Genomic DNA, 67,355 nt, shown 5'->3' with positions numbered 1-67,355 from the left:
TCCGCGGGGAGCAGTGCTCTGTAATTACCTCCCGGCATCCCTCATCCCAAGGACACGGGGATTCCCTGCGGCTGGAGGACTTTTCTCCATCCTCACCTGATCCAGGAGATGCTGCTCGGGATGACATGGATGGGACTGCATGCAGACTGGGGCTGAACTCTGGTTCCTGCAGACCCCCAACAGGGGTTGCCTCAGCTTCCCTCCTAGGATTGAGCTCCCAGGGCTGAGGCCAGGCCCAGGCTGAGTGTTTTAGGGGTGAGTCACCCAGTGAGTGACTCTGGGGCAGAACTGATGGGGGAAAGGCTTTGGGGTGCTCTGTATTGAGGGCAGGATGAGTGTGGTCTGGGGTAGCAGGACACTGGGCACGAGGGTTCATCCCACCTTTGGGGGGATACACTGGAGTGCGGGATTGGGTCTGCATCACGATTCAGGTTTGGGATGGGGATGCATTGGGGTGCAGAATGGAGATGCATTGGGACTGGGATGCATCAGGGTGCAGGGTTGGGGTGGGAATGCGTTGGGATAAACTGAGATGCAGGATGGGGATGCATTGGGGTACAGGATTGGGATGCATCAGGGCACAGGACTGAGATGCATCAGAGTTGGAATGAGAATGCATTGGGGGACAGGATGGAGATGCTTTGAGACTGGAATGCATCAAATGCAGGGTCAAGATGGGAAATACATCAGGGTGCAGGATGAGGATGCATCAGGATAAATTAGGGTACAAGATTTGGGTTGGGATGCACGATGGGGATGCATCAGGATTTATTGGGGCACAGGATTGAGAGTGGGATGGATGCATTGGGGTGCAGGATGGGGATTATAGAAACATGGAATCCCAGTTTGGGTTGAAAGGACCTTAAAGCTCATCCACCTCCAACCCCTGTCACAGGCAGGGACCCCTTCCACTAGAGCAGCTTGCTCCAAGCCCCTGTGTCCAACCTGGCCTTGAGCACTGCCAGGGATGGGGCAGCCACAGCTGCTTTGGGCAACCTGCTCCGGTGGGGATGCAGGATGGGGCTGCGCTGGCGTGAAGGATTGGCACAGGGGTGCAGGACTGGGATGCATCATTCCCTGGGCTCCAGCAGCGCAGGGGCAGGAGCTCTGTTGGCCTCGCAGCCGGGCTCCTTCCTCAGGCTGGGGCTGAGCACTGGGTTTGTGCTCCTCTTAACAGAGTCCTTCCTGCTGCTGGAACAGCAGCCTGGTGCTTGTGGGGTGCTTGCAACGTGACGTGGGGAGGAGATGACTGGGCCAGGGCTGGCAGGAAACACTCGGCTGCAGTGAAATGAGGGTGAGAGAGTGGAAAAAAAAAAACCAACTTTGGGGAAGTGAGACTGTTTTTGTTTTTGTTTTTTTTTTCCATGCTTCTCTCTTTAAATTCCTTTTAAATCTACTTTCCCAGCAGCTCATGGTGGGTTTTTCATCCATCCTTTCTTGCAGGAGGAAAGGGCACTGGGATGGTGGGGGTATTTGGGTGTTAAGTTTTGCTAAGCCAAGGCACAGCCCAGAGTAGCTCAGGCAGTGCTGGGACATCCGCTGTCACTTGCCTTCGGTTTTGTCTGCTTCAAGGGGAGAGAGCAGGAGGTTTGGGGGAAAGCTGAGAGGAACTCAGAGCACCACAAGGATTGGTGGGGTGTGTGCAGGGTCCTTCCCCCCACCAAGGGCCTGGCCTGGCTTATTTATTCTGGTGATGGTAGGAAAAGAGGATGAAGCCCCCAAAGCATCAAAGCCTCCAGGTGAAGCAGGAGGCAAATGGAATCACTGAAGTATTGAAATCCTGATGGTTCAGGGCCTTTGAAAGCTTAGGAAAAGAATGAATTATTGGGCCTGATGGTGAAGCATGGGGCGTGTTTCTGGCACTGCCTCTGCCAGGGGCCTTCATTTGTGCTGGAAGTGATGGGAAAGCCGTGCTGTGTGCAAACACTCCATTGGGACACTTGTGACACCATTGAGGCAGCGAGGCCTCGGGGCCTCTTTATGGCCAGCAGCAGCTTCTCCTGCTCACCCTAGATCTCTGCTCCTCCCTGTTGAGCCCTTTGCTCTTTCGGCTTGGGTTATGGGTAACCCTTCCCTTGAAGCTTTTGGCAGCGGGCTGGCTTTCAAAATACATGATAAAATACCTAAAATATATGAAGAAGGGTGTTCTGTGAAGATGGCAATTCAAGAGTGTCATGGCTGCTGGCACTGCAGCAGCGTGGTGGTGGTGCAGAAGTCTTGTGTTATGGAAGTGCTGCAGGAAAAAAACCCTAGAAATGGACTTGGAAGGACTGTCTGAGGGGATGGGATGTGATCAGCCACCCGCGTGTCCCTGCTGTCTTCCTCACCTTCCTCCAGCATCTCTGTGCCTCCAGCGGGGATGCAGCCACCTCCCTTCCTGCCTCCCATGTCCTGGGGAGGAGCGTGACCTCGCCATGGCTGCCTGGCGAGGCACAAGAGGTGTTTTGGCAATGCCTCTCCTCTCGGCAGGGCAGGACCAGAACCCGTCCGGCTGCATTTCCCCTGTGCATCCCATCAGGTTCCCTCCCTTGGGGCTGGAGCCGAGCCACCGGCCGGGCGGCTCCCGGCCCCGTGACGCATCGTCTTGCGAGCCACGCGCCAGCCAAGGCTCTGTGGTGGCTGGGCTGAGGCCGGGCAACTCGGAACAGTGCTGCCACAGGTGAAACGGGGCTGGGTTTGACTCACGGCTTTGTTTCTCCCTGCTCCTTTTTGCAGGTGATTGAGGACTTCTACAACCGCACGTGGCTGTACCGATACAATGAGCCCATCAGCCCTGCCACCCTCACCACGCTCTGGTCCCTCTCTGTCGCCATCTTCTCCGTCGGAGGCATGATCGGATCCTTTTCCGTGGGGCTCTTTGTCAATCGCTTTGGACGGTGAGTACTGAGGGTGGTGAACCCGCCGTGGATCTCAATGGGGGTTGTACAGCCTCATCCCACCCAAGCATCCCGGCGGGGGGTGGCTTTGGGCATCTCCCCCCTGCCCAGAGCTGATGTTTAGGTTCTCCTGACACCCCTTCAGCCTCTCAGCTCACTGTGGGCCTCACCACCCTCCTCCCTTCCCTTTGCAGGCGCAACTCCATGCTGATGTCCAACATTCTTGCCTTCGTGTCAGCCATCCTCATGGGCTTCTCCAAGATGGCTTTCTCCTTTGAGATGCTCATCCTCGGCCGCTTCATCATCGGCCTCTACTCCGGCCTCACCACCGGTTTCGTGCCCATGTACGTGGGTGAGGTATCACCCACTGCGCTGCGGGGCGCACTGGGGACCTTCCACCAGCTTGGCATAGTCTTGGGCATCCTCATTGCACAGGTAGGTGCTGGGGGGGTGTTCCCTCATCTTTGGTGCTGATGCTCATCAGGCAGTGCAGGGGATGGGGTTCCTGCAGCAGCACAGAGTTGCCTGTGCTGTGCACTGTGCACAGCCCTTCAGATGGAGCTGGGGTGGAGGAGGGATGGACCTGGAGATCAGCAGGAGCAGGTTTGGGATGGGTAGTGTCGTGGTATGGGGTCTGTTAGCCACCTGGAAGCAAGCAAGATGTGTCCCTCTGGGTGGTTGGGCCTGCAGCACACCCTTGAGCAACAAGAGTTAGGTCCAGCTTGAGCAGGGAAACGTTGGCTCAGCCCCTCTCATCCTCAGGTCTTCGGTTTGGACTTGATCATGGGAAATGATTCCCTGTGGCCACTGCTCCTGGGCTTCATCTTCGTGCCTGCCCTGCTGCAGTGCATCATCCTGCCCTTCGCCCCCGAGAGCCCCCGCTTCCTCCTCATCAACCGCAACGAGGAGAACAAAGCCAAGAGCGGTGAGTGACCCCTGAGCTCGTCCCACCACACAGGAGGCTCCTCGGCTGCTCCTGACTCCCACTCTCCTCTTAGTCCTCAAGAAGCTACGGGGCACAACGGACGTCAGCAGCGACCTCCAGGAGATGAAGGAGGAAAGCCGGCAAATGATGAGGGAGAAGAAGGTCACCATAATGGAGCTGTTCCGCTCGCCCATGTATCGCCAGCCCATCCTCATCGCCATCGTCCTGCAGCTGTCCCAGCAGCTCTCGGGGATCAACGCGGTGAGTTTGGGGGGTACCTGGATGCCGGGGGGCAGCTGCTTCACCCAGGACTTGGGTTGATCTGGCTCCAAGGCCTGGCTCCTTTCCTCATGGCCCTGCCCTTTGTAGGTCTTCTACTACTCCACCAGCATCTTTGAGAAATCGGGTGTGGAGCAGCCCGTCTATGCCACCATTGGCTCTGGTGTGGTCAATACGGCGTTCACGGTTGTTTCGGTGAGTTTTGGCTCATGGAGCCCTCGCTGGGGTGGATGTTAGAGATGAAGCTTTACTCCAGGCTGGGGATGTGCTCATGGACACGTGTCTCCATCCAACAGCTCTTCGTGGTGGAGAGGGCCGGCCGCAGGACGCTGCACCTCATCGGCCTGGCCGGGATGGCGGGGTGCGCGGTGCTCATGACCGTTGCCCTGGCGCTGCTGGTGAGTGATGGGCATTGAAGGGATGGGTGAGCTGGGAGGAGGTTGTGTGTGCTGCCCTCCTCTGGGGTAGCTCAAAGAGGGAGGTGTGGTTGGAGAGCGCAAGGAAGGGCTGGTCCTCCTGGAGGTGACGACTGACCCCATCTCTCTGGAGGTCCCAGAACTCCAATCTGGAGAAGCCTCACGGCTTCTCTGCCAGCACCACACCCGCACAACTCCCACCTCTGGGACAGCTGATGCTTCATCTTCCTGCACCGTGCCAACCTTTTCTCTCTCCCTTGGACTAGGACCAAATGTCCTGGATGTCCTACCTCAGCATCGTGGCCATCTTCGGGTTCGTGGCCTTCTTTGAGATCGGCCCAGGCCCCATCCCCTGGTTCATCGTGGCAGAACTGTTCAGCCAAGGCCCTCGTCCCGCTGCCTTCGCTGTGGCCGGGTTGTCCAACTGGACCTCGAACTTCATTGTGGGCATGGGCTTCCAGTACATCGCGGTAATCATCTCCTGGGGCTCGTGATGGGAATGGGGCTGGTGTAAACCTCACCTACCTGGAGCCTAAACCCTGGGCCAGATGGCTGGGGCTGAGGGATGGAACTGAGGAGAGCAGGGAGTGGAACCTGCTGGTCCTTACAGCTCTCATCCCATTGGGATGTTCGATGGTGGGGAGGCCTCGGGCACGTGCTGCAGTGACGGGGCAGCGGCTTCATCCACACCCTCACCCTTCCTTCCTCTTCCCTCCTACCAGCAACTCTGCGGCTCCTACGTCTTCATCATCTTCATGGTGCTGTTAGTCCTCTTCTTCATCTTCACCTACTTCAAGGTGCCGGAGACAAAGGGCCGGACCTTCGACGAGATCGCCTCCGGCTTCCGGCAGGGAGGAGCGGCTCAGAGCGACAAAACCCCGGATGAGTTCCACAGCCTGGGCGCCGACTCGCAGGTCTAACCCGCCGCTCCGGGGCTGAGCTTGGGAACGCTCTGTACAGACCATGGCGCGGGGCCGCGAGCCCCTGCCCCGGCTTCCCCCCCCCCGCCCCGGCTCCAGCGGGGACGGACTCGACCCATTTTATTATCAAGTTTTATTTCTTTTTGTTTGGGTTTTTTTTTTTTTTCCTGCTAGGAACGATTATTTTTTGTTTCTTTTGGGGTTGTTTCTTTGGTTTTAGCTGGTTTCGCGTCCAGGATTTCAAAGGCGATCGATGTTTTCCAGCCGGGGCCGCGTTCCCTGGGCTCTGGAACGACGCGACGGGTCCCTCGGCGAGCATCACATCACGTTAGCGGAAGGTTTTAAAGCTGGAACCTGTTTCATGGTTGTTTGATTTTTTTTTTTTAACGTTCTAATCGTAGAAAAGAAAAAAAAAAAAAAAAAGAAAATCACGTAAATTGACTAAACCTAAAGCCAGGACGGGTGCAAACCCCCACCAGCTCTTTTTTAACGCAGTCTAACTGATTTCAAGCCCCCCCGGGGGGGGGTGTCGTGGATGGCGATTTTCCCACCCGGGGCAGCGGTTGGAGCGCTCGGGTGTCCCGGTGCGGAGCCTCCGCTTTGGTTTAACCTGGGCAATATTTGCCCGGCAGCCCCACACTACAGCCCCGGACCCAGCTCCCCTCCCCGCGCTGTGTATAGACTGGAAGATATTTATATTATATATATTTTTGTTCCGTGGTTGTTCATAGGAGCCCTTTTAAGTTATAGCGTTTGATTCGACGAGCGACGTACTGTAAATACTCTCGGCGTATAGTCACGTTGTACAACGTCTCCACAAGGTACAGACGCAAAGGGGGTAGTTTTATAGCGACGAGGAGCAGCTTTGTCCACGGGTAGGACGACTTTTGTATAGTTCAGTACCTGCACTGTAGTTGTACCTATTGCACTGAGTTCCAGGCTGTAGTATATTAAAAACAAACCCCGGAAAATACCTGTCCTCTTCAGAGATAACGGGAATGATCCCGGCACATCCCTGAGCGCAGCTGTGGGAGCTCCCAGCACCTTCCCCGAGCCACAGGCAGGGCTTGAAGTAGTGTTTTTTCAATGTATTTGGGTTGGAATTGATTCAATGTGAAAGAAAATAAAGGCAAAGGGGAGGGGAGGAGGGGGGGGGATATAAATCACTCCACAAGTTCCCTGTGCTAAAGCCCTTGTGGCGCCTGTGGGGTTTGGTTTAAAACCCAAGTGTATAAAGTGAAGTGCCCAGAGGAAGGTGCGTGGAGCGCTCACAATAAAGGAGGATGGACGCAGTGACCTGGCCTGTGCCTTTGTTCCGGGGTTGGGAAGCTTGGGGCATTGTGGGCACCCTCCAGCACTGTGTCCTCCTCATCCTCCCACCTGTGCTGGTGTGTAGGTGCCATTGTCTGGGCCGGGGGGGTACTTTGCTCCTACAGAGCCCCCATCGCTCCTCTGGGTCCCTGTGAGGATTTTCCACCCTAGGTATAAGATTCCCGGTTGCAAACCACCCCCTGGGGGTCCCAGCCCCTCCATGGATCCCAGCCCTGCCTTGGATGTGTGACTGTGCAGGGCTCCAGCACTGCCGGGCCTGCTCCTGGCAGGGTTTGTTCCGACCCCTCTTTCCCTGCCGAGGCACCAGGACCTGCAAGTCTGAACATTCCAGGCAAAGAAATGCTGCTTTTGGTCACTTCAGGCTCTTTCTCCTCTCCTCACCCCTGGGGCAGGTGCGGAAGCAGCTGGTGCAGTGCAGGAAATGACTAAAATCCTTCAAACCACCCCAAAACCACTCCTGATTTGCGCCAGGCTCTTCCCAGCGCCCGCCCCAGCAGTTCCTGAGGTGCTCATCCCAATGCACAGTTGATTTCCATGCTGTATTTGCAGGGTGAAGCTGCCCGGAGCAGCGGTCGGGAGCCGCTGGTCCACGGCGCAGGCTCAGAGCACCGGGATTACCGGCACAGCTCCAAATCCCCGGGCGCTGTGACCCAAATCCCCCATGACCCAAAGCCCTGTGCCAGCAGCACGGTGTCCCCTGCTGTGGTGGTTACAGCCATAGAGAGGACCAGTGAGGATGGATGCATCCACAAGCATCTCCCATGGGATATTCGGAGGGTCCCCCCCGGCCTGGCTGCTGTGAGCCCCATCCAGCACAACGTGTACCCACCCCAGCACAGGCTGCAGTGGAGGTGTTCCCTTCACCGGCAGCACCAACCCCTTCTAATTGCTCAGGTCCCAGCTTGACGAAGCGCTCACAAAGCCAGGCCCTGGCCTCCATCCCGCTCCCGCGAGGCAATTAAATGCCCTCATAAATCCTCCTGAAGTAAATGAGACTTAATCACGGGCTTAAAGCCGAGCCCTGTTCAGCCCTTGGCAGCAGCAACAGTTCCCCCTCAGCCTCTCCCAGCTCCAGGAGCCTGGCCCACTCACCAGGGTCCCTGTTGCCGAGGGTCACGTATCCCCCTGCCTGGCTCTCACCGCTTCCAAGGGTAGAATCCCATGGGAGCAGCAGAATGGGGTGTGCTCGGTGGGGGCTGTGGGCAGCAGCACACAGTGCCACAAGGGGACAGCTCCTCCTTCGGAGGCTGGCATCGCAGTTCATGGGATGCCTGCACATTTACCCACATCTCCTTTGGGTGGGAAGCTCTGATTGGAGCTGCCTGGTCTGTTTGCCCCCCCTGATGGCTTCCAGTCCCTCGTGCTGTGCTCCTGGTCCTTCCATGGGTGGCACGAACGAAGCCCTTGGCTTCCAGACTCCTCTAAAGCTCTGCAAAAAGACAGCAGCAGGTTTGGAGCAGAGGAGATGGAGTCAAACCAGGTCCTGAGGAGCAGGAGGGTCTGCAGCAACGACCTTCCCTGTGTCCCTGCAGCAATCTCCCCCGCCAGATCCAAAAGGAATCCAAGGAAAGCAGCCACAGAGCCCTCAGCCAGACACCAGGCGGGCGCAGGAGGCTGTTGGTTTATTCATAAACCATCAGGTCATGAACTATGCATCAGGTGCTGGGTGTGCTTTTGTTCCTACCCTCATAACAGGCTATGGAGGTTGGGTGGTCCATGAGAGCGGGCTCATCCCAACAGGAATTGATTTCCAAACACAGGCCAAGGAGCTGCTCTGGTGGGAAGTTCTTCACTTTGTGGAGGAAGGCTCCATGTCCATCAGCTTCAGCAAGTGCCCGAGGGGTTCTAGAGACTCCTGCTGGGGCAGTTGCTTGGCCAGCTCAAAGGCTTTCAGCCCCAGCTCCCAAGCCTGGGATGAAACGGGAAAGGCAAAGGAATTGTCAGGAAATTGGCTTTTCTCGCACTGGAAGAGCAGCTCCAGCTTCTGAGGGTGACCTGAACAAGCTGCTTTGCAGGAGAGAGTAAAGCTGCCAGCAGTGATCACGGTTGGGATCCAGTGGTGCAGACAGAAGAGATTACTAACACCCGCCCCGTGCTGGGGATCATCACCTCCCATCGAATGCAGCAGCTCCCTGAGCGTTCCCAAAGCTGTCTCTGGGAGAACACAGCTGTATTGACTCAGGCTGCACTAAATCCCTCATTTCCCTTGGTAGCTCTTCCAGGGATTAGGCATTCTCACAATTACAGAGCTTTCCCTTTTTTCTCCTAATTTCAATTTGCTTCTTTATGGCTTCCAACCACTGACTCACAGCACTGCGGCTTCCTCCGATACAGCGAGGAGACCATCGGTAACCTGGATCTGAGCCTCCAGGATACAGGCAGCAGCAGCAGCCTGGGATTTGGAGCAATGGCCTGAGCAAAGAAGCCTCATTTCCAGCTGGATTCTGCTCAGCACTTCCTCCAAAGCAGTGTTTGGGAATGGGGCATCGCCTCTGGAATTTTTAGCCATAAAAATCCAGGGGTGCAAAAGCAAAACTGAATCACAGGGTCCAACCGAGGGACACGGCCACGGCAGGGGTCTGGCTCAAGGAGGACACATGTGAGGCCCGTGTCTTGCTCCCTGCAGAACCTGTGCCCTGATGGCTAAATGCAGCTTGTGACCAGCAGTGCCCTGCCAGGGCATCCCAGGGAAAGGAGGAACATGGAAAATATGGAGAACTGCAGGATCCTGCCCCTCTGCTGCACTCTGAGAACCCCCCCTGCAGCCCTGATCCAGCTCTGGGGCAGCAGCACAAGAGGGACGTGGAGCTGCTGGAGTGAGGCCAGAGGAGGCCATGGGGATGCTGCGAGGGCTGGAGCAGCTCTGCTCTGGAGCCAGGCTGAGAGAGCTGGGCTGGGGCAGCCTGGAGAAGAGAAGGCTCCTGAAGGGGAGACCTGAGAGCAGCTCCAGTGCCTGAAGGGGCTGCAGGAAAGCTGGAGAGGGGCTTGGGACAAGGGATGTAGGGACAGGCCAAGGGGAATGGCTTTAACCTGCCAGAGGGGAGACTGAGATGAGCTCTTAGGCAGAAGCTCTTCCCTGTGAGGGTGCTGAGGCGCTGGCACAGGGTGCCCAGAGAAGCTGTGGCTGCCCCATCCCTGGCAGTGTTCAAGGCCAGGTTGGACACAGGGGCTTGGAGCAAGCTGCTCTAGTGGAAGGGGTCCCTGCCCGTGGCAGGGGTTGGAGCTGGAGGAGCTTTAAGGTCCCTTCCAACCCTAATCATTCTATGTTGCTATGGATCCATTGTGGCCTGACAGAGACCAACACAGATCCAGAGGGATTTACTAGCCTTGACAGAGGGCAGACCACGAGCAGCTTCACGCAGGGTCACTGAGACAGCTCCGTCCTTGGTCACCCAGCACCGCGAGGCTGTCATGGACTTGGGAATGGTGCCAGGGGAACAGAGCAACTGGCTCCATGAGGTGAGGTGAGCATGGGAACAGAGTTAAGCAGTTCCCCTGCACCATTTCCCTGGGCAAAACCTACCTTTGGTATATCCAAGAGCAGGTAGTGAAGCATGGCAAGAGCGTGCAGGACTCTGGCAGTTTCCCCAGGTTGTTGTGTTGGTGCCTGTTCTCTGATGTCTAATATGGCATTCAGCACTCGGATTCCTTCCACTTGCTGGGCTTCAGCTGCATTGGGAATGAAAGAGTCCTGTTGGATGTACGTCTGTGTGCAAGATAATATATTCAAAACTGGCCAATTATCTTTTGTAGACATCAAAGCATTTCTAGTGCAAGCATCGACGTGGCATCCCCAGCTCCATGCAAATTGCACACCCATTAGCAGGTATCTTTTCATCCAGTCAGTAATTGTGTTGATTAGCCTTTAGTAAGGATGTGGAGTCAAAAACAGCTGCATGAAAAGAGCAACTTTCATACTCCTGTCAGAACCAAGATGCTATCGGGAAGCCCTGTCCTGGGGTGGCTCCGACTGCAGTGACTGCTGATGGAGACAGTGCCTGTGATGGGGTTTACAGAAACCTCTCTCTTCTCTGACCATATCCTTATTGGCAGAGATGGTTGAAAGAGGACAAGGACCAGAGTCTGCTTCAGGGGAGCGCAGGGTTGTACTGCCTACCTGAGCACATTTCCTAATGCTTTTTGTCATTGAATCCCAGCCTGGTTTGTGCTTGGAATTGCCCCAACCCCAGTGCAGGACCTTCGCTTGTCTCATGCATCTTTCTGTCCTAGTGAGAGATTCCCCAGCTTCTCTCCCAAGAGTATTCTCTAGATTAACACATCAGATTATCAGTACACGCTATTCCACAGTGTTCTGTTGTTTTGGAAGATAGAGTTGCAAACCTGCCTCAGTGAGCTGAAACGTCACTTGCACAGAATTCAATGGAGACAAAGGAGCTGCAGAGAAATGAGAATGTTGAAGTGGAACCGAATGCCTGAAAGGCAAAATCCTGTCTTGTTGAAGTCACTGCCAAGGGCACAGTGAAACCAAAGGGTAAAGTTGTCTTTTCCACCTGAACACCCTCATTCCTGAAGTGGCCTCACTTGCTCCATCCATCCCTGAGCATCAACATCAGACAGACCCGTGCCTGCCTTGCAGCTGGGTCTGTGTAAACGCCACACAAACCATGACCTGGAGGATGTATGGATTCTCTCAAATCCCATCTCCAAACCGCTCTGTGCCACGGAGGTGCTTACTCATGGGCTCCTCACTGACTTCCCTGTCCTCGGTGAACGGGGATGTTGCCGGTTGTGACTTGAGAACCTGCTGCTGGGCTCGGAGTGACTTCAGGAGAAAGGAATGCCAGGCGCCGGTCACCTACCCGGAAACAAGTGAATTATTGCACTTTATGAACACCCAGCATTTAGCAACTGCTGGTTCTATAAACACCGTGTGCTGCAGTGCTCGGCCCGGCTGCAATACCTCACACTGGGATCTGACTGCTCCTATCCCAGCTTTTGTGTGCACTCGCAGCCCAGAAACCAACCGTATCCTGGGCTGCATCAAGAGGAACGTGACCAGCAGGTCAAAGGAGGTGATCCTGCCCCTCTGCTCTGCTCTTGTGAGACCTCACCTGGAGCATTGTGTGCAGTTCTGGTGTCCTCAACATAAAAAGGACATGGAACTGTTGGAACAAGTCCAGAGGAGGCCACGAGGATGATCAGGGGCTGGAGCACCTCCTGTATGGAGCCAAGCTGAGAACACTGGGGCTGTTCAGCCTGGAGAAGAGAAGTCACATGGAGACCTCAGAGCAGCTTCCGGTGTCTGAAGGGGGGCTATAGGGATGCTGGGGAGGGACTCTTCATTAGGGACTGTAGTGACAGGACAAGGGGTAATGGGTTCAAACTGAAACAGGGGAAGTTTAGATTGGATATAAGGAGGAAATTCTTTCCTGTAAGGGTGCTGAGGCACTGGAATGGGTTGCCCAGGGAGGTTGTGAATGCTCCATCCCTGGCAGTGTTCAAGGCCAGGTTGGACAGAGCCTTGGGTGAGATGGTTTAGTGTGAGGTGTCCCTGCCCATTGCAGGGGGGTTGGAACTGGATGATCTTAAGGTCCTTTCCAACCCGAACTATTCTGTGATTCTATGATCCCAGTGGCAGCCTGGGCTGGGAACTCAAATCTCCACCCGAGTGTGAAGTTTCATCAAACTTCAAGTAATGTGACTAAGCAGTTAACCAAACTGGGTTGGTGGGGTTGAAGGTTGTGGGGGGAATGAGGCTGATGCTGCCAAAGCCCTGTTTCCACAGAAAACCAGGATAGGCAAAGGAAAGCTCTTCCCCCCCCTCCCCAATCATAAGAGTGATGAGAGAATTATTCCTTCCCTTGCTTGATCCCCCTGCTCCAACAGTCTTTTATCCGTGTGACTTTTAGCATCAATTTTAGGTGGCTCATTTCTACCTGCTGCTTTTCCCTGGCTATGGCAACTCCCCAGTGACCCTCTCTCCTTGTGGGTGTCTCTTTAACGTCTGGCACAGGGTAGGTGGTAGCAAAACTGGTTTGGAACAAGGTTTAATTGTCCAAATGGAAGACAATTTGAGCAACAATCTGTAACCCAGGACAGGATTAGTGTCTGCTGGGCTTTTAAGTATGAAAAGGGTTTCTGAGATCGATCCTAAAAGGCTGCACTGGCACTTGATACGGTCGCCATCATATGAAGGGCAATCAGAAATAGGAAGAACGTTAGGAAAAGCACAGGGACAAAAGAGAAGGAGCTGAAGGATGAGCTGTGGTGTTACCAACCTCGGCGTAGAGTGAGTTTGCTATGTCCATTTTGTTCTGGCGGAAGAAAATATCAGCCATGTGGAAATAGCCTCCAGAGGCTTCGATGGACTTCAGCCCAAACGCAGAACTGGCGAGGTAAACCTGCAATCAGTGTTTAAAATGAAGCCAGACTCAGAGGTTTAATGTTCATCTCAAACCTGGGACACTTTTCATTATGGGTTAATAATATTGCAAGCAATCACTTTTTTTTTTCCCTGTGTAACTATAGTGGGAGTTACACCTGTGCAATGTGGGACTACAAAGCTGCGTTTTGGGTTTGATGCAAAGGAATACGATGCTCCCAGATCCCCTGCAAGCTGGGGGCAGAGGAACCTCACTGCAGTGTGACCCCAAGGAAGCACAGAGCAGGTTTCATAGCATCATAGAATCCCAGGCTGGTTTGGGTTGAAGGGAGCTTAAAGCTCATCCAGTCCCAACTCCCCTGGGCACCCTGTGCCAGTGCCTCAGCACCCTCCCAGGGAAGAGCTTCTGCCTAAGAGCTCATCTCAGTCTCCCCTCTGGCAGGTTAAAGCCATTTCCCTTGGCCTGTCCCTACATCCCTTGTCCCAAGCCCCTCTCCAGGTTTCCTGCAGCCCCTTCAGGCACTGGAGCTGCTCTCAGGTCTCCCCTTGAGGAGCCTTCTCTTCTCCAGGCTGAACAATGGGGATTTCAATCCTGATTTTAGGTACCAATGGGTACATTGTACATTGTACCTGAACTGCTGAGCCCTAAGGCATCCGTGTGGCCACGTTTAGCCAAACTTGTGCTTTACCAGTTATCTGTATTCCCCTGAAGTGACATTGAGACCTTGTCTTTACTGCATCTGCTTATAGATTTATCTATCAATCAGCTTTGTTTTGGTGCTGAGAGGAACAGGCATTCCAACCCCAAGGTGCCCCTTATCCAACAGATAAGTTACTCTATATTTTAGCAGTCTTTTCCCTCAGTTCTCTGCTGGCAGACAGCAGTTCCCTGTCAGCTGCTATTTAACCAATTCCTTATTTAACTGTTTAAATGTCTGGTTCAACAGCATTTCCAATCCCTTTAGCCACAGGAACGGACTGTCAGATTTGAAGTGCCACCCCCCTGTTCCTGGGGATGCTTTCCCTGTCATTTGATCCTCTAAAGGCAGATGAACTCCGTGACATCCTATTTTTGTCCCGTGTGGACTAAATTTATCCAGTGTGGAGTGATGCATACTCACTACTGTTGAATTTGATAGTAGCTTTGTGTGGGTGTAATGATGACATTCAGTTGGGGAGGATTAGATCTTCTCTAGTATAATATATACAGCCCTGTCCTTGCTTCGTCGGTGAACCTTTGGGGAGATTCTCCTCTGTGCCATTGGTTTTTTTAGGTATCCTAAATCTGGTGCCCAAAGGGGCGTCAGGTAATAGCTTTTTGCTATTAGCAAGTGGCTGCTCTACGTCAGAGCAGCCTGAGACCTGCCTGAACTTTGGCTGCATGTCTGAGATCTGCTGAGAGTCACACGCCAGCTCAGAATAGCTGGAATGCACCACTGCCTTCCACTGCCTTCCCACTGCCTTCCACTGCCCTGGCTCTGACTGCAGTGCAGGAAACTGGATCAGCTTGAAGGTCTCTTTAACCCAGCCCGCTCTGTGATCCTATGGTGAAACCTGCCTGCCCAGGTTTCCGTATTGATCTGAAGTGTTAGGGAAGGAAGAACAATTGAAGCCTTTCTGCCTTTCAGTTTGCTTACGTCGTTTGCCAGGTGGTACAAAGCCTTCTCAAAGTCCCCTTTAGCAGCACAGAACAGCCCCAGACTGCGATGCAGTTTGTACTGAACAGCAGCACTGCAGTCTGGAGTTCTGAGGATGAGCCACTCGGCTTGGGACAGATACTTTGATGCCTCTGGGAGATGTCCAGCACCTGAAACGACCCATAGAGATAAGCAAGATAAAGAGCATGTTTGAACTCAGAAATGTAGGGAACGCTGCCACCTGCCCTTGTGCAGTAGCTCAATACTGAGACCAAGCTGTAGATTCCACACATCCCTCCTGAATGCTCCTTAGTCAAGCAGGTGTCCAAAACCTGATTTACGGCCAGGTCGAGTGTCCCGAGCTCCCAGAGGAGCCAGGAGCCGTGTATGGCATTCAGTGTCTCCAAACACGTGCTCCAGACAGGTTAGCTCTGGGCAGCCGCTGCTGACTCATGCAATATCACACTGGAATTACTCATGGCACCTTTTCCCCCTTCCCTCACCACACCATTTACGCCAGTCCTCGAGACAGCTCCATTCTGCTGGCAGAGCGTTCATTGTGTGTGCCCCTGCAGTGGGGATGATTTATGGTGATTTCTCAGCCCTTACGTGCAGCTGAGGGAAGCAGCTCCCCACATGCAGAGCCCTAATGGGACCTTTTGTCTGGAGCATAGAGGCCGTGGCAAAAAGCTCTGCTGCAGGCAGGGTGTGCTTTTGTGAACGAACCGAGGTGCTCCTCTCATGCAAGAGCCTCACAAAAGGTGTGCTGGTTCCCTGAGATAAGAGCCCAACGAAGCACCCTGGGGAATTTAAGGCTTTTGAGTCATAGGAAGCCACAGAGGGAGAGATTTTCACACTGCTTCTCTTGTGGGAACAGGGCAGAGGGAGCAAACATTTCATCTGCTTTCATTGCTCTCCCATCACCAATGAGGGGTTCTTTTCCCCAGAGCCACGCTGGGAAAGGGGTGTGTGTGACTCCTCCAATCTCTCTGAAATGCCCTTGAGGCAGGGCAAGGGAGAGAACATGGCACAATGTTGAAAGGCAGAGCTGCTCCTTCCCTGATAAATGCTAAAAGGAAACCAGAAACCTGACCCAAGGGAGGTCTTGCCCTTGCCAGTGTTGCTATTTAGACAATACTTAACCAGCGGAGGCCTCAGCCAAGAGGAGATAAGCAGGCACCAGTTGGAGGGAATCGGAGCCGTACACCTCGATGCTGAAGCGCAGCGCATGCAGAGCTGCCGGCCGCGCTTCCTCGTGCTTCCCACCCCAAACAAACTCCTGGGCTGTGCTGTACGCCACGTCGATGATGTGTTTCTGCAGGGAAACATGGGATTGGGACACAGTGAGCAAAGGAGTCAAGTCTGCAGACTGTCAAAGTGATTGTAACGTTGTCTGTGTCTCTAATCAAGGGATGGAAATCAAAGCTGCTTCTAGCAGGAGTAGCCTTGGACATCCTCTTAGCTCATGTGGTGTCTTAGGAGACAAAGAATCCTTTACACCTACCAAAAAGGGCTAATAAGGCTGCAGCAATAAAGGCTGTGAAGCACAGAAAATGACCATCACAAGACACAGAAAAGAATTAGACAAAGGGGCTGCGGCGGGGGTTTGCTGACGGTAACAACAGTGACTCAGAGCATACGGGTTGCCAAGCTGGTGCCAGCACGGGCACAGCTCCAGCAGCAGGAGGCACGGTCTGCAGGCAAGCAGAGGGCTCCTCACACAGTGCTGCAGCTTCCTCCCACCTTCTCCCAGCCAGTTCTGGGCCTGGTATTATGGGCACAGGGACTGGAAAGGCGGTCAAAATCCAAACACCCCAACGCACTGCATTGTGCTTTGGGACACCCATTGCCCCAGCCGGGTCCGGGGCTCAAAGCTTCTGCTTCTCTGTTTGCTGTCAGAATCCAGACCGTTTCCTGTACATGCAGCTGCTCCCTGCCTCCTGCAGCTCACATTTGGTCTTTTCACCCTTTGCAGCATCTGATCTAGTCACCAGCTCCACAAGCTCCTCTCCATTGGAATGCCTGTTCATTGCCACGAGCTCTACAGCAACTGTGGGTGCTGTGCCCCTACGACGTGCAGAGGGAGGCCAGGGAAAGAGCCAGGATGATTGTTTTATGGTTGTTATTTCTCTTCTCTTTCAGCATAGCCCTTGCCAACTCCCAGCACTTCTGTGTTGGCTCTTCACACAAGTGATGCAGTGGGAAAGCTGCCTGGAAAGAATCCTGTTGGTGCTGTGCCTCACAGTGCTGCCATGGTAAGTCAGGGAGGCACTCGCTCTGCTGTTGCTCAGAGGCATGGGCAGGCCTGTGCAGCAAGGAAAATATCATCTTGCCTCTTCATTGCTTTCTGTTTTCCAACTGGGGCTGAGCAGAGGGCAGAAATAAGAAATCCCAACGCTTTTGGAGGCCAGGCTTTGGCATTTTGCTGAGCTTTAAGTGCTTAAAGAAGGGCAGAGAGGATCAAGCCATGGGTGAAGGAACAGTTCAGGGACAGAGGGCCTCAAGGACTGCCTGGGGGTGTTTCCTGGAGGTCCTGACTGAGACAAAGGAGCATCCTTTCTGGATAAGGAGAGGTTTGAGGAATGCACACCAGGGTGACAGCACCCAGATACAGCATGAAGAGCTAGGACACACAGCACCCCCTCTCTACCCCTTGAGCTACCAGTGTATAGACAGTGAAACAGCCACACACCAAACCCAAACCTGTGCTGTGGAGCCTGTGGCACCTAGGAGAAAGTCAGTACATGCTGGGGGCACAGAGCAGTAGAAGCTGTTATTTATCAGGCTGCCTTTTCTGTCCATTGCACTCTTTGTCTGATGCAACCAGCACCGGCTCTGGTGTGTGGGTACCAGCAGATTGTCATCTGGGGAGGTGCTGGAGATCAGCATCGTTCCTTTTAACTCCTTGTCAATGGCATCATCGCTGCTTCTCGTGATGCAAAGCTATCTTAAAACATCTGCAGTGAGGACAAGGTGAGGGTTAGAGCCTTGTACAGCTCCCAGGGGGAGAAGAAAGGGCAGGAGACAACAGGAGCCCTGCGGCACTGAATATTTAAGGCTGTGCAGTTACAAGCCTTCTGGGGATCGTTAGCTCTGGCCCTGAACTGTTTTCATCTTGCCCGTAGCCCCACGCCCCGGACCTGCAGGCTTTGAGCTCTTTTCATGTGTGCTGCAATTACAGAGGTTTCTCTGAAGATGCCCCCACGCAGTTTTCCCCTGGTTGGGGTTTGAGGAGGCCGAGGACCCCAGCTCTGCTGCAGGTGGGAGCAGCGGGCTGGGAACACGCTTGTGGTTCAGTGCCACGTTCAGTTACTCACTCACAGGCACCAAAAGTGATGCCACGCTTGCAGAAGCGATGATTTCAAGAGGAAGGCTCCCAGTGCGAGGCGAGAGCCCTGCAGCCATGGTGAGCAGTGGTGCTGGAGGCTGCAGAGCTGGCTGAGCACGCAGCTCTCCTGCAGGTGAGGCTATTCTACAAACAGAAACTTGGAGCTGTGTCAGTGTGGAGGTGCAGGCTGCAGGCACCCCCCGGGCTACACTGACAAAAGCAGATTTCTATCAACAACAAAGCTCTGGAGTACAGATGAGGTATGAAACTCAGAACCTGGCTCTCAGCTTCCTGCACCTTCCCTTAAGCCACAGGGCACGTTCATGTGCACAAGCTTTCCTGTGTCCCTGTGTCCTGACCGAGGCTTGAGCTGCCTGTTTGCTAAACAAACAGCACGCAGGAGTTTGGGAGCTACAGCAGAAGTGTTCCTTTGGGCAGGCTTTGAGCAGGTTTTCTCTCTCATCATCAGAATACACAGCTTTCCCCTCAGCTCCAAAGGCCTTTTCTGAAGCATTTTTGTCAGCTCTGTGAATAGGAATGTGATGAAGCCACAGCAAGACAGGGCATTAAATCATCTCACCCCCTCCATACCACTCCTCAGGCAGCCCAGGCACAACACTGCCTCCCCTGTGCCTTGCTGTGTGTAAAGACACGCCAGCTGTGGGCTAGCAGTGGCCCAGCCACTGAAGCCTTGCTGTGAAGGTGAGCAGGTAAGGAGTGAGACGTTTCCGCTTCTTCACTCCTTAGGAAGGAAGGAAGGCAGCGTGTCCCAGCACACGCTGCTCCCAGCACCTATTATAGTTCAATGCTCTGGAGACAAAGGTCAGAGAACAAATGTAATAGAGCTGTTAAAGAGCCTGTAAACCCCTCCACTTGGGTGACTTCCCCACAAAGACAGGCCAGGGCTCGGCTCAAGCTGTGGCAGTCGCTCTCTGCTCACGTGTGCCAGCCAAGGAGAGCTGCTCTCCCTTCTCCACTGCCTCTTCCCCTGGCACCTCAGGAAAAGCAAGGATTAGCTTCCAGCTAATCAAGGAGCACTTCCTTGATCTGGCCTCACGTGGTCTTTTGTAACGTACGTAGCATGATCTTAGTTGCTCTGCATTCAGTGATGCAACAAGCATGGTGCCCGATATCAGGTGGAGTTTCTTTAAGCTGTTGAGGACACAAAGCCCCTGCCCCAGTGAAACCCATTTAAACTTTTTGCCTTCTTTGCAGCCTTTATAAAAGATCAGCTTGAAACTTGAACCCAACCCAGAACAAAGGAGCTTTTGCAGGTTCTTGGTGTTTTTGGGGCATTCTTTGGACCTTGGTCCTGCCTGGGGTCTTCAGAGAGAAAGGATTCTCAAAACCCAACTGCAATGATGTTCCCCCCAGTGGCACCCTGGGATGGGTACCAGCTCCCTTGCAGCCTTTCTGCTGTCCTGCTCTCCTGCCATGAGGAGTCATGCAATGTTAGAGGGATGATTTATTTTTCCAGGCAGGATTTTCAGCAGCAGATGCATTTGGGCGGGTGATTTTTTTTTACCAACACTATGGAAAAGCAGATCCTGCCATCCCATAAACAGAAAACCAAAAAGAGACTTGAAAACCACTGGGGCTGCACATCTGCACCACCCACAAGGCCAAAAAGCACAGATAAAAGACTTAGTGGGAAAGGGCGTTTAAGTTGGGCAGCTAAACAAAGGGAGGGGATTCATTTCTTTGCCCCCCCTGGAAGGGGAATCCCTCCCATCAGTGAGGGGTGAGCCCAGCCTGGAAGAAGCAAAGCTCAGCTGCATCCCAGACTAACAGGGGAGATGGACTAATTCCTGGCAAGGCGAGAGATCCAGGAATGCTGCTGCTGCTGCGGGAAGCTCAGGACTTCGAGGAAGGACTGGGAAAGGGGCAAGAAGCTCCTCGAATCATGCAGAGGATGCTCCACTCCCCTTCTGGCAGAGGTTTGCTTTAAAAACCCAACCCTAAAGCTCTGCAGCGAGCACTGATGAAGCAGTCAGGTGCCTTCCCAGCCCTGCGTACATCAAAGGAGAGGAAGAAGAGATCTAATGTGATTCCAGTGGCAGCACTTTGAAGTGGATTTGGTTCTTCTTGTACGTACCTGCCTCCTCAGCAGCTGCTCCATGCCATGCTTTCTCTCTCTTTCCGTAGGGGGACAGGGGAGGGACGTGCGGATTGGGACCAGCAGCTGGCATATTTGCTTGTGGATACTGACCCAGTCAGCTTCCTGATGGTCCTTATCACTAACAAAATGAGGGAAGAGTGGTATTAGTGTGTGCTCGGAAATGCCGTCAGGAAAGGCTATTGACTTCGTGTCTTCTGGACTTTCACCCCAAGAAGTACTCACAAAAGTCACCAGCTGTTTGCTCACCCAGCACTTAATATGCTCTTGATATTCCCAAACACAGGAAAAGGGCTGGAGCAGCTCTGCTCTGGAGCCAGGCTGACAGAGCTGGGCTGGGTCAGCCTGGAGAAGAGAAGCCTCCTGAAGGGGAGACCTTAGAGCAGCTCCAGTGCCTGAAGGGGCTGCAGGAAAGCTGGAGAGGGGCTTGGGACAAGGGATGTAGGGACAGGCCAAGGGCAATGGCTTTAACCTGCCAGAGGGGAGACTGAGATGAGCTCTTAGGCAGAAGCTCTTCCCTGTGAGGGTGCTGAGGCGCTGGCACAGGGTGCCCAGAGAAGCTGTGGCTGCCCCATCCCTGGCAGTGCTCAAGGCCAGGTTGGACACAGGGGCTTGGAGCAAGCTGCTCTAGTGGAAGGTGTCCCTGCCCGTGGCAGGGGTTGGAACTGGAGGAGCTTTAAGGTCCCTTCAACCGAAACCCAGCTGGGATTCCATGACACAGGAGCACGGCGCTCTCCTGCCAGGTCACTGTGACTGTGGGTGTTAAAACCTTTTAAACCCCTCACACAGCTCCCGATACAGCTGCATTTGAACAAATCTCTGCCTTTCAGCCCCCAGCTTCATCCTGGGCCTCCTCCCTGGCTCCACCGTGGGTCTCATCCCTCATCCCTGCCACCGGGGCTTCACCCCTGCGCCTTCCGCTTTACCCCGGTACTTGTCCCTGTGACCTAAGCCTCATCCCAGTGCTAGTCCCTGCCTCTTCCCCCGTCCCCGTGTCCCCTGGTGCTGTCCCTCTCTCCTGGGCCTGCTCCCTGCCTCCTGCCCTGTCCCTGTGACCCAGGCCGCACCCCAGACGTTGTCCCTGGGGCCACCCCGATGTCCTGGGTGCCCGGTCCCGGTCCGCCCCCCCTCCTTTTCCCCTCACCAATAGCTCGTGAGGCGGCAGCGGCCGCAGCGACCCCGCGCCGCGGCCCCGCACAGCTCGCACCGGCGGCTCCCCTCCAGCGCGTTACCACGGCAACACTTCCGGGAGCGGCTACTTCCGGCGGAAGTCGAGCGGTGAGGGCGGGAGGGGGAGGCCGCCGCCATGGCGGAGCCGGTGTCTGGGTGCGGGAGCGCGACCGAGGAGCGGGTGCGGGCTTGGGCCGCGGGGCAGGCGGCGCGGGGCCGACGCGTGGCGCTGGTGACGTCGGGCGGGACGCGCGTGGCGCTGGAGGCCCGCGCCGTGCGGTACCTGGAGAACTTCAGCAGCGGGCGGCGCGGGGCCGGCTCCGCCGAGCGGTTGGCGGAGGCCGGGTACGCGGTTTGCTTCCTGCACCGAGCCCGCTCCGCCTTCCCCTGGGCCCGCAGCCTGCCCCAGCACGGCCCCGCGCTGCTCGACGCCTTCCGCATCACCCCCGGCGCCGGTTCCGCCGTAGCCGCTGACTCGGCCGCGCTGCTGCCCGCGCTGCGGGGTTATCACCGCGCCAGGGAGCAGGGGCTGCTGCTGCCCATCGAGTTCACCGAGCTCGAGGAGTACCTGGAGCTGCTGCGGGCTGCGGCTCGAGCCCTCGCGCCGCTCGGTACGGGGATGGGAGCGGGACGGGGGGTGTGAAAGCTCGGGTGCCGGTGCGGGAGGGGATGGGGAAGCCATGGGTGCGCTGTGGTCAAACCCTTGGGGGTGCTGGGGCTCGCTGTGACAGTGGGGATCCCATTGTGGGGGTGAGCGCTGCCCTGCCTTCATCCCCACCAGCGGGCTACAAACAGCCACACTGGAAGGAAAACCTGTGTGGAACGGCTGCTTCAGGGACTCTGCTACGGTACCCGGGCTGTGAACCGTGTCCGTGCACAGCTCTTGAAGCACACAGGTCCACTGGATTGCGCCTGGAGGCAGTGGTGGTGGTGGGGGGGCGTGTGGAGGGGATGCAGCCCGGCCGGCTCTGCTCCATCGCAGGGCAGCAGCAGGGGGGTGAGCGCAGCCCTGTTTCCCGCAGGCTCCAGTGTCATGTTCTACCTGGCGGCCGCTGTGTCGGATTTCTACATCCCCACCTCGGAGCTGCCCGAGCACAAGATCCAGTCCTCGGAGGGACCCCTTCAGGTGAGGCCTCCCCAGCATCAACCCCCCCCATGCCTGCTGTCCAGGACATCAATGACAGCCTGGAGAAGAGAAGGCTCCTGAAGGGGAGACCTTAGAGCAGCTCCAGTGCCTGAAGGGGCTGCAGGAAACCTGGAGAGGGACTTAGGACAAGGGCCTGGAGGGACAGGCCAAGGGGAATGGCTTTAACCTCCCAGAGGGGAGACTGAGATGAGCTCTTAGGCAGAAGAACACTTCAGAACACCATGGTTATTAATACCAGGCTGATGGTTTGACTTTATGGTGTGCACTGGTGACATTTTAACCTTGTCTGGGGAGATCTGGCCGAATACTGTCTTGGAAGGCTTCCCAGTGGAAATATAACATGAACTGAAGCCAGAATTTCCCAATTCCCACTACTTCTTACTAAACCACATCATAATGTTTTTACTGAACCTTTCCTCCGCTCTCTTTCTCCAATGTAGATTACACTGAAGATGGTGCCAAAAATGCTGTCTCCTCTCGTCAAAGAATGGGCCCCAGAGGCGTTTGTTATCTCCTTTAAACTGGAGACGGATCCCTTGATCTTAATCGATAAATCACGGCAGGCTCTGGAGAAATACCATCACCAGGTGGTGGTAGCCAATATCCTGGAGACCCGGAGAACCGCCGTGGTTATTGTCACCAGAGACTCACAGACTCCGTTATCTCTTTCCGAGGAGGAAATAGCCCAAGGCATGGAAATAGAGGAGAAGATAGTGAACTATCTGCAGGGCCAGCACACCCTCTTTATAGAGAAGAAGGTCTGAGGACCGGCTCGGAATGAAACGGGAGATGTTTTCTCTCCCAGGTGAATGCTCAGCGGAACCCGACGTGAAAAGCTGCCGTCCAGAACAGCATCACTTCCCTGCACTGTGGTAATGGTTATTGATGCTTGGTTTGAAGGGAAGCCGTGCCAGAGGATGGTATTCCTTCTGGTGGTTCAAGAAGGGAAGGATGTGTTGGTTTCCTCCTGTTCTGTGGACTGGGAGAACTGGGAGGTGGAGAAATGTTATCTGTGTCTGTATATAAAAGATTGTCCTGAATCTGCCTCCTCAAAGTTTCTTTTTGGACTGTTGGATGGAAGGAGCGGGGCTTGCCAGGAAGCATGCTGGTTTTGTGGCTGGAGTGGAGTGACAGAGCCTGCAATGACCTGGTATGGACAGTGGATGGTGAAACGAGGGTGCTGAAAGATGGAGAATGAGGTGGTACCAACTTGGGAGAGCATCTCTTGCTCCAGGGGCAATCCAGTGGACCTGTGCTTCAGGAGCTGTGCACAAACACGGTTCAGAGCCTGGGTACTGTAGCAGTGTCCCTGAAGCAGCAGTTCCACAAAGGTTTTCTTTCCAGTGTGGGTGTTTGTAGGTTGCTGGTGGGAATAAAGGCAAGGAGCTGTGGCACGGAGCACGGGCAGTGGTCTCTGAGTGTGGCATGGGACAAGAGGTTGGAGGAAAGGGGTTGGTGATCAGCTTGGGAGGAGAGCTGCTTCCTGGCTGTTCGGATGAGGTGGGAACCATAACATTCCTGTTTGTCTCTAAATCCTGCTTCCCTGTGATTACCAACGTGAAGCATATATTCCCCACGCTTGCAAGAAGCAGTGTGCACTTTTGGGGTAAAAACCTTCAAGCTGCAGCTCTCTGGTTGTCCATTGTGTGCCTATTTACAGGCTTTCCTTGAGATAAATTCACTGGAAGCCTGTAAGGAAAGGCAGAAGTGTGCAGGAATGCTGCTTTCACACTGGAAGCCTCTCCAGTGCTCTATTTAAAACCAGGTGGTGACACTGATCACCTGGAAATCGGGTGTGCTCATAAAAAGAGCAGAATAAGTGCAGAAGAGCAAGGAAAGAGTGAGGATGGGCTCAGTGGATCAGGAGGGAGCACTGGATGCTAAAGGACATCGGGAAGGATGTGTTTAGTGGTGGGAGAAACAGCCCAGGTGAGTCAGGACTGCTGGGGCCCAGCCAGGACATGGAACTAACAGTGTGGATGGATACTTGGAGAAGGTGGAGAGAACTGAAGTTCATGGATGTGGAAGTGCCTGTTGGAGAGGTGCAGATAGGAAAAGAGAAGGTGATGGAGCATCCTGCATGTGTGTTTGTGTGAGGTGATGCAGCATCCTGTGCACGTATTGTCTGCAGGCATGAGCCTTGCGAGCTGCCTGCCTTCATCCCCCTGGCCATAACCAATGTGAACATTGAGTCCTCCTGGTGCAGGGCTTTCCATGGTCTTTATATGGAGTGGGTCAGCAAAGATGAGAACGTGAGAAGTTGTGTAAGCTGAACATGCCCTTGGGGGAGCGCTGGGACAAGGGGTGGGAGATGTGCAACAAGCACTGGGTGTTCTGGGCTCTTACTATGATTGCTGGACCATGGAGCTCTTAGACACAAGCTCTTCCCTGTGAGGGTGCTGAGGCGCTGGCACAGGGTGCCCAGAGAAGCTGTGGCTGCCCCATCCCTGGCAGTGTTCAAGGCCAGGTTGGACACAGGGGCTTGGAGCAAGCTGCTCTAGTGGAAGGGGTCCCTGCCCGTGGCAGGGGTTGGAGCTGGATGAGCTTTAAGGTCCTTTCCAACATCATTGTTCTGTGGTGGTTTATGATTCACTTGGAGGTTCTTGACTGGTTTTACTGCCTTTACTCACTGACTTGGGCAGTTTCTCGCTCTGTGTGGCTCTGCTGTTGCACCGAGCGTCTTCCAGAGGCTGTTTGAAGAACAAAATTGATGGTGCCGTTTGTTTTCCAGCTCTGAACTATTTGAGAGGGGCTCCTTGGGAAGCAGAGGGTTGAGCCGTGTTCCCATGGATGTCAATGAATTTGCCATTGGCTTTTGTGTAGACGTTTTTATACCAACTGTGAAGGAGAAGATGTTTGTGATGGCGATTCAAGCTTGCCACAGGTACAGTGATTGTGTTTAAAACAAATTCCTTTGCTTACATTTACTCTCACATGATTTGCTTTCCTCTCTAGCCCTGGGATCGCTTCCAGTAAGGACAAATGGATTTTGCTGGGTGTAGTCCTTGATTTCCTTCAGTTTTCCTGCTCTCCTGTTGTGCTTTGAGTACTGCCGATAGTTACCACCAACTCCTTTTGCGGTGTCCTAAGGTAAAACTGGTTCTGGTGGCTCAGCTTGGAACAGTTCCTCTGGTACGTGCTTTATTTAAGGGCAGCAAATACAGGAGTTTGGGGAAACTGATTGCAGTTCTGGGGCTGTTCAGGCCTTGGCTTTTGGGTTTCATGGAGCCCATCTGGTGAGGTGATTCTCAAAGTCACCTGCTTGGCAGTCTGGTTCCTTGGGGCACGTAAAGCCATCGTTTAGCGTTAAGGATGCTGCTGCGGGAGGGAGCATCGCTGCTGCAGGGCTTCATTGCTGGGTCTTGTCCCGTCTTCCCCACGAGGTGGCAGGCGGGTGACAAAAATATCCCAGCTCTGGGTTTGCTTCCTTTGCTCCTTTGGCCTTTCCCTGTTTCCTCGGGATTCCTGTGGCTGCCGAGCGATTATTCACACTGCGATGGGAACACAGACCCGTGTCCATGACGGCTTGCTGACTGCAGTGAGTTGTCACCAGCGTCTCTGTGATGCTTTTGGTGCCATACGATGCTTGTGTGCAGCTTCCTGGAGGAGTCTGCTTTGGGCTATCACTGCCAGGCTTTGCTCTTTAAAGCTTGTTGTTACCTTAGCGATGGCATTACCTGCGATGGTCATTGATAACGCAGTGACCTGGGCAGGGATGCAGCTCTGCCTTCCCCCAGCCTGGCCTCTGCAGTGATGGATGCCAGCCCGGGTGTGTTTTGGGATGCTTGAAGGTCATTTTCTTGCCTTTCTTCTCTGCCTCTTCACCTAAAGAAACCCTGCCTGTCTCTGGCACAGAGCAATGGATGTGCTTGTGCTTTAGCTGCAACCCTTTGCCTGCTCTGGGTCTCCAATGCCCCTCTACTGCAGAGTCTATTCCCTGGGCCTCTGCTTTCCATCACAGTTGGTGCAAACCAACCCAGAGCTGCCTCCTGAGCCCTGCAGGGTGTGGGGCTGGCTCCAGCTCTTTGAGTCCTATTCCTCTGCTTGGTTTTGCTGGTTGTCTTTAGGAGGGACACGATGATGCTGCGGAAGGGGCTGAAGAGGGATCTTGTGGAAGGGCACAGCCCGGAGTACTGGGATTGTTCAATGCAAGAACAGAGGGTGGTGAGAGGGAGGTTTTGGGAGGCTTGGAATGATAACGATGGGAAAAGGGCAGTTGAGGCCAGAGGCTGGTGCAGGCTCTGTGGTACAGAGGGGCCTGACCTGCGGATGGTGAGGTGCAAGGGGATGGGATCTGTCCTGATCTTGCTTTGGGAAGCTGAGGGATCAGGAAGGGATGGAGCAAAGATGCAGGTAAATGCAGGAGGTCACTCGGGGAGGGGGGGGCTCTCATGAACCAAAGCAGCCAAACAGATCACAAGCTCTGCTTGGGCTGGGGATCTCCGGGAGCAATTCCACCTGCCAAAAGCTGTTTGTGGTGATAAAGAGTGAGTTCCTGCTTACACATTTGCTTCTGAAGCGGGCTCAAAGGGTTACTGCAGAGAGCAGCCACTGCTGGGTTCACACTGGTCATTGATCCGAGCTTTACCTCCATCAGTGCCTCTGCCCAGAGTGCCGTTTGTCCTGGCCTCAGGGCGGTTCAGTCCCTTGCTGATGGCTCTTGTCCAACCCCCTGCAGTGATTTGGAGGGCTGGTCAATAACTCCTGCACCAGATGTACCAGCAGCAGAACACGTCGCTGCTGCAAGGGAAAGAGGCAATAGCGGTGGCCTGAGCTTGCTCATGGTACCAGCCACGCTGCTTGAGCCAGCGTGAGGAGAGGATGCGGGTGTGAGGATATGGGTGAGATGCTCATTGCCAAGGAGCCTGCTGGGGAAGGCACCTCTGCACGTGTAAAACCAATCCCAAAACAGAAGCTGCAGGGGTGCAGCAGGAGATGCTCGCTAACAGGAGCACAGCGGTGAGCTGGTACGGCAGCACTTGGGTGAGGCGTTTGCTCTCCTCAAGTAGGATGCTTTGGAGGTGGTAGGGATAAAGGTGCTGGGGACACTTGCAGGGCTTCCCTCATCCTCACAGCTCTTTCCGACTCTTCAGCCTATGGAAAAGTTCTTGGTCCCATTGCCACAAACTGTGCAGCTTCATGTTTTGCAAGAGAAACCATCAGTGCAGGAGCCAGCCACATGAGTTGGTGCTAGAGGGAGATGATGGTGCTATTTCTGGCCATAAAGCCAAGCAGCTTTCAGCTTAGTTTGGTTGGGGTCTGGCAACATTTAGATGGATGCTCAGGGGCTGGAGCAGCTCCCATTCAAATACAGGCTGAGAACACTGGGGCTGTTCAGCCTGGAGAAGAGAAGCTGCGTGGAGACCTCAGAGCAGCTTCCAGTGTCTGAAGGGGGCTACAAGGATGCTGGAGAGGGACTCTTCATCAGGGACTGTAGTGATAGGACAAGGGGTGAGGGGTTCAAACTGAAACAGGGGAAGTTCAGGTTGGAGATAAGGCAGAAGTTCTTTACTGTGAGGGTGCCCAGAGAAGCTGTGGCTGCCCCATCCCTGGCAGTGCTCAAGGCCAGGTTGGACACAGGGGCTTGGAGCAAGCTGCTCCAGTGGAAGGGGTCCGTGCCCGGTTGGAACTGGATGAGCCTTAAGGTCCCTTTACCCCAAACCAGGCTGGGATTCTATGATTCCATGAAAGCTGTGGGGCAGGTTGGAGCCAAGGGGGGGTCTGTGTCAGTTTAGTTGAGCTGTGAGCTCTTCAGAATGCCCACGCAGCAAGTGAGCAGCTGGATTTAAACTGCAAAGCACGGTGTTTTGCTCTGCTTCATGCAGCAAAGCTGTGGCTCAGCCAGGTTTGACCCCTCCTTGAACAAGCTGTAGTTTCCACCCACAGGGGAAGCCGCAGGGTGTTTTCCATCCATAGGGCTGCAAAATGCAGAGTGGAAACATGCGATTGATTTGAGCCCTAGGATGTGATTGCGCTGGGTCCTCTGTTAAACCCAGTGTGTGGCAGCGAGGAGCGGGCTCGTGCGGGCTCCTGCCTTCTCCTCCTGCTCTTGCTCCTTGTATTTCTCCATGCTGATGCCCTCTGCACCGGGCTGCAGGATTTCTCTAAGGAATGGGTTTCTATAGGAAGAGTTTTCTTTACTGGGTAAAGGTGGAGGGAGCGTTGTTGCAGCTGGGCTGGGTGAAGGACAAAGCCACCAGTGGGAATAACAGGGGCTGCCTATGTGTGAAGAGCAATGTGGAGTTGACTTGAATTCCTCCTGGTATATGGTGCCAGAGTCCCCTGGTAGGTGACAGGCCTGAAAATACCCCATTTCTACCCACTTTTCATGCAGGAATGAGACTTCTTACAGGAAAATGTATTCTTCAATGACCAAAACATGTTACAAGCTTAATGCTCCTCGTGCATAATGAAACATCTTCCCTGCAGTTCCCATACTGGGCATCTTTCCTGTGTTTTTCAAGCAGGTAAAAGACACACTGGAGATGTTGGGGCTGTTCAGCCTGGAGACCTCAGAGCAGCCTTCCAGTGTCTGAAGGGGGCCTATAGGGATGCTGGGGAGGGACTCTTCATTAGGGATGTAGTGACAGGACAAGGGGTGATGGGTTCAAACTGAAACAGGGGAAGTTTAGATTGGATATAAGGAGGAAATTCTTTCCTGTGTCCATAGGGAAGAGGGTTATCCACCGTCTGTCTTCTGTATCTGCAGTGGCTTCCTTGAGCTGCTTTGTGTTGCTACTGTGGTGTGTCAGGAGCAGTGTGGAGGGGGGACCCCAGCTTGGGTCAATACAGAATTGATCACAATACAATCTCGTTTGTGTTGGAACATTAGCCCTTGTGTTTCAGTTCCATAGGGAAGAGCTGGAAAGGCGACAAGCATCACATGGAAGAGCTGAAGAGGGTCTGGATGAGGCCACACAGAGGCCCGATTAGTGTAAGCCTTGGGCTTGATGGTCTTAAAGGTATTCTCCAGCCTAGCTGATGCTATGGGGAGTTGGAGGCAGCCTGTCCTGTGTCCTCTCTGCTTGTGATGTGTTTTTTCCACATCCCGATGTTAGCCTGGTACCTACGAGATCTGAATGCAGCAGTCACACACCAATTCTGAGTGGGGAAAGCTGAAACAAGTGGTATCAGATCCATGATTACAGCAGCAGGGTCTTGACTGACTTCCTCTCCCTGGCTTGAATACAAACTCATGCCCTAGGAGAGGAAATGATGGCTTGGTCCACGAGCAGAATAGCTAAACCACCACTTAGGCAGTGTTAGCCCAGCTGGACCGCTCATCTGGGGCCTCTTCAGATGCCCCATTTGGGATGCAGCCCTCTTAAGAGCCATTAGCAAGTGCTCACCGCTGAGCTTAGCAGCAGTCCTGAAGTGACTGCTTAGATTTGCTTACCCTCCCGTTGAAGTAACTGGGGTAGAGCAGCCTTTGAGTATTACAGTTTGCTTCTAAATACTGACTGTGGAAACAAACAGCTTTCAGGAGGGAAATCAAACTGCTTCATACAGCTCCTATTGGAGCAGTTCCTATAGCCGGCTGCTTCGCTGCTGTCTCCTACAGGAGACTCCCCAAGCAATCCACTGGTTCCTGGTTGCTTTTCCTCTGTGTTACTTGCATTGTCCCCACATCCGTGATGCACTAGTTCAGTGAACAGCAGAATGGGATGAGGGAACACGGTCTGGCCCCGCGTGCCTCTGCAGAGAAGGCGACTGGTACCCAGGGGTAGGGTTTGTGTGAATGGCAGGTCCTGATGCTGGGCTCGCAGCTCACACACCACACTCAGCCCTCACCAGCCTCAAACCCATCCTTTGCAGCCTTTGAATCAAAGGCAGGGCAATGAGCGCTCTGTGGGCATCTGCTTTGTGTATGGATTGATCCACAATCCATGGATCGGGATCCCTGGGGATTGGAGCCAGCGTGGTGCAGCGTGTGGCTCTTCTCAGTGCATCATCACCTGCGTGGGGAAATGTGTGGTTTATAATCTTCTGGAGTATCAAGTGAATAGAAGGCTTCCCAAACCGTGAGTAAGGGTTTCATGCTTGCTGTGTCTCTGGGGTTTATTATGCTGCGGGTGTTAGTGTGCAGAATTAGTGCTATAACCTCTTAGTGGCCTCCCTAACGACGTGTATCTGCGTGCCTTCTCCTCCCGAGCAGCTTCAGAGCTGGCTGCTCTGCAAATAAACCCATTTTCTAATACAAACCTAAGAGGAAACCTTTGGTCTTCAGTCAAACTCCGCTTAGGCAGGGTATTTTAGTTCAGTGCTGCTTGTTTGCACTGAAGAGAGAACACAGGCTTGCTTCTGGTCGGTTATTGGGTCGTTGGTGATGAGAGGTTTTCCATTGCTGTCTGCTGCTGTGATTTATTTTCTTTAGTTTTCCTTCAATTCTGTACTTAACAAAGTGCATTTAAAGAGGTGGCAGAGTTCAGTGTTCAGAAACAGGCACAGCAAACCCGTCCTTGTGTTATCCCTATGGAATCAAACACCTGAGAGCCGGGAAGAAGGGATGCACGGATGGAGAGGGAGCAGTAAGTCACCTATTCACAAGCAGAGTTTTGTCAAGGCTTTCTGTAGTGGTAAATGGGTATTTTAACCCAACCATCACTTTGGTAGATCCTTGCCTTTGGTTTTAAATCCAGTATCAAACCCCTTGTTTGAAACAGGGCATTGGGGTTGGGGGTTTCTGGTTGGTTGGTTGGGGCTTTTTTGCCAGATTGGGACCAAAAAAGATGTGGTTTTATTTTTGCCTGAATAAAAGTCAAATTTAAGCTGAATTTTGCTGTGCCCAGTGTCGAGCTGAAAGGGGAAAACCCTCTGCTTTTCTGAGAGGAAAACTGTCTTCTCCCTAGTTCTCATTAGGATACCAGGTCTACTTGGACATCTCTGGAGAAGAGGCGGCTGCATGGAGACCTCAGAGCAGCCTTCCAGTGTCTGAAGGGGGCCTGGAAGGATGCTGGAGAGGGACTCTTCATTAAGGATGTAGTGACAGGACAAGGGGTAATGGGTTCAAACTGAAACAGGGGAAGTTTAGATTGGATATAAGGAAGAAGTTCTTTACTGTGAGGGTGCTGAGGCACTGGAATGGGTTGCCCAGGGAGGTTGTGAATGCTCCATCCCTGGCAGTGTTCAAGGCTGGGTTGGACAGAGCCTTGGGTGCCATGGTTTAGTGTGAGGTGTCCCTGCCCATGGCAGGAGGGTTGGAACTGGATGATCTTAAGGTCCTTTCCAACCCGAACTGCTCTATGATCCTATGTTTCTGTCAATGTGCTCTAATACAAACATCTTTTCCCATTTCTTGCACTTGAAATAACCAGAGTCTGTGGCAGTCGGGGTGATGGTTGCATCACTGAGTCAGGTTTGAAGGGCTGGTGCACAGCATCATTTTTATTGTACTGGCCATGTCATAAACACCAATCCATTCACTGCTTGGCTCTTGAATTTGGTGATGAAAGTAAGGAATACGGCAGTGGGTTTTTCCCAGCTCGTGAAACCCATGCCTACCCATCAGAGGTGAGGCGTATTCCATGATCTAGAGGGAAACTGAATCCCTGGAATAACTCTGGAGAGGCTGCTGTGCTCCTACAATAAACAGAGCACTGCTATCGAAGCTGGCTCTCCACAAACCTTTAGTGTGTGAGCCAGGGGATGTGTTCTCACAAGTGAGGGGCAATCCCCTGTGCGCTGTCACACACGTCCCTGAGGGCAATGCCACTTCAGAAACCTTATCCCTGTGCTAGCCCCGCTCTGAGCTTGGTGGAGGGCAAGGTCCACGCTGGTGATGGTGACCGGATTGTTCTGTTCTGTGCAGGCAGGGCTGAGCTACCGAGGGCCATGGAGCACAGCAGCAGAGTGGACAGGAGGATCCTGGCACTGAGAGCACGAGCCCAGACACTCGACTTGGAAAGGAAAGCCTTCATCCATCTGGTGAGTGCCTGCTCCTGGTGCTGGAGCTCTGCTCTGCGGCTGCACCATGGAACCACAGTCAACCGGGTTGGGAAACACCTTTAGGATCACCCAGTCCAACCGTTCCCAGCACTGCCAAGGGCACCACTGCCCCATGGCACTGAGGGTGTGTGAACACTTGCAGGGACGGTGACTGCAGCCCTGTTCCAATGCCTGAGCACCCTCTGGGGCAGGAATTGTTCCTCAGCTCCATCTAAACCTGCCCTGGTGCAGCTTGAGGCCGTTTCCTCTTGTCCCATCCCTTGTTCCTTGGGAGCAGAGCCCAGCCCCTCCTGGCTCCATCCTCCTGTCAGGCACTTGTAGGGAGCCATCAGGTCCCCCCTGAGCCTTCTCTTCTCCACACTGAACCCCCCCCAGGTCCCTGGAATACCCATTTTCCTATGCCCAGTGCATGGGATCACTTGGATGCTTTCTGTTACCAGCCAGTTTGCACTAAATCAGGTGGCCCAGCAGAGTAAGCAACACTTCCACCTTTCGGTGGGGCCTGCTATTAAAGGCAGTAAGTTTGGTCTAAACCCCAATACTGGCTGGTTTAAACCAATTTAAAGTGTATGCTCCTGCTCTCTCAGCCTCTTTGTGGCTATGTGGCTCTGTTGATTTGCTCAGTAGGAAAAAGACATCCCTTTGTTGATTTGCTCAGGAGGGAAAAAGCATCCCTTTTCATTTCATGTGGGCTTCCTTTAAGTGAATTACTATTGCATTGCCTTCAGTTAAACACTTGGCATAATACATTTAGGATTCTCTAAATGCAATAATCCTTATCACTAAGATAGCTCCTCCCTTAGTATCAGGAACATCCTTCTTTATTATCAGTAAGTTAGCTCCTTCCTGCGCTATTGGAGTTCCTTCCAATAGTGATAGCAATATCACTACTGATATTCCTTTGATAGTGAATGAACTGAAGGCTGTTTCCCATTCAAAGGGGTCATTTGACACAAATTGAGCTCTTAAATTCTTTATGTGAGTCCTTCAGCAGCCTGTATTTGGTTGCCAGCACCTGTAATTGCTTGCACCGTCCCATCAGAAAGCTCAGTCTTGCAGTTCTCTTGGATTCAAAGGAGTATTTTTACATGGAGTATCTCTGAGAACAGCTCAAATCATACCAAACACTTGTCTTCAATGGAATTTAATCACATTTGAGGGGTTAAAATGCTTGCACCTCGCTCTGTTCCTTGCATTTAAGAAAGCTGCTGGTCCTTCCGTAGCATCTGGGCATATCTGTGATGTCCAACCTTGTATCTACAGGGCAGTCTCTAAACCAAGGCTCTGCAAAGCTATAGCCTGTCATTGAGGTTGCATTCCTTGGCTTGCATTCTGGTTTGCTTTATTCCAAGTAACGTTTTCTTTGCGTTAGGACATGGCTGCTTTCAGTCCCTGTGTGTCCATGCACGTGTGTGTGTCTCCAAATGCTTGCATACACAGAAAGAGAACCAGATACACCCAGAAGATACCTGTAAGGTTTTGCTTTCTCTGCAGCCAGACCGAGATCACCTCCAGCCAACCACGCTGTGGAGCTAAAAGCAAATCACCTTTGTTCCTTAGAGCCCTGTTTCAGTTTCTCTTCACTCTCTAAGGCACCGAGATGAACGCTCACCAGAAGTAAACCCAAGTGTTTTCCTTTGGAAGGTTGAACAGCTCAAAGAGGAGCTCTTTGAGTACCAGAAGAGGGAGAAGCAAGGACTGCCTGCGCCAGCCGAGGCTGAAGGAGTCGCTGTGCCCTCTCTGCAGGTATTTTCAAGGGCTTTTTGACTGCTGTTCTGGGAAGCAAAGTGAGCAAACAGGGTTAGCTCCAAACACGGAGCTGCTGGAGCAAGTCCAGAGGAGGCCATGAGGATGCTCAGGGGCTGGAGCAGCTCCTGTATGGAGCCAGGCTGAGAACATTGGGGCTGCTCAGCCTGGAGAAGAGAAGCTGCGTGGAGACCTCAGAGCAGCTTCCAGTGTCTGAAGGGGGCCTATAGGGATGCTGGAGAGGGACTCTTCGTCAGGGACTGTAGTGATAGGACAAGGGGTAACGGGTTAAAACTGAAACAGGGGAAGTTTAGATTGGAGATAAGGGAAGAGTTCTTTACTGTGAGGGTGCTGAGGCACTGGAATGGGTTGCCCAAGAAAGTTGTGAATGCTCCATCCCTGGCAGTGTTCAAGGCCAGGTTGGACACAGGGGCTTGGAGCAAGCTGCTCCAGTGGAAGGGGTCCCTGCCTGTGGCTGAGCTTCCAGCCTGGATGAGCTTCCAGGTCCCTTCCAACCCAAACCAGTCTGGGATTCTATGAGGACACACAGTGGGTGGTGCAGGAACACTTGGTTTTCCCTTCCTGTCAATGCAGGAGTGCGTCCTGTGCAGGTGTGATGCAGGATTTATGCTGGGTGTGAGAATACACGGTTGTGTAGAGCCTGTTGGCATGAGCTGGTACCCACCAGTGCCTTCATGTTACTAAGGGTCATGGGGGGATTTTGCTTCTATGGATTATCTAATGCAGGTAAATGAGGATGATGTAGCTCATGATTCCTGGCTGTCGGGGTGATTTATGAGAGAACCGGGCAGGTTTGGAATGTCGCTGTGCTGAGTTCAGTCTAAGTTTGTGCTAACTTCTCATTCTCCCTCGAGACACAGGGCACAAAGGATGAAGGGAGGAGTGAAGGAGGCTGTGTTCCAGGCAAAGCTGGCTCGGATCAAGAAGATGGGTATCAGGATAGTGAAGCACTTCACAGAAGGTGAGCAGTGTAGGAATCCTTTACCCGTTGTGCTCTCACTGTGGCTCCTCTTGGCCCCTCTGGTTGCCGGTGTTCTGTCTTGCAGGGTGAACTTACCTATTGGATTCTTTAGGATGCTCTTGGGGACTTTATTCCTCTGCCCCCAAATCGGAAAGCTTGGAGGTCCTGCAGTCCCGGCTGGGTCTGGAGCCCTCAGCATCACGAACGCCAGCTGCTTTCTGACTCTTTCTCCCCTTTGTTGCCTTCCCAAAAGCACAGGCTTGACCTTCTGTGGCTCTCTGCAGGCAAAGGCACTGATTTCACAACTGTTTGGCTGCTGGAGGGGTTCCTGTGGCTTTGGTTGCTGTCCAGGGGTGTAGCAAAGCCCTTGGCTTTCAAACTTGGGATTCCTAAGGGAAGCAGCAGGTTCAAGGAGGAAAGAGGAGCTGATCCCATCCCTCTGACCCTCTTTCCCTTCAGATGCCCAAGGCTGTTTCCCCACCTCAAGCAGCTGAATTTGCCATTGCCCCTCTGCTGGCAGCATCCCTCCTGCCTGACCCCTTTTCTCCTCAAACCATCATTGCCTGCATGGAGCCTGTCACCACTACTTCCCATTCATCACCACTGAAATAAGAGCAGGCACAGGGTCGTGCTGGATGTGAGACCTGAAATTAGCAGGACAGGGATCTTCCATAGTAAAAAGCACTTTGGCCTTTCCTGGCCAGTGGTAGGAGGTCTGGGTGCGTGTCAACGTGTCCACATTGCAGTCCCAGCCTTGGTGATACGGGTTTTTGGTGCGTAGGTGCTGGGAGGTGATTGAGACCAGCATTGATTCACAGCTCCTTCCCAAGCTGCAAACACTGGAGCAGGAGCACAAGGCTTTGCTTGAGTGCAGTGAAGATCTGGATTCGACTCCGGGAGAGACACAGATCCAAAGCAAGCAGGAGAAGGAACACTTTGAGAGTGCGGTGGAGGGACTTCAACAGCAAGTAAGTAAAGAATGGAAGGAGGAAGGTTTGGGTTTGTTTCATTCCAGCTGCTTTTCTCTCTGCATATTGTAGAGCTGTAGAATTAACCAGGTTGGAAAAGACCTTTAGGATCATCAAGTCCAACCATTACCCCAGGACTGCCAAAACCATCACTAAGCCATGTCATTAAAGACCTCATCTCAATGGTTTTTAAACACTTCCAGGGACACTGATTCCACCACTTCCCTGGGCCACCTGTCCCAATGCCTGATCACCTTTTGGTGAAGAGATTTTTCCTAATACCCAGATTAAACCTCCCCATGCCCAGCTTGAGGGATGTCATTATGAGAGTAAAATGTGGCGGTTTTAAATCTCTCTCCTACAATTCAACCGTTTTCATTGCTTTATCTAATTAAATTCACTAAGAGTTACCAGACAATGGGAGCTGCAGCCCCATTTTCTGATCTGACAGATTTCAAATAAATAAATTATACATGTACACACTGCCTTAAAGGATCCTCTGCCTTAGGCATCAGACATCCTTAAAGAGCTGCTGTCAAACCCTAACATACGACAGACAGAAGGAGGAATCCAAGCCAGGGAAAATTCCATATCAAATTGGAAAAATGCTTAGCAATCTCCAGAGCAATCCAAGTCTGGAAAGGCAAATCAAACACATCTAATTAATATCACCGTGACCCACTTGATTTTGGGCACCCTCACCCCAGGGCAATCTGGATCTATTCCTGGTGATAGGACAACTCCGCTCAGATCCTCCTTTGACTTTAGGAGGTTGATAGAAAGCCTTTGTTATTTGCACTCGTTTGCACGTGCCAGGGAACCTCTGGTTAAAGGCAGATGGGAAGCTCCAGGTTGATTCTCTGGTTTACCAGAGCCATGGCCCTTTAGATGTCTCCTTACAGCACCTGCAGGGCCACCTCCATCCATGCTTTGAGCAAGGGTTAAGTTATCACTGGAGCTTCTCAGCCTGATGCTGCCTTTGCCAGCATGGTCTTTAGCCTCAGTCTAGTGAGGAGGCAGCTCTGGGAGGAGCACCTGCAGCTATGGGCTGGTTTGTCACTGCTTGTCCCCAGGGAAAACACCATTTGCAGCATCACTACCAGGGTGCGTGACCCCTTCCAGACAGGGCAGTGGATGCAGTTGGAGCTGGAGAGAACAGAGGAAGCCAGAAGTTGGTCTTGCTGGATGGATGGGTGGGCTGCTCCCCAAAAAGGCTGGCTGAGGAGGTCCTTCCCTTCGGCTGAATCCCTGCTGCCAGGCCTAAAGCTCTTCCTTCCTTCCTCGGGCTGAGTTGTCTCCACTCTGTTTGTGGCTAGGAGATGCTCTCTGCAGTGGTCCTGGTCCTGGATTGCCAGGCAGCAGGAGCAGTCCGTAGTGCCCACAGAGGACCTTGGATTCTGGGGGTGAGAAGGAAGGACACACACAGGTTGTTGGTCAGGGATGAGCAGTACTCGGACGTGTCTGTACCTCTGCTATTGTGTTAAAACATGATGTAGGAGGCAGTACAAGTGTGAAGGCACGTCCCATGTGAACGCTGACACAGCCATGTGCCTCCAAGATCAATTGCTCAGAGGAAGATGCCATGAATTCCCTGTCAGTCTCTAAATAACAGTGAAACAGGGTGAAGGCACAGCCAAATACCTTAATGACGGATGCCACTAGATATCCTGCTTCTAAGTGTGTAGCAGAGGAGCCAAGGGCAGGCTCTGCGATGGGAACAGCCAAAGCTCTGTCCACCAGGACTTGTGCTTTAGTTGAAACCCAGGTTGGTTCAGCACACACTAAAGCCTTGAAGCAGAATAACCCCAACCCTCCCAAGGTGCATTTCCAGCCTGGAGAAATCCCTTCTTTGCTCAGGGCATTGTTAAACAGATCCCTGGGAACACCACATTGGAGGATGCAGTGGGGAGCCCCAAGTAGTCAAGGAGATGCTGGCAGGGGCTTGGCAGCCTCTGTAGCTCTAAAGGTAACAGAAGGAAGCAAGCAGGGAGTGGGATGGAAGAGGAGGTGGGTTAACCCTTGGTGATGATGCGGAGCTGCACCCTTCATCTCCAAGGGGCTTTTGGGTGCCCTGGGGGTAAGGAGGGCAGGACTGCATGGATGCAGGGGCTCAGAAGCACAGAGGAAGCGGTGCTGCTGGGTTCTTGCCAGCTCCCCCCCATGGGAGAAGCACTTGGAAGTGGTTTCTGTTTTGCTGGCACACCTACAAGAATGTGGGTGATGAGGCCACTGATTCAGAACCAGGACACGGGATACAATGGGAGCATTGTTCGGCTGTTGGCAGGAGACTTAAAGGCAGCTTAAATACTTAAAAGTTAGTGCCTTGGAGGAATAATGAGCCAAATGATGGGAACGAATGGCTGGGTATCAACTGCGTGGCCAAAGGGTGCCTGAGGAGGTGCTTTTTGCCTTCGAGAGCCCTTCTAGAGCTCCCAAGCCTTGCTGAACCCCAAACTATCACCTAGGCATGCGAGAGGAGGGGGGTTATTGCCCTCTGGCTCTTCTATAAGAGGTCTGGGTGTTTCACCCGCTGATTTGCTTTTAGGACCTAGCTTGGGTAACAGCATCTGCCTAAGAGTGAGAGCAGCTTTCCCAGTGTTGGATGGTTCCCTCCTGTGAGTTTCAACAGAGCCATCTTGCGCCTGAAGCCTGTCAGTGAAAGCAAAGCTCCCGGGCTTTGGAATCGCTGCGCTGGGACCGCTGGAATCGGGCTGGGACTGGCAGGGATTTGGCACTTCCTCAGCTTCAGCTTCCCATTGGGAAGGGATGAAAGATGATCTCCGACTACGTGCAAAGAAAGGAGGGTGAGGAAGGCATAAGGCATCTTGCACGCTTCATCACACACTCATCTGTGTGAGTGCAGTGATCGATGCTGCTTGTATAGGTCCAGTGTGCTATGCACGGATGAAGCTGGATTCCATCTCCAGCTGGATTTTGTCTCCTTCCAGCATCCCCATCCTCCTCCAGTGAAATCCCAGCTGGGTGGTTTACACACAAGAAAGCCAGCACAAACTTTCTTCCCAACATAAGGAGCAGAAAGGAAAGGCTGTGGAATGCCGTGCTGGCTGACACTGGAGCTGCCAGTGCCAACACTCGGGTCTTGTAAAAGGGTCTGCAGGAGGCCTGGCGGGGAGGGGGAGCTGGGCTGCTCCTTGCTCCTTCCAGCCCTTTGAAACAGAGTAATAATCCACAAGGGAATGCCTGGCAGGGGGGTGGTGTGGGTTCAGATGCAGGGTGAGCCCTGGTCCAGACAGATTCTTGCCTGCCAGGATAAGCACAGAGGTCAGAGCTTGGCCAGCTCAAGTGCAGAGTCCTCGGAGCCTTGCTGGAGGGACCCACAGCATCCTCTGGGCAATGGAGGGACAGACCTACAGCATTCTTTGGGCAATGGAGGGGCCTACAGCATCCTTTGGGTGATAGAGTGACCTACAGCATCCTTTGGGCGATGGAGGGACCTGCAGCATCCTTTGGGTGATAGAGGGACAGACCTACAGCATCCTTTGGGCGATGGAGGGACCTACAGCATCCTTTGGGCGATAGAGGGACCTACAGCATCCTTTGGGTGATAGAGGGACAGACCTACAGCATCCTCTGGGCGATGGAGGGAGAGACCTACAGCATCCTTTGGGCAATGGAGGGACCTACAGCATCCTTTGGGCAATAGAGGGACAGACCTACAGCATCCTTTGGGCGATGGAGGGACCTACAGCATCCTTTGGGTGATGGAGGGACCTGCAGCATCCTTTGGGTGATAGAGGGACAGACCTACAGCATCCTTTGGGCGATGGAGGGACCTACAGCATCCTTTGGGCGATAGAGGGGCCTACAGCATCCTTTGGGTGATAGAGGGACAGACCTACAGCATCCTCTGGGCGATGGAGGGAGAGACCTACAGCATCCTTTGGGCAATGGAGGGACCTACAGCATCCTTTGGGCGATAGAGGGACAGACCTACAGCATCCTTTGGGTGATGGAGGGACCTACAGCATCCTTTGGGCGATGGAGGGACCTACAGCATCCTTTGGGCGATGGAGGGACCTACAGCATCCTTTGGGCGATAGAGGGACCTACAGCATCCTTTGGGTGATGGAGGGATCTACAGCATCCTTTGGGTGATAGAGGGACCTACAGCATCCTTTGGGTGATAGAGGGACCTACAGCATCCTTTGGGCGATGGAGGGACCTACAGCATCCTTTGGGTGATAGAGGGACAGACCTACAGCATCCTTTGGGCGATGGAGGGATCTACAGCATCCTTTGGGTGATAGAGGGACCTACAGCATCCTTTGGGTGATGGAGGGACCTACAGCATCCTTTGGGCGATGGAGGGACCTACAGCATCCTTTGGGCGATGGAGGGACCTACAGCATCCTTTGGGCGATGGAGGGACCTACAGCATCCTTTGGGCGATGGAGGGACCTACAGCATCCTTTGGGTGATAGAGGAACAGACCTACAGCATCCTTTGGGTGATAGAGGGACCTACAGCATCCTTTGGGTGATAGAGGGACCTACAGCATCCTTTGGGAGATGGAGGGACCTACAGCATCCTTTGGGTGATGGAGGGACCTACAGCATCCTTTGGGCGATGGAGGGACCTACAGCATCCTTTGGGTGATGGAGGGACCTACAGCATCCTTTGGGTGATAGAGGGACCTACAGCATCCTTTGGGTGATGCAGGGATCTACAGCATCCTTTGGGTGATAGAGGGACCTACAGCATCCTTTGGGTGATAGAGGGACCTACAGCACCCTTTGGGCAATGGAGGGACCAGGATAATCCTGGTGGATCAGGTCAAACTGTGGGGGAGTGGGCACTGCAACAGCATGGGGAAGGAGGGTAGCCCATGATATAGATCAGGATCTTGTGTGTTGGGAGAGCAGCCACAAGCTACAGAGGCCTTGAGCTTTCACCATGTGTCTGGGTTGTTCCTCTCCTCCTATACAGCAGGGTGCTTTCATTTTCTGACTTGGCCTTGCTGGCTCCCTCACCTTTTGAAGCAGCAGGATGAAAGATGTGAGCTGGAGCTGATGCCTGTCCACATCTCCCACCCTTTGCTTCCAAACATGGGGCTTATTCTGCAATACAGCACAAGCAGCAACCTAGCAGTAGTTGTGCATTTAGTGCTGGTTTGGTTTTAGCTTGTGTTTTCTCTATGTTAAGGTTATAAGTTTAGAAGCAGAGTTACTTCAAGTGCAGAAGAACAAAGCTGAGATGAATGGGGATGAGCAGGCGTTGTCTGGAGCGCAAGAGATGCAAGAGGTAAGAGGTTTTCCTTGGGAAATACACAGTTTTGTTTAGAAATGCATTAAATGCGCATCTCCTGTGAATGTTCTTTGTCTCCACTTTCTGAGGGCTTAGTGCCCATCAGCTCATGCAGGAGAAATGGGTGTTTTTGGAGGAAAGCAGCTTAACACGCTAACGTGATCTCTGATAACTTATCTGTCTTAGGGGATCGTCTTGCCTTCAGCTCTGCAGGCTGAGGAGCTTGTTGGCTTCCCTGGGGAGGGTGAATGGGTAAAGGTGCTCGGTTCTTGCAGCCTGGGTAGCACATAGGTGTGTTTATGAGGCTGTTTCCCAGTTGGTTTGGGGCTGACTTTGCTGCTGATTCGTTCCTTGCCACCCGATCAATTGGATCTGCCAGGCAGAGCTTACTGCATATACAAGAGGAGCTCCCCAAGGTATCCTGGGTCAGGTATCCAGGTCTTCAGGGATGTCTGAGGAATAAAATACAGGAATCCTGCTGGCAACTTTTGAGAGCCGTTTTTCCTGCCCTTGCTTTGCAGAAGACCGTGATTTGTTTGTCTTCTGCTAGAATAAAGAAGTCACACCTCCTTTTTCTTGTTCCAGATGTTGAAAAGCTGTCAGGAAACAATAGAAAAACTGGGAAATCAGCTGGGAGAGCGGAGAGAACGGAGGAAGCAGCTTGCATCTGAACTGGAACTCTTACGAGAAGATCTGAAGGCTGAGAAGAAGGTGCTGGGCAGCCAGGTAGGTCCGGCTCCGGCACTGGGACTGCTGCAGGAGGCTCTCACCTTTGGGTGGCTCCATGAAGCACCCCCAATTGCCCCCAAGTGCATTGTTTGACTTTGCTGGATGGATTTCCCTTGTCCAGCCAGTTTCAAAGCTCCTTTCCCTGCCTGTGGCAGGGGGTTGGAACTGGATGATCTTAATGTCCTCTCCAACCCAAACCATTCTATGATTCCTTGGCAGGTAGCTTTAAATCCATCTGCTTTAATGAAAGAGTCTCTAACTCATTTTTCCTTTCAGTGACTCTAATAACAAAACACTAATTGAGATGCAGCCAAACCTTCTCTAAAGGGCAGAGGGGAAGGTTTCAGACTTAGGTATTTATTGCAGAGTAACTTGTGATCATAAGGCTCGTGATCAGGAGCCTTCATCTCCCTGTGTCACAACACAGCAGGGCGCTTGGAGACTGAAGCCAAGACTTCCCTGCAGAGCAGCAGCATGGTTACCATTGATGAGCTTCATCCACTGCCTAATTCTGAATCTGTTTAACACGGGTCACCTTTAATATTAGTAGTATTCTTTCTTAACAGCACGGCAAGAAGCGAGGACACCAAAGCATCACTGAAGTCTATGTGAACAGCTCGAGATCCTGGTGCTCCTTTTTGTTGTATGCCCTAAAGACACGCTTTGCTTGAAGCAGTGGAACTGCTGCATGGATTTCTGCTGGGTTTCTCTCTGCTGGGGTTGTTGCTGACGCTCTTGAGCTCCAGTTGGGCCATAGAGGGGAGAGCGTGTGGTGCCAAGAGCATTGCACAGGGGCTGGTGCAGGCAAAGGCAGGCTCAGGGCTTAAAATTAGGGTTAAAATACAGGAGAGCTGCAGATGCGTGGCCTGGGACAGGCAGACAAGGGGGACCTGAGGGGGCTGGCAAAGGGAGGGGGGTTACACCTATTATAAACCCCACTTTTTAGCACTCTGAGAGGCCTTAAACCAGCTGTGAGCCGGATCACTTCCTTGTATGCAAGTAGAACCCAATGAAGTCCTGGGCTGTTGGTGCTGCTGCACAGGAGTCTGACTGGAGGAACAGTGGCATCTAGAGGACAGGACTCTTGTAGTGCTGGTAGGCAACAAATTCACCCTGTAAAAGCTCAGGATGTGGACCGAGCCTTGCCGAAGGGTGGTTGGGGAAGGGGCTGGATCAGTCTGCGAATACGCACATGAAAAGGAACTGCTGATTTGGGGAGGGATGGGGAAAATGGAAGAGTCCCTCTTCAGCATTTGCATCCGAACAGTTCAATCTACTCGTGGTCCAGGGGCCTTTTAATCAAAATCAGACATCCCCATAAATCTGGTTCTGATTCAGGCACCAGTTGGTTGTGGTTTCACCTAAGGAGAGGACTATTGTTTTCCAGGGATCATGAGATGAAACCCAGTGGCCTGTGTTAGACTGTAACAGTCTTTAACAGAGAGGACTGTGCATGTGCTTGGTGCCATGCCTGTCCATTCCCTTTTGATAGAACAGCTGTATTGGGATGAATCATTTACCAACAGAGCTGCAAATCAGGGGATGCACTCCTGCAGGTCAAGCTGTGAGGTTGTTCAATGTTGTGTTTGTCGGGATGCTTGACACTTAATGGGCAAGTAAATGGGATAATGTACAGGTTAATGGTGTGCTTCCAACTGATGCTATGCAGAGAGCTCTTTGCATGTGCTTGGAACCCTCTTGTTTTTAACGGGTTTTTGGACATTTGAGGGGAGAAAGCTTTTCCTCCCACTTAGGGGTGTATTGCATCCATTAACTCCTGTTGTTTCCTCACCAGGGGGTTGGTTGTCAGAGTTTACAAGCTATTGTAATAACTTCCCAGTCTCCAAAGCAGGGATCCCATTAATGTATCCCATGAGAAGCTACAAAAGGAGAATGCTTTGTTAGATACAGAGCTGAGAAATGTGAAGAACACCCTGTTGAGCCGGTGTCTGATGCAGACAGAAGCTGCTGATGGACATTGCTCAAATACAAGTAAACTCATGGTCTGGAACTGAAATATTAGTGCTAGTGTACACTCAGGAAGAGCTATTGATGGAAAAGCTTTAGGAATCAAAGGCATTGCAGGTGAAGAACTACACTAACTTAGCTATAGACTCACAAGCCGTGTCTTGGAGATCACCTTATGCTGCTCAAAAGCTTTCCATGAGAGCAAGGAAAGTCCAAGTCGTGGTGTTCTCTGACCTTACAGGTCTCTGGACTCCTACAAGAAAGAGAACAGATTGAAAACCTCGAGCAGACACATGAACATCTATGTACAGATGAAAAGAGACCTGAAGACCAGATCAAGAACTCAAGGGATGAACAAGAACTGCTCTGGTAAACCCTAACCAGGCCTCTGGTACCTTCTGCTCTTCATCTTTGCTGACGAATTGTTTAGTCTTTGAAAACCCCCCATTCGGCTGCTTCTGGCTAAAATGGGCACAGCAGCTTTGTGTCTTCCTCACTGGGTAATGGTCTCTCTGTAGAGGCTTTGGGGAATGAGCATCCATCACAGCATAGTTAGGGTTGGAAGGGACATCTCACCTGTCAAAGTCAGGAGTAACCCTTGTTTTCTGCAGCTCTTCCACATTCTGCAGGGTATAAATGAGCTGTCCTTAGGGAGGAGGCCCCTTCTCTTGGAGTGAGGGAATATTTGGACTACCACAGTCCCAAAAAGCTCCCATCATGGACTTGGGCTGCTTGGGGCATGCTGACCATACCCATCCTGCTGTTGCCCTTGGAGGACGGGTGTCAGCAGGCATCAGGGCTGTAAATAAAGCTCTTGCAGGTCTTCTGACTCTCCTTGTTCAATAGATCAGTACAAATCTGGAGCTGAAGCATCCATGCTCAGGCTCTCCTTACTAAGTAGAAGCCTGGCTCAAATCCATGTAGTTACTGTCAGCTCCATTACCTGGATAGTGAGATAAGGTAAAACCAGGATAAGACAGGTAGGTTAGCTTACAAGGACATAGAGTCTGGATTGGGATACATCAGGCAGCTTGAGTCCATGCTTCCATGCAGCACGGTGCTGTGCGAGTGCTTCCCTGCCCCTATGAGCACAGACCAGCCCATGGGGCCCATGCGAGCGGCTCCTTAGCCAGCAGTTAAGCTCCTCATAGCTGACCCTTGGACCCAGGGGGGTTTGTGTGTCAGTATCCGGGGGAGATTGACCCTTGCCCAGCGCTGTTAGGATTAAATCCCCTTTGGAGCCTCCCAAGACACTTGAACATTGCCCTGGGTGTTTCACTGGGCTCTCTTGTTCCAAGTTTTCCTCTTCGGGGGGTGGTTTCCCTTGGATGTGCACAGTTCTCTCTACTATTTCTCCTTCAAGTCCTGAGTTACCAGGCAGCAACAAGAAGAGGGAGGAGCTAGAAAAGCAGCTGAAAGAGAGCAATGAAGACAAGCGGTTGATCCTGGAAGAGCTTGCCCAGCTAAACCAAGGTGTTCTGGCTACCCAGGAGCAGGGCGACAGCGTGCTTGGAGAGACCCTGAGGATGAATCAAGGCTTGGCACAGGGAGGGAAGAGGTTTCCCGTGTCGCAGAGCTCTGCAGGCAGTTCAGATGGGAGCGTTAAACAGGTATGAGCAGCCTTGCTATCTGCACTGTACTTTTATGTCACTGAATTCAGTGGCAAAACCTGATTAAAGTGGCCTGGAAGCCAGGCTTGTGGTGTCAGCACATGGGGGGAGATGAGGCTGGCTGATTTCCTTGGGGAAAATGTTTGGAAAGTAAGAATGCTGTCATTTCCATCTGTTGTGTTTTTGGATGTAGTGGGAACTTGGATAAACTAAATGTAGACATGGAAGAAGGATGTTATCCTTAAAGGATGTTTTAAACCTTTTGGAGCTCTTTCTCAGCCCCTTTTTGGAGTGGGAGAAATCCACTTGCTGTTCTCACTGCAGTCTTGCTCTTGCTGTGGGCAGAAGCTGTTCCTATTCCCTGCTCCTCCTTGCGGCTTTCTGCTCTTACACTCCAGTGCTTGAACTCATCCTGCTGCTCTTGGAGCTTAGTGAGGCTCTGGCACAAGAGTGAAGAGTAACCTGGGTGCCTTACAGGTTTGAAAGGTAGCTTTAACAGTTGTTCCCTCATCCAGGTTATTACACCTTCTCCCTTGATTTCAAGAGTTGTATTGGCTTCTCTGGATGGAGAGGGCAGGGAGCAGGACACAGCATGGGGCAGAAGAGATGCTTGCCTGGTTTTACCCATCTTACTGAAATGCTCCTACACCCGACTGCCAGACTTCTACCTTCCTTCATAGAATCATAGAGCAGTCAGGTTTGGAAAGGACCTTAAGATCATCCAGTTCCAACCCCCTGCCATGGGCAGGGACACCTCACACTAAACCATGGCACCCAAGGCTCTGTCCATCCTGGCCTTGAACACCGCCAGGGATGGAGCATTCACGACCTCCCTGGGCAACCCATTCCAGTGCCTCACCACCCTCACAGGAAAGAATTTCCTCCTTATATCCAATCTAAACTTCCCCTGTTTCAGTTTGAACCCGTTACCCCTTGTCCTATCAGTACAGTCCCTAATGAAGAGTCCCTCCCCAGCATCCCTATAGGCCCCCTTCAGACACTGGAAGGCTGCTCTGAGGTCTCCACGCAGCCAGTCCCTATCTCTCCTTGAGGTTAATGTCTGTGCCACTTCTGTCGTTCTGCTGCTCCTGCAGGCTCTGACCCAGGAGAGCTTCCAGCAGCAGGAGGAGAAGCTGCAGCAGCTCCAGCAGGACCTGCGCCGGGTTCAGAACTTGTGCAGCTCAGCCGAGAGGGAGCTGAGGTACGAGAGGGAGAAGAACATCGACTTCCAGAAGCAAAACCTCTTGCTCCAACAGGAATGCACCAAGGTAGGGACAGAGCAGGGAGAGCTGCTGGGGGGGGGAGCATCACAGCATCCTACAAGCTATGGGAGGGATGAAGTGCTGGTTGCAACGCACTGCACCTCATTTATACCTGTATAGTACCTGCATTCTCAAGTGTGTTCTGCTCCAGCTCCATGCCAGATTCCCTCCAAATAAAGCCTTGTGCTTGCTGCCTGCATTTCTCTTTTATTCTCTTTCACTCTCTGCTAATCCTGCTGCCCCTTTCCTAATCAAGGCGTTTCACAAGAGCTATATTGAAGTGCAAACTTGGTTTCTTCTTTTGAAACTCAGGTCAAAGCCGAGCTGAAGCAAGCCCGGGCAAAACTCTTGGACACAACAGAAACATGCTCCGCTCTCACCGCACAGTGGGAAAAAAGCCAGCAGAAGGTCAAAGAACTCGAACAAGAGCTCCTGAAGTGCTCCCAGGCTGACAAACTGCAGAGCAGGCTGCAAGAGAAGCTTGCACAGGAGAAATCCAACGTGTGCGAAGCACAGAAGAAGGTACCTCCTCAGCTGGGTTATCAGGAGGGTTGGGTTTAACACGGCGCAGAAGCAGCAGCAGCTCCTGAACTGGTTCCCTGAAGTCCATTTTGCTGGTCCCTTTTGAGATTGCTTGGTTAAATGTATTAGGAAATATGGCTGTTATTAGTGGGACCGTACTGAAGGCAATAGAATCCCAATCTGAGGGCTCAGCTCCCATCTCTAAAGCTCACTGTCTCTGGAAATAGTGGTCGCAGGGCTGGCAGGCGCAGGGATTCCAGGGCATGCTCCTGGGGAGGAGATTTGATGCTGTTTGCTATCTGGAAATCATAGAATCGTAGAGTAGTTAGGGTTGGAAAGGACCTTAAGATCATCCAGTTCCAACCCCCTGCCATGGGCAGGGACATCTCACACTAAACCATGGCACCCAAGGCTCTGTCCAACCTTGAACACTGCCAGGGATGGAGCATTCACAGCTTCCCTGGGCAACCCATTCCAGTGCCTCAGCACCCTCACAATAAAGAACTTCTTCCTTATATCCAATCTAAACTTCCCCCATTTAAGTTTGAACCCGTTACCCTTTGTCTTGTCACTATAGTCCCTAATGAAGAGTCCCTCCCCAGCATCCCTATAGCCCCCCTTCAGACACTGGAAGCTGCTCTGAGGTCTCCACGCAGCTTCTCTTCTCCAGGCTGAACAGCCCCAGTGTTCTCAGCCTGTCTCCATACAGGAGGTGCTCCAGTCCCTGAGCATCCTCATGGCCTCCTCTGGACTTGTTCCAGCAGCTCCATGTCCTTTTTATGTTAGGGACACCAGAACTGCACACAGTGCTGCAAGTGAAATGGCAAAGCTTGTGATTTCCATGGCATCGATTCTGCCATGTTCCTGCACTAATCACTGGATGTGTGCAGGATCAAATCAGGTGCAAAACGGGTTGTTGCTAATTCATGACACAGTGTCTGAGCCAAAATCTGGCAGCTGTTCAAAAGGCTTTGTTTTCAACGGGCTTTGATATAAAGACACAATCATGGAGTGATTTGGGTTAAAGGGACCTTAAAGCTCATCCAGTCCCAACCCCCTGTCACAGGCAGGGACACCTTCCACTCAACCAGGATGCTCCAAGTCCTGTGTGTGCTTCCTTTTGAATAGAAGCAAGCTAAATCTGTCATTCCCATGATTCTCGTGCTGTGGGATCAGAGGGATCTTAAATCCTTTGGATTCAGATACCGGCCAATACATTCAATAGGTTTAATCCATGTCCAATTTTAATCCAAGATCTCAAAACTCCAGCAAAAGCTGAAGGAGTCCCAGCACCAGCTCCTGCTGGCAGAGGCCCATGTGTCAGACAAGAAACTCCTGGAGGAGGAACTGAAGGAGGCCCGAGAAAATGAAGCTCGTGTGCAGCAAGAACTTCATGAGGAGCAGCTGAAAAGGTACCTGGAGCTGGGTGAGCCCCGTGCTGTGCGTGCAGGGGAGGTGCGTGCCACCAAGCGCTGCTGTGCCGGCCTGCAGATACCTCCTGCAGCCCCATGGCTGGTCCTAGGTGGGTTCAAGGAGTCACTGCATCGCTTGTTTTACCCCCAATCTCTCCTTTTGACCTGTCAGAGCTCCACAGGGGATCTAAAAGACTTCAGCTGCCTCAGAGGGTGTGTGGCCCTTCCTGCCAGCCCAGGGATTTGGTTTATCCGCTGGATGCCAGCGGTCCCTTTTCTTGTGCAGCTGGGACTGATGATCCCACATACATACAGTGATGGAATGGTTTGGGTTGGAAGTGACCTTAAAGCTCATCCAGTTCCGACCCCAACACCTTCCACTACAGCAGATGACGCACCCATGCACCCCCGGGACATGGGGACAGCCAGGATGGGCTGATTTCTTCCTTCCCTTGGTGTTGCCCAGGGCAGCGTGATGCTGCATTAAGGTTGGCACATCACGGGCCGCCCTCACATCAGTGTCTCACCCACATCCTTTCAGGAAGCTCCCGGAGCAGCAGGTGGAGATGCTGCAGCAACAGCTCCGGCATTCCCGGGAGACGGAGGCATCGCTGGCCAAGATGCACGTGGAGCTGCAGGCCAAGACTCTGCACGTCCTGGACAGCGAGAGGAAAACCGACTCGAGCGAGGTGAGCCGCAACGTGGATGGGTCCTCATCACCCAAGGGGATGCTGTGGTGACTCCAGAGCAGACCACCAAGCTCCAAGGGGGGAAATGGGAGTATCCCAGTGTGGAATCTGCACCTGGAAACTGATGCAATAGGTTTGGGCTAATCCAAGCAAACACACAAACAATGTTTTCCAGCACCTCCAGTGCCAGAAGGAGAACCAGAAGCTTTCAGAGCAGCTCGCTCTGCTGAAGGAAGAAAACAAAGCCCTTTATGAGGAAGGAGTCCGGATCCTGAGCCAGAAGGATCTGTGTGTCAGGTAATGACTGCAGCAGCAGGCACAAAGCACCTCCCTGGGACTGGCTCTTTGTGTGCCTGGCAGTGGCACTGCACTGAGGGTTCTGCAGCCTCTCTTGTCTCTCCTGGTCAAGGCATTTAGTACTAAACCCAGCAGCCCTGCGTCTGCAGCTGCAGACAGTGCAGAACACGAGCTGGGACCTCATTAGGGCTATGGGTGCTGCTGCTCAGGGCTGCCACTGGCAGAGACGCTCCCTGGAGCTGCTCCTTTCTCCCCAGAGCACTTCTGATCTAACCCAAAGGACCCCGGCCCTTTTGCCATGAGTTCTGAGCCAACGTAGGCAAATATCCCTTATATGGTGGAGAGTTCTCTTTGTTTGGACTTTATCTGCTCTTCTCTCCTGAGTGGATAAATGAGACAATAACACTGCCTAAATGGGACAAGGCAGGGGGGAGAGCAACGATCACAAATCTCAGTAAAGACAAATATTTAACCCCAGTGTCCAGCTTTGAGAAGCTCCTACTGAAGCAGCTTTCTCCTGTTTGGGATTCTTCTTTTCTGGCCTTTTCCCCCTGTACATCAGTAATTCCCCTTAACCACCCACATCCCCATCCGAACAAACAGCTTGCCTTTTCCCTGTTACTTCCAATACTTTATAACCCTGTTTGGTTTGATGAGCTGGGAGGGGCAGGTGCAAGGATTTCTTGTGGGATAACAGGGTGTCGGTTTGGGAATGCTCTGGGTCCTTTTTGCCCGGTTTCAATTTGGTTGGCACTTAATGTAACCATTGCAACAAAGGAAAAACCAACCCCAAACCGATCAGTGGAAGACACGGTCCAGTCAGTCAGCGTGCTCGTTCTGCCTTCAGCTGCTCTGCCAAATGGAGCTGGGAGATGGCTGAGGCTCCCAGTGCAGGCTTGGAAGAGCCTGCATCAATGCAGGACATCTTGATCCTGGCCCAAGGGCATGAAAGCCTTTGACAGCCTGAAGCTTGTGTCTCTGCCTCTGCAGGAAATACAACGAAACGCAGCTCCGCCACAAAGCCAAGATCCGCAGGGCCAAGGAGACCTTTATCCACGAGGTGAAACAAAGGGACAGCAGGATCAAGCAGCTTGAAAATGAGCTCAGCGAGTCAAAGCTCCAAGTGGAAAAGGTGAGAGAACGCATCGAGGGCTTCCCCCCCCCCAAAAGGAAGGGCAGCTGAAGAAGAAAGGAGATGAGGTTTAGGAGCAGTGGGTTTGCAGGCAATGGGGATGCTCTGTTAACCAAGTGGGTGGTTGGAGCACAACCACAGCCAGCAGTGCCAAGGGGCACCAGCCCGTCCTGGCTGGAACAAAAGACCCCAAGGAAATTCCTGGCCCAAGTTTGCCCTCATGGGAACCCTGTGTCCTCAAATCCCATTCAGAAACTGCCCAAGCCACATCTTATTTTGGGAGAGGACCCAATAGCCTCCTTTTGGCATATGTTACATCAAGTAGTGTCTCACTTAGAATCATAGAATGAACCAGGTTGGAAAAGAGCTTTAAGCTCATCCAAGTCCAACCGTTCCCAGCACTGCCAAGGCCACCACTGCCCCATGGCACTGAGGGTGTGTGAACACTTGCAGGGACGGTGACTGCAGCCCTGCCCTGGGCAGCCTGTTCCAATGCCTGAGCACCCTCTGGGGCAGGAATTGTTCCTCAGCTCCATCTAAACCTGCCCTGGTGCAGCTTGAGGCCGGTTCCTCTTGTCCCATCCCTTGTTCCTTGGGAGCAGAGCCCAGCCCCTCCTGGCTCCATCCTCCTCTCAGGCAGTTGTAGGGAGCCATCAGGTCCCCCCTGAGCCTTCTCTTCTCCATCTGAACCCCCCAGGTCCCTCAGCCCTTCCCCATCACACTTGTGCTCCAGGCCCTGCACCAGCTCCGCTGCCCTTCTCTGGCCCCCCTCCAGCACCTCAATGTCTCTCTTGTAGTGAGGGGCCCAGAGCTGAACACAGGATTCGAGGTGTGAACCTGTAGGAGTTAACACACGTGATGGTGACCCCTTCAATAAAGCACTCCAAGGTCTGCAGAGGACAGGGGGAGAGCAAAGCATAACCACTGGTGGTTGTTTCCCTCTGCTGCTCTGCTCAGGGGAAGATGCTGGTTGCTCAGATCACTGCTGAGAATGAGAAATTCCTGCAGGAAAGACGACGGCTCCTGCAGAAGATCACTGACCAAGAGGAGACCCTGTGGAGCAACCGCTCCATGATTGCCACCCTGCAGAGCAGGTGGGTGCTTAATGATGTCCACACCTCCGGGAGCCTGCCTTTTCCCAGCGCTCCTCTGGTTGTATGCCTCTTTCTTTTAAGAAATCCAAGGGAAAGCCTGAACTGTGCCCCAGTCACTGGTGCACAGCTTTTAATTGCTATGGGATGTAATGAGCTCCTCTCCCCATCCAAGCCCCTGGTGTACAAGTGAAGGTTGTGCAGGCCAAAGGGTCTGTGGTTGAAAAAGCAAATGCCCCTTTGTAAAGGCTGTGTGGTCGGAAGGAAAATAACCTGTGCCTTGTATGTGTGATGTGCTCAGAGTGAAGATCCTGGATGAGGAGCTCATGCGGCTGCACGAGGGCAAGCTCCAGCTCTCTGGCCACGTGCCCACCTCGCAGCGCGCACCAGGGAGCATCCACGCTTCCAACACGGAGGTGAGACTCCGAGAGGGCTTGCACTCAGCAGGCAGGGAGTGGGAGCTGATGTCTCCTTGCGAGTTGGTGTTTGTAGCTGCAGCAGAAGGGCTGAGGCTTTGCCTGGAATGCAAAGGGGCACCAAACACAGCAGACAGCAGCGGCTTTGTTGGTGAGGAGCTGCAAGCTGTTGTTGTACCACTCCATCAGCTTAGATTCAGACCCAAAGGCCAAATCCTAATCAAAGTACCTCTGTAGGGCTGGAGCTCATTGGGAGGGCTGTCAGTGGAGCCAAGGGCACGCTGAAGACCAGGACTGTATATTGGAATTCAGGGTCTGACATGCACATCCTCCTGTCTCTGTTCTTCCTTCCAGGACTTGAAGAGCATCACCTCCTCTGACCGCCGTCTACAGGGCAGGGTGTTGCCATCTCCCCATGCCAGGTACTGTGGAGTAAAAGGAGGAGGCAGGGAATGCTTCTGCATGTGGTGAGGGAGGAGCTGAGTGTTTTGGCTGCTCCACCCTGGGCTTTCACCTCCAAGGCGGGTTGGGTTTCTTCTTTATTGGTCAAAATACATGGAAAAATGGTTTTTAAAAGGCTCTGAAATGAAAGGGATGGAGAAGGAAAATCTTCAGCTCTGTCAGGGAATGCTGTGGGGTTTAGAGGTCAGCTTTTGGTGCCTGGTTTTGGAGGAGTGTCTTTACACAGGAGGTTATGAGACTTAGAGGACCACTGCTGCCCATTCCCAGGCTTTGGGGCAGGAAGGAACTCAAGCTGTTTCTCCACTGGTGTAGCCACGAGCACCACGATCCGTGCCGAAACAGGCAGGGGGAAGGCAGAGGGGATCTGCAGCTCTGATCTCTGCTCACTGGAGACCCAGCACAGTGGGTTTGGCTGTAGCCTGCAGGTGCTATTGAGGGGGACAGCATCTGAGCAGGTTCTGGGGTAGATGAGGACCATCCTTGGCTGGAGGAAGAGCATTGGAGCCTTAATGCAAGCAATGTCTTCAAGAGAGGACCTTTGCTTTCAGCTTCCCACCACGAGATCCACCGGATTCGCTGAGCATCCTGAAGGGCACACAACACCCAAAGCCTCAAGGAGAAGCCGAAAGTCAAGACTTGGCCTTTTGCTTATCCCCCTGTCAGCCTTCTGAGCTCGGGTACTTAAATGTAGCTTCGCCTGGAGACACCACAGCCTCCCAGCGGCAGGATGAGAGGCAGGGGAGCAGCTCTGGGAACTCGTGAACAGGGGAAGATGCATCGGTGAGCTCCTCAAAGGAGGGACAAGTGCCTCAGGGCAGAAGCCTGGGCATTCATTGGAGAGCAAATGCTGCAGCTCCAGCAGGGGTCCAGATGAAAAGGCTGCAGAAGTTGTCTATTTGGACCTCAATAAAGTATTTGCCGTTGTTCTCCTGGAAAGGTGGAGAGTTCACTGGGTGAAAAAGTGGCTGCATGGCTGAGCCCAAGGAGTGGTGGTGAATGGTGTCACATCGGGTTGGTGACAGTGGTGTCCCTCTGGGCTTGGTATTAGGGCCAGTGTTGATACCTTCATTGATGAAGAGGATGAGGGCACCCTCAGATGACACCAGGTTGGGTGGGAGCATTGATCTGCTGGAGGGCAGGAAGCTCTGCAGAGGGACCTGGACAGGCTGGATCCATGGGATGTTGCCAATGGGATGAAGTTCAACAAGGGCCACAACAACCCCCTGCAACGCTCCAGGTGTGGCTGGAAACTGCTCATGGGGAAGGACCCGGAAGTGCTGATTGATGGAGCTGAACATGAGCAGCTTGTGCCCAGGCAGCCCCCAGCATCCTGGCCTGGATCAGCACCAGTGGCAGGGATTGTGCCCCTGCACTGGGCACTGGTGAGGCTGCACCTCGAATCCTGTGTTCAGCTCTGGGCCCCTCACTACAGGAGAGACACTGAGGTGCTGGAGCGGGGCCAGAGAAGGGCACCGTAGCTGGTGCAGGGAAGGGGAGGCCCCGAGGGCCGCTCCTGAGTCTCTGGGGATCACGGACAAGCCCATGAAGGAGTCTGGGCTTCGGATAAGGGCAGTTTAACGACCGACATAAAGACCAGACACGATAACACCACAACAACAACGGCACCACACCGCCATACGGGCTGCAGCCTGCCGGGGGGAGAGCCGAGCCCCGCCGCCGCTTCCGGCGCCGCTTGAGTGCGTCACGTCCGGGTCCGCTTCCGGTTCCGGTGGAGGCGGCCGCCATGGCGCTGTTGGCGTCCAACCCCGGTAACCCGGTGGTGTTCTTCGATGTCACCATCGGCGGGCAGGTACGGGGTGGAGGGAGCACCCAGGGGTGCATGGAGAGTGGGGGAGCTGTCAGGGAGCACTACGGGGGGGGGGTGTGAGGGGGAGCGTAGGGCCTGTGGGGTCCTAGTGATGCGCCCATAGACTCCACAGCTCGTTACAGTTGGGAAGGAGGTGTGCTTTAAACTGGAACTAAGGAACTGTGCCTCCCCGTTATCAGTCTGTTTCTCCCCCTTATCAATAGCCTGTTGTCCTGGTAGTGCATGACAGGTATTTGCAAACAATGCTTTCTGTTAAACAGGCAAAATTCCTTTATCCCCTCTTGCACACCCCCCCTTGTACGTTGGTCAGCCCTCTACATCACTAGGGGTGCGTTGGAAGGGTGCAGGGGAGCAGGGCCCTTGGTGCGTTGGGAGGTTGAAGTGTGGGAGGTCCCAGGGCAGGGCTGGGGGGGGAGGGATGCAGGCGCTGACCCGGCCGTGTCTCCGCAGGAGGTTGGCCGCATGAAGATCGAGCTGTTTGCTGATGTTGTCCCCAAAACGGCGGAGAACTTCAGGTGAGGAGCAGCGGTGCTCCTGCGGCTCGGCACGGAGCGGGCAGGGAAGGGGCTTGGCTGCAGGAATGGCTGTGGTGGCAGAGGGACCATGCTCCCCCCCCCCCCCGCCACGAACGCCTGTGCTTACTTTGCTCATCTCTCTTCTCTCCTCATACCCAGAGGAGCGACCATGGAACACCCAGATCCCTCAGGGGAGCCCCTCTGGCCAGGAGCTGAAGGGCTCTGGTCCCTCTCTGCTTCCTTCATGGAGCTCCTGATGCTCAGAGCATTCAGAAAAGGCAGTACCTCAGTGTCATGGCAGAGGTCTCCTCGCCGGCTGGTTCCCTTGCCACTGGGTGAAGAGTGAGCTGCTTGCACGTCCATGGGAGGGATGGAGATACCCTGTTTGCTGTGAGACATGGTGCCTGCTCCACATCCACCGTCTATGGCAACCCTGGTGTTAAATATCCAATCTCCTCAATTACAGAGAGCTTACATGAAGGGGAAATGGGGAGAAGTTACTGCTGGTTCCCATTTCACTGGGGATATCCCTGATGCAGTAAGGGGAGTCATAGAATTCCAGACTGGTTTGAATTGAAGGGACCTTAAAGCTCATCCAGCTCCAACCCCTGCCACAGGCAGGGACACCTTCCACTAGAGCACCTTGCTCCAAGCCCCTGTGTCCAACCTGGCCTTGAACACTGCCAGGGATGGGGCAGCCACAGCTTCTCTGGGCACCCTGTGCCAGCGCCTCAGCACCCTCCCAGGGAAGAGCTTCTGCCTAAGAGCTCATCTCAGTCTCCCCTCTGGCAGGTTAAAGCCATTCCCCTTGGCCTGTCCCTGTGTGTCCTGTGCAACAGTCAGTGCATATTTGCTGAATGCACTGCTCTGTCCTCAGAGTTCAGACGTTTCTCACACTCTGCTCTCTTGTTTTCCAGGCAATTTTGTACAGGTGAATTCAGGTAAGTGGCGTAAAGCGTCCTTTTAAGTGGTCTATGTAGAGAAACAGGTCTGGGTGAGTAGGAAGAAGGCTCACTTGGAGGTTTTTCTTAGTACATGAGTACAAAATGAAACCTGATGGAACTGTGGTGGGCTGGGTCAGTCACAGAGATGGCAGCCTTCCCATTTTGGGCATGACTTTGTGTTCAGGTTGCTCTAAAAAAGCTCTGTCTGCAAATCCCACCTGCTTATTGTGCAGATTGCAATGGGATCCCATGAAGATGACGGTGTGGAAGTTTAGGGAACCAGGTCTCTTAATGTGCACAGCCCACTTGAGATTTCCCTTTGCAGTAGCTCAGAGCCAGGCTGCAGCACTGGGTTGTGTATCAAGGCAGATACTAATGTGTTTGCAACCCTTTGGGACTCTCAGTTCCTGAGAGGGTTTTGTGTTTGGAGATCCAGTAAGTTGCAATGATTCTTCTTTTTATTTCCTTGCAGGAAAGATGGTGTCCCTATAGGTTATAAAGGAAGCACTTTCCACAGGTAATTCGTCTGCTTTTATTTAGGCATTAAAATAGCAGTTTGAGTTAGATGTGGCTTTGAGATGTGCCTCAAGGTATTATTGGTCTGGGAGGCATTTGTAGGTCACAGCTTCTGTAGCTTTGAGGGGCTTGGGTTGCTGTTAGATGTGTGCAATAGGATCAGTGGTCAGAACTTTTTGGCATCTGTCACGTAATTACTGTTGCTGATTGAACAGCAACAGGTCTCACATTGCCTGATAGCGACCAGTAGTTAATATTTGTTGTAGATTTTAGACTGTGTCATTCACAGACCCTGATAGTTTTCATTGTGCTGCTGGGCAGAACTCCTTTTTACCACATGCTAAGCTTCTTGAGCCACTTGTGTACTGAGAACTAAGTATTGGTTTACTTCCTTAGGGTAATAAAGGATTTCATGATTCAAGGAGGGGACTTTGTAAACGTACGTACCCTGTGTTACCTTTGTACTTTTCCTGCATGCTCTAACATGTAACTGTTCTGGGCTCATCAGTGGGTTATGTTGGCTCTCTTGAGTAACTGGAGGTTTCCTCATAGCATTGCTGCCATCTACTGCAACAGGCTGTAATGTACTCAAAAGCAAATCTGGAGTCTTGGATGAACATACCTTCTCCTTCCCAAACTATTTCCTGTCTAAGAAAGCGTGGCAGTACAGCCAGAGGCTTTTCAAGCTTGCAAAGTTCTTTTCTTTCTCTTCTTTTCTTACCTTGTTGTCCTTCCCTTTTCTCCTACCCTCCCAAGCAAGGAACCCTGCAAATGTCTATTAGCCTTGTGCAGAGAGTCCCCAAGTATAGCACCAAGTATCTGGTGCAGGAGATTAAATCAAAATGGTCTCTTTGTTAGTGAATCATCTCTAAATAGAAAAGACTTTTGGTCTGTAGGCCAAGTAGAAATGACTGGTGGTTATGCTCTGACTCTGGAATAAGCAGTGTATATGGGAAAGGCTGGAGGACCACAGGGTCTCTTTGCTGTCCTAGGCCCCAGTGAAATGATTCCATTTCTGGATTTTTTTTTTTCAAAATAGGAGGGGGGTGACAAAGCTTTTTTAATACAAAATGTATAAAACTTGGTTGTATGAAAGCCACTGAGAGAACTGACTGCACAGATGGCACCAGACTTCCAGGTACTCGCTAACTGTGATACTGCTCAAATGTCCCACTGGGCTTTATTACTGCCTCTGAAGCTCAGCAAGTAACACAGATAGCACCAGTGTTTGTCATTTATGAATTACACTTGTTACAAAGCCACTTGGGGGGCAAGAATGGTTGCATTGACCACTAAGATAGGGTAAAGATAGGGTATGTGTTGCTGTCTCAGAGCTCACAGTTCCACAGAGAATACAAGGAAAAGAAGCAAGGATGGGGCAAGCAGAGCAAAAGATGTGGGGCTGCACATGATATATTACTGGCATCTTACTTTCTTGTTAAGTTTGTCTTAAGAAAGAACATATATGTAAAGCAGAAAGGCAGTGAAGGGAGACAGACTGCAGCAAAGCAGAAGAAATGGTGCTGAAGTGACAAAGGAAGGGAAAATCAACCCAGAAATGGGAATTGCTGTCAGGAGAGTAAGTTAAACTGACCGTGCCCAAGATACCTGTTTGCATTGCTTCTGCACCCTTCCCTGAAGAGTTCCTCACTGCAGCATCTTTATGGCCAGTTTATTGAAGGCATCACACAGGAGTGTCTGCAATGCTGGACCAAAGGGCAGGGTCATTTCAGCAGTCCCACAGCTTACGTGTCTTACGTGAGCCATGCTGGTGCTTCTGCAAGGTTACAAACTGAGCAGTCAGAGCCTGCATTCTGCAGCTGGTGTGGGCCTTGCTGCTTTAATTTAGCAGGGTCTTGGGATGTGAGTGCTGGGGCTCGTAGTTAAGTACAGGATGTCTGGACGTGGTAGAAAGTACAGCAGAAATTAGCAAACCTCTTTTTTAGCAACTGCCCTTGCTGCGTGGAGATCACTTCCCTGTTCACAGCAGTCACAGAAAAGAAGGTGAAATAAGTAAGCACAGCATCAGCTCACTTCTTCCACACGACCACTTCTGCTTTCCTTATCACACCAGCCCATGCTTCTGTCTCCTTTTCCTTTTCCATGCCAAGTCCAGGTGGGTCTGTACCAAGCAATCTAAAGCTTCCATCCCACTCTGGGAGGCTTGGGCTTAATCCTTACCATCACTGTGGGTTTCTGCCAACATACGGATGGCAAACAATGTTGTGTGCAGTTAGAAAGGAGTTCCTCTTCAGAAATGAAACGTGGGATGTGTTCACAGCTGGTGTGTGTAACTGGCAGGACAGCTTCTGTTTTGGGCTGAATTTAACCCTGTTCTTTTGCTTAGGGATTTTAAATGTAATGTTTAAATTGAATTGTTCTGTAGCAGTTGCTACAGAACAAAGGCTGTGGCTGACTGGGCACCTCTTTCGTGCAGGGAGATGGCACTGGCGTAGCTAGTATATACAGGGGTCCCTTTGCAGATGAAAACTTCAAGCTGAAACATTCTGCTCCTGGGCTGCTCTCTATGGTGAGTATGAAATAATGGCTTCATAAGACTAAAAAGCTTTTGGTACTTTGTGCTCTTTTTCCTAAGTGTATAAAGTTATTTATCAGACAACAGAAATCACCACCATTGGATCCAAGGTCTGAAAGATCTGCTTTGTAACTACTAGTCAGAAGGCTGTTCGTGGGTTAATGTGTGGAGTAACACAGAAGTTCTGATCCTGCAGCATCCTTTCTTTGTTACCTGTTGGAGTGCTGGGCCAGGCTTTGTTTGATCAGCCTGTGGCATTGCTTGATTCTTAGTTTTCAGACAGGGCAGGTGGTGGTGTTTTCTTCTTCCCTGATACTGTTATCAAGCACTGACCTCAGCAAGGGTGAAACAAAGAGATCTGGGAGGTTCAAAGCTGCAGCAGTGTTACCATGGTATCTTTTATAACATATGCTTCCTGTTCAGCATTGTAGGAAAAACTGCAACCATTGCACGTTGTCTGGTAGGAACAATACCCTGACTTCTGGGATAGAAAGCAAGTGGAGCCAGGGCTTCAGTGTTCCCATCCACAGTGGCTTCTTTTCCAGCTCTTCCAGCTGCCCTGCCCTTAAAACCACTTCCTTTGGGCATTCACCATTTGGATTAGCTATTCATCCAGTTCAAAACATGGCCTAAAAAGAGGCTTCACGACACAGCTCAGCCACTAGTGTACTGTGGTGTGGGAGGAGGGATCCTCACTGGTGTCACCAGCTTTGTGTTCAAGTGACATGGTGCTGGAGTCATTCTGCTGAGCCAAACCATGGTGCATCCCAGGTGGATCCTTCCAAAGCTGGCTAACAATAAGGAAAAGTCCAATGTGACCATATCCTGTGCAGTCCTGCAGCTGCAAAACTTGCCTGGCTTACCTGTCAGCACAGGAACAGGCTTTAATATCTGCCCTGGTTCCTGGCTTTCAGTTTTCTCTAGGACAATACTGCACCCAATAAGTACTGATCACCAAAGAGTTCAGCCTGTTTTCAAGAGCAAGCTGTAGAGCCCAGATTTGAGCGCAGTCTTGTGCTGAACATGCCTTTGTAGAATAAAAGGCTGGTCTGGTCACTGGCATGAGCAGGCTTGGTGGTGTGGCATGTCCCAGCACAGGGTACCCTCCTGCAGATGTCTGTCTTGCTTCCCTTAGTCTGTGTAGCCATAAGCTAAATATAAGCTAGGCCTAGAGCAACAGCTTTTCTCTGTGTGAGATGTGTCTGCCTTCAGTTTTGGGAAGCCTTAAATTGTGCCCTTTTTGTGTTTTGCCATTCTCACCCCCAGGCAAACAGTGGTCCCAGTACCAATGGTTGCCAGTTTTTCATTACCTGCTCCAAATGTGACTGGTTGGATGGGAAACATGTTGTGTTTGGTGAGTACCCCCCATGAGCCAGGAGCTGTGTCCTTCCCCCTTGTCTGTGCTGGTGGAGGTGTCTGTACAGGTGCTCTGATGGGTCACTGAGGAAATGAAATGGTTTTTTTCCCAGTTTAGCTTTAATCCAGATCAGTTCACAGAATCATAGAATAGTTCGGGTTGGAAAAGACCTTAAGCTCATCCAGTTCCAACCTCCCTGCAATGGGCAGGGACACCTCACACTAAACCATGGCACACAAGGCTCTGTCCAGCCTGGCCTTGAACACTGCCAGGGATGGAGCATTCACAACTTCCCTGGGCAACCCATTCCAGTGCCTCAGCACCCTTACAGTAAAGAACTTCCTCCTTATATCCAATCTAAACTTCCCCTGTTTCAGTTTGAACCTGTTACCCCTTGTCCTATCACTACAGTCCCTAATGAAGAGTCCCTGCCCAGCATCCCTGTAGCCCCCTTCAGACACTGGAAGGCTGCTATGAATTCTCCATGCAGCCTTCTCTTCTCCAGGCTGAACAGCCCCAGTGTTCTCAGCCTGTCTCCATACAGGAGGTGCTCCAGCCCCTGATCATCCTCGTGGCCTCCTCTGGACTTGTTCTAGCATCTCCATGTCCTTTTTATGTTGAGGACACCAGAACTGCACACAATGCTCCAGGTGAGGTCTCACAAAGGCAGAGCAGAGGGGCAGGATCAGCTCCTTTGACCTGCTGGTCACGCTCCTTTTGATGCAGCCCAGGATACGGTTGGTTTCAGGGCTGCAAGCGCACACTGAAGCCGGCTCATGTTCATTTTCTTATTGACCAGCACCCCCAAGTCCTTCCCTGCAGGGCTGCTCTGAATCTCACCTTGACTGGTGTCACATTACTGCACAAATCCTTGTGCCAGTGCAGACAGATGAGTGGAGGGACACCTTTCCTCTCCACTGCCAGAGAGGACTGAGCTTTCAGTAGTTTTTAGATAGTAATTCCATGAAACCCCAACTGCTGACTCTTCATGTGCTGTCACATGAGCTGTGGGATCTCAAGATCAGCCTTTAAGCTGAAGCTCTACTTACTACTTCCTCCAGTTCTTAAGTAACACTGCTATTGTTCATTGATGGTTTTGCATCATTACCAGGGTGGTGTTGATAGAGGGAGTTCATGGTGTGTTTTAGCACAGCTGGTGGCAGTAGGTCTCAAAACCTACATAGCTGCATGTGCCACCCTTGCCATGGGAAAAAGCACTTGATCCGTTCTGAATGTGGAATATGTGTTAAGAGGGATTGTTCCCTTTGTCAGTTTAGAGATGGGTAGCAAACCCTGAAGTGCCCAATACACTGCACAAGGCTTTCCTTTGGGAACAAAACCACATGTACCTGTGATGAGTTGGGGGGAGCAAAGGTGAAAAATAGCCTTATTGAAGTGGGTGAATCTTCTCATTCCAGGTAAAATTGTTGATGGGCTGTTGGTCATGAGAAAAATTGAGGTAAGTTGAATTCACCTATTTCTCTATGAAAGTCCATGTTGGAAAGTCTTGTAGAGGATTAACAAGGGTTGTTCTGTTCTCTCCCACTGCCTGTTGACAGGATATCAGGGAATACCAGTGCTGATAACTGGTATTATTGATTGTCATCGTTCTAGAATAGCAGGAAATCTGTAGAGGCAAAGGCTGTCATAGAGATGGGCTTTAGAAAGGCTCTGCTCTCGTGGTTGCTGGTTGGTCTGTGAGCAGGGATTGTGTTCTGGTGGCTTTATTTGCAATGCTTTGCATTTGTTCGGGAAGCTGAATTAAAAAGCTGTTCCATCAGCAGCTCAGACAAGAGTGTAAAGCAGATCACTTCTGTGCCATTGCCTGGGATTATTCATTGGGTGCTAACTCATCAGTTCTGCTGATCTGTGATCAGCATGTTTAATAAGAGAAATTCAACTCCTCTTCTGATGGGCTTTCAGGAGCCTGAAGATGAAGATGCTCAGGGCTGGAGGTTGCTCCCAGTGTTGTGACTGGGTGTCCTGGCAGCTGGATAAGTAGATTTAACAAACAGCAGAGAGTTCTGACACCCAACTTCATTGCACAGGCCTGGGATAAGGTGCTCAAGGGCCTCTAGTCTAAAGCTAAAAAAAGCAGGGCAAACACAAGAGCTGCTGGGTGCTGAGAAAAGGTCACATGTGAGGAGCTGTACAGCATGATATAACATGTGTTGCTAGTCCTCTTCACCAGGAGCACTGGTGGTGTGTCTGCTTTGTGCACTGCAGCAGTGAGGGGCAAGGTAACGGAAAGGAGACTCATGGAGGAGCAGAGTCCAGCAGAATGAGGGGCTCAGGGGGGCTGCTTGTGCGTGGCTCATGTGTAGGTTGACTTTCTGTACAACACGGTTTTCCTTTGCTCATTGGAGCTGTAATTAGTAACTTAAAGACTTAAGCCAGAGCAGTCTCAAGTGACATGATGCTGGCTGTATCTCAGGAGGACCTCCCCTGCTTTTGCTCTGTTCCTTCCCTCCCATTCAAAGGATCAGGCTCTGGTCTGTATCCCAAACCTCTGCACATCAGCTTATGGCTGATGCCAAAATGCATAACAGCGCTTCCATGTCACGCAGAGCTGTGTCCCAGCTTCCCTGTTCCTGACGTTGTACAGGCATCTCTCAGCCATTTTCAGGTACCTGTTGCTCACTGGCTTTGTGCTTTCAGAAGTTTTAAGGTTATATCTTTCTTTGTCCCCAGAACGTGCCTACAGGTCCCAATAACAAACCCAAGCTGCCAGTTGTGATCTCTCAGTGTGGGGAAATGTAAAAACAGTGAAACAGAAACGTGGTAAGTCTGTCTTCACAGGCACCCAGTGCAGTTGCACTCTGGGCTGCCCTGCTCCTTCCTTTCCTCTTAACTTATTTTCACATTCATTGGTGAGAGCTGACTCAGCTCAGTGAAACACCAGAAAGTGCTTCTCTAACTGCTTAGTTATTTGCCAGCTCCACTCCCTGAACTGGCTTCCCTCTGAGCTACACAGACACCAAAGGCAGTGCTGGAGGGATAGGATTTTGCAGCTGCAGTCATGGGGAAGGTGGGGTTGTGGAATGGGGTTAAGCTGCCTTCAAGCCTCCGCTTTAGAAACCAGTGGATGAAAGGGAACTGCAGCAGGAATCTGCTGCTGTTACCCAGGGAGTCTTAAGGGTGAGGGCTTCACTTTGACCTGCAGGTTGGTGAACCGATTGTTACAGAAAGCAGAGCAGGCAGAGGTCAAGAAGAGGAGAGGAGAAAGAGCGGATTTAAGTCTCCCTGCTCAGTGCAGCCACAGAGCTGCCACCAGTGAAGAATCAAGGAATTACCATGTTAGATAGAACCTTCACTCGAAAAAATGCCACGTGCTCATCTGGAGGGAGATGTTTCCAGCATTTACTATGGCTTTATTCTGGTTAAACCAATAGGTTCCAGACAGAGCTGATGTACAATGTTCTGTTTCCATTTGTCCGCCCACTTTACCATCAAAAACACGAGCATTTGAACAAATCTGTCTACATTTCAATGTGTCAGGCTGCAGCTTGTCAAAAATCTGCTGGATTAGCCTTTTGGTTGCTGATTTTTCCAATTCCCACAGGCAGGCACTGAGAACAGCAAATCCCACAGTTTTTGACCTTCCATTACGTGATTTCCAGAGACATCTGGAATTGCCCACGAAGACGCATCCGCGCTTCCATAATAGTCTTTCAGATCTGCAGCACTTCAGGCTCTTGGGAGCTCCTCCTGTTTGATGAAGTGACAACAGGGGATGTAATCATTCCCTCATTTCCCTGGTGCTTCTGGTGGCATTTATAAGCTTTTGAAGGCGGGGACAACCTTGTTAATATACTTTCTGCAGATGGGCAGACCCGTGCACATGGGTCAGGTCCCCTTTAGGCTTGTCCTCAGGCTCAAGCTTGTTGATGATTTCGTTTTGGAGTACGTGATCTGTGGCCAACATCCAACTTGAGACTGGAAGCTTTTAATTTCTAGGTATGAGGCTGGTGCCACCTTGCTTACATCCCCAGCCACGCCTTTGGAACTGCCTTTCTGCAGCCTGCTGCCTCTCAGCTTTCTGTAGACAACAAGGGCTTTTTTTTTGCCCAATGTCAAGACAACTGAATAAGTTACTTGTCAAGATCCTTTCAAACCAGATAGATTTTAAGTTCATATGTAGGTGCAGCTGCCTGCTGTGGAGATGCAGGACTTCTGGCTTCTCTAGCTCAGGATTGGCATGAGCAAGTAGCACTGGCTTGAAAACTGCTGTAGCATCACCCAGTGTCACTGCGCAGTCTTGCTGTTGTAGGATATGTTGGGAAGGACTGTCCAGCATTTCGGATCTGTTTCTGCTTTGTTTCAGTGTTCCATCCATCGCTGGTGGTTAGGCCTGTGCTGGCTCCGTGCAGTTCCAACTCCAGCCAGTTCCCCACTGCCCGAGTCCTCCCCGCAGCCCAGGTCCAAGCTCTTGGCTCTTGACATTCTCCTGAAATTATTTAGTACTTGGCATCTATTGTGTTTTTTACATTTTGAAGTGTAAATAAAGAGTTTTGTTAAATACGTGTGCAGTGCACATCAGTGAACGTGCTTGGGAACAGGTTCTTCTTCAGGAGAGGAGCATCTTCAGCAACGAGCACCGTTCCCAGGCTGGTTCAGCAGGGAACATTTACTGCGTGTGCTGTTGAGGAGGATTGCAAATGGGCAAGAAGGGATGGAAGCAGTGTGACAGAGCATGGCAGTGCTGAGCTACACCAGCTCCTTTACTCAGCAGGTAAATAAGGCTGCCTGGCAGAGGATCTTGGTACCTTGGGGATGACCAGAACCTTTCTACATGCAGCCTTACTGAAGCACAAGATATTGGTGTGGTGGAGAGCCCCCTGTGTCCAGCTCTGGGGCAGCAGCACAAGAAGGATGTGGAGCTGCTGGAGCCAATCCAGAGGATGCGATGGAGATGCTGCGAGGGCTGGAGCAGCTCTGCTCTGGAGCCAGGCTGAGAGAGCTGGGCTGGGTCAGCCTGGAGAAGGAAGGCTCCTGAAGGGGAGACCTTAGAGCAGCTCCAGTGGCAGGGGTTGGAGCTGGATGAGCTTTAAGGTCCTTTCCAACCCAAACCGGTCTGGAATTCTGTGATGACCTGAGTTTGCTGGGCTCTATGGTGAGTTATGTTGTGAACAAGTGTTTGTAGAACCTCTATGGCACACAGCAGCACTGGGCCATGGGGCTGTTCTGTGCTATGGATGTTACAGGAATTTACCTAGGTGCTACAAGGGTGTTGGAGCAGGGTTTTGGGCTGGGAAGTAGAGAATGACTGAGCTGTAGGAGTAGAAACTAGGGGTCCTTATCCTGTGTGGTTACAATGAGCACAGCTGAGGCAGCAGGTTAATGGGAAACATCACTTTCTTCTCCCAGAAACCAGTGTCGCCTATCTGCTGGGGACTCGTGCTCACTTCTCCCACCCTGAGGCATCTCACCCTCTTGCACCTGCAGAATGCCAAGTGATGAAAGAAACACAAAGCACACCTTCCCTTTCCTCTCCAGCCCCCAAAAGACTGCAGAGGGCTCTCTCCTGTGAGCTGAGGGTAGAAGATTCCTAATAGGGAAGAGAAACCTGGAGCCAGATGTCAGCTCTGAGGCAGGGGTGACCAAAAAGAGGGAAACTCAGCTGCTGATCCTGCTCAGGAAACGTGTCCTGATGGCTCTTCCCTGCAGGGCTGAGGCAGGAGCTTGGCTCTGGGCAGCTATGGTGGGCTCTTCTGCAGCATTGTGGGTCTGGCTGTGGGTACCCAGATTTACTGGGCTTCTTCACCAGGGAAACCAGGTTGTTTTGTGGGCCCAGGCTCGGCAGCACTTTCTCAACCTGCAGTATTTGTCAGCATAGCAGGGTCACAGAGCTTCCCCAAAGTAATTAGCAGCAGCAAATCCATTACAACCTCTTTGAAAGCTGTTCCAAGAGCTAATTATATCCTGTGAGTGTTTCTCTTTGACGTCTGATGTGCAGAGTTCCAGCTTCCCAGCTGATGGACCTTGCTGTTCCTTAGCTGCTGGGTGAAAGCTTCCTCAAAGACCACATTTTTGGGCTGAACTCCCCCATGATGAAGTCCCCTTCGGTTACGTTGTATGTAGCACATCCTGGAATCTCCTGCTGTAGAGCAGATGATGGATTTGAGATGTGAAGTTTTCTCCTCTGGATTCTCTCACATGGAAAGACCATTATAAGAGTTATTTTTCAGTTGATCTCCTGAGCATCATCCAGTTTTGGTATCATTCCACTTTCTTTATCAAGGCAATAATCCTGATGCAGACCCCTTGTGGGATTGTGTTTTCAGGCTCTTTACTCCATTAGCTTAGTTGGAGGTACCATTGAAAAGTTACCAAGATGGCTTGATGAGACATGCATGCTGGTTGTTGTGGTCACTTGATCTTGGTCCCATCCAAGCCCCTCACCCAGTCATGGTGCAGTGTGGGGAACTGGCATCTGTTCTTCACTGTGGGATGGGAAAATGGGCATTTGATGCAGAGGTGACACTGGAAGGACTGATCTCAAGGGGATACCCATTGGTTGCAAAGGTGGTGGAGTGATGGGTGAGCTCCTAGAGACCTTGGGTGGTTGCTGGTGACCTTTCCCTTTTCTTATCACAGAATCCCAGCCTGGTTTGGGTTGAAGGGACCTTAAAGCTCATCCAGTTCCAAACCCTGCCACGGGCAGGGACAACTTC

At 52.2% G+C, this 67,355-nt stretch overlaps 5 protein-coding genes across 9 annotated transcripts in view; 4 read left to right on the top strand and 1 right to left on the bottom strand.

The window, feature by feature from the left end:
- Positions 1 to 5,499, top strand: part of SLC2A1 (solute carrier family 2 member 1) — an 11,498-nt gene extending 5,999 nt beyond the window's left edge. The window contains exons 3-10 of the mRNA XM_057419407.1: positions 2,716 to 2,876; positions 3,071 to 3,311; positions 3,639 to 3,801; positions 3,875 to 4,062; positions 4,171 to 4,275; positions 4,377 to 4,478; positions 4,763 to 4,966; positions 5,219 to 5,499. Coding sequence (XP_057275390.1) covers positions 2,716 to 2,876; positions 3,071 to 3,311; positions 3,639 to 3,801; positions 3,875 to 4,062; positions 4,171 to 4,275; positions 4,377 to 4,478; positions 4,763 to 4,966; positions 5,219 to 5,416 — 1,362 coding nt within the window. The 3' untranslated portion in view covers positions 5,417 to 5,499. The remainder of the gene's footprint in view (positions 1 to 2,715; positions 2,877 to 3,070; positions 3,312 to 3,638; positions 3,802 to 3,874; positions 4,063 to 4,170; positions 4,276 to 4,376; positions 4,479 to 4,762; positions 4,967 to 5,218) is intronic.
- Positions 5,500 to 8,448: 2,949 nt separating this feature from the next.
- ZMYND12 (zinc finger MYND-type containing 12) lies at positions 8,449 to 21,480 on the bottom strand. Its single transcript, XM_057419400.1, has 8 exons — positions 21,317 to 21,480; positions 20,152 to 20,293; positions 15,872 to 16,043; positions 14,729 to 14,898; positions 12,988 to 13,110; positions 11,444 to 11,564; positions 10,272 to 10,417; positions 8,449 to 8,657 (listed from the first exon to the last, which is right to left on the bottom strand). The coding sequence occupies exons 1-8, from the start codon at positions 21,478 to 21,480 to the stop codon at positions 8,538 to 8,540; spliced, it is 1,158 nt and encodes a 385-aa protein (XP_057275383.1). The 3' UTR covers positions 8,449 to 8,537.
- PPCS (phosphopantothenoylcysteine synthetase) lies at positions 21,479 to 23,529 on the top strand. Its single transcript, XM_057419398.1, has 3 exons — positions 21,479 to 21,953; positions 22,365 to 22,468; positions 22,930 to 23,529. Exons 1-3 carry the CDS (start codon positions 21,479 to 21,481, stop codon positions 23,251 to 23,253), a joined length of 903 nt encoding a protein of 300 aa, XP_057275381.1. The 3' UTR covers positions 23,254 to 23,529.
- Positions 23,530 to 31,981: 8,452 nt separating this feature from the next.
- Positions 31,982 to 53,747, top strand: CCDC30 (coiled-coil domain containing 30). The gene is made up of 18 exons (XM_057419409.1): positions 31,982 to 32,413; positions 34,079 to 34,180; positions 35,056 to 35,162; positions 35,944 to 36,130; positions 41,294 to 41,392; positions 41,981 to 42,121; positions 44,334 to 44,461; positions 45,456 to 45,702; positions 46,797 to 46,970; positions 47,277 to 47,486; positions 48,741 to 48,898; positions 49,440 to 49,587; positions 49,763 to 49,884; positions 50,875 to 51,016; positions 51,974 to 52,110; positions 52,409 to 52,523; positions 52,878 to 52,945; positions 53,534 to 53,747. Exons 1-18 carry the CDS (start codon positions 32,195 to 32,197, stop codon positions 53,745 to 53,747), a joined length of 2,718 nt encoding a protein of 905 aa, XP_057275392.1. The 5' UTR covers positions 31,982 to 32,194.
- Positions 53,748 to 54,710: 963 nt separating this feature from the next.
- On the top strand, positions 54,711 to 65,202 carry PPIH (peptidylprolyl isomerase H). Of its 5 annotated transcripts, none has more exons than XM_057419403.1 (10): positions 54,711 to 54,795; positions 55,264 to 55,328; positions 56,246 to 56,269; positions 56,745 to 56,789; positions 57,185 to 57,227; positions 59,226 to 59,318; positions 60,591 to 60,678; positions 62,100 to 62,140; positions 63,373 to 63,462; positions 64,302 to 65,202. In XM_057419403.1, exons 1-9 carry the CDS (start codon positions 54,730 to 54,732, stop codon positions 63,439 to 63,441), a joined length of 534 nt encoding a protein of 177 aa, XP_057275386.1. In that variant the 5' UTR covers positions 54,711 to 54,729; the 3' UTR covers positions 63,442 to 63,462; positions 64,302 to 65,202. The 5 variants fall into 5 exon arrangements, with proteins under 5 accessions (XP_057275386.1, XP_057275387.1, XP_057275385.1 ...); XM_057419404.1 differs by having other exon boundaries at positions 63,867 to 65,202; XM_057419402.1 differs by having other exon boundaries at positions 63,845 to 65,202.
- Positions 65,203 to 67,355: the final 2,153 nt, after the last annotated feature.

This window comes from Pezoporus wallicus, unplaced genomic scaffold (genome assembly GCF_028554395.1).
Source record: "Pezoporus wallicus isolate ANWC-B61680 ecotype Strahan unplaced genomic scaffold, APGP_CSIRO_Pwel_v1 contig_11183, whole genome shotgun sequence".
Classification (NCBI taxonomy): Eukaryota; Metazoa; Chordata; class Aves; order Psittaciformes; family Psittacidae; genus Pezoporus; species Pezoporus wallicus.
Note: the sequence above shows the minus strand (reverse complement) of the source record. Positions and strands in the feature narration are given on the sequence as shown.

Excerpts from the sequence above, each read along its gene's own strand:
- PPCS (XM_057419398.1), top strand. The coding sequence starts at position 21,479 with ATGGCGGAGCCGGTGTCTGGGTGCGGGAGCGCGACCGAGGAGCGGGTG. Across the intron at positions 21,954-22,364 it reads TCGAGCCCTCGCGCCGCTCG|GCTCCAGTGTCATGTTCTAC; the intron begins GTACGGGGATGG and ends TGTTTCCCGCAG. Across the intron at positions 22,469-22,929 it reads CCTCGGAGGGACCCCTTCAG|ATTACACTGAAGATGGTGCC; the intron begins GTGAGGCCTCCC and ends TCTCCAATGTAG.
- ZMYND12 (XM_057419400.1), bottom strand. The coding sequence starts at position 21,480 with ATGGCGGCGGCCTCCCCCTCCCGCCCTCACCGCTCGACTTCCGCCGGA. Across the intron at positions 16,044-20,151 it reads AGCAGCTGCTGAGGAGGCAG|AAACACATCATCGACGTGGC; the intron begins GTACGTACAAGA and ends GTTTCCCTGCAG. Across the intron at positions 10,418-11,443 it reads AGTCAGTGAGGAGCCCATGA|CTGAAGCCCAGCAAGTGGAA; the intron begins GTAAGCACCTCC and ends TTCCCAATGCAG.
- CCDC30 (XM_057419409.1), top strand. The coding sequence starts at position 32,195 with ATGCCACTTCAGAAACCTTATCCCTGTGCTAGCCCCGCTCTGAGCTTG. Across the intron at positions 36,131-41,293 it reads TGGAGGGACTTCAACAGCAA|GTTATAAGTTTAGAAGCAGA; the intron begins GTAAGTAAAGAA and ends CTCTATGTTAAG. Across the intron at positions 45,703-46,796 it reads CAGATGGGAGCGTTAAACAG|GCTCTGACCCAGGAGAGCTT; the intron begins GTATGAGCAGCC and ends CTGCTCCTGCAG.
- PPIH (XM_057419403.1), top strand. The coding sequence starts at position 54,730 with ATGGCGCTGTTGGCGTCCAACCCCGGTAACCCGGTGGTGTTCTTCGAT. Across the intron at positions 56,790-57,184 it reads AAAGGAAGCACTTTCCACAG|GGTAATAAAGGATTTCATGA; the intron begins GTAATTCGTCTG and ends TTACTTCCTTAG. Across the intron at positions 57,228-59,225 it reads AAGGAGGGGACTTTGTAAAC|GGAGATGGCACTGGCGTAGC; the intron begins GTACGTACCCTG and ends TCTTTCGTGCAG.